Here is a 71342-nt window from a genome sequence, read left to right on the forward strand (position 1 = left end):
ATAGACGACCAGCTTTCTTCCACCACGCGCCCGCTAGTCAAAACGAAGGTAGAGCGCCTCCGGCACTCTCTGTCTTCGCCGAGCGATTCTCGATAGGCGACCAGCTTTCTTACACCACGCACCCGCTAGTCAGAACGAAGGTAGAGAGCCTCCGGCATACTCTATCTTCACCGAGCGCTTCTCGATACACGACCGGCTTCCCTGCACCCGGAGTTATCCGAACGGGGGCAGAGCGTTTCTCTGCCTCCACCGAGCGCTTCTCACCGGATACTCCTGCCGCCTAACGCGCCGAATTACAGCGATCTCGTCGCCGTATCCGCGTCCGTGCGCACCGCGCTTTACCTCGCGCCACCCGCCACAAGCCGATCGCCCGTCACGATCGCAACACGCGTGCATTCTCGCGCGCACCGCGTGCGCCCTGACTCTGTGTCCTGCGCTCACCGCACCGTTGTACGTACCACAACTGTTCCACTGTATTCTCAACCCGTTGTAAATATCGCGACCGTTCATTATAGAATAAACTCTGTTACGTTATTGCTAACCACGATACACTTCATTTTGCCAAACCTCGCCTCGCGTCCGTTCCTCCGCACCTCCTTCGAACCCAGCCCAGCCGCGAGCTAGATCCGCGTTTCGAAGCAAGGTTGTTTTAAAGTTAACAATAAAAATGCACTTACATGTTCACAAAACGACAGCGTACAACACAGTTCTTTACACTTCAGACTTATGATCTGAAATGCTTGCTTTTCGGAATTATGACACAAGCAAATGATATTCAAATGCGTGAATTTGGTTGTTGATTTTGTTGTGCCGTAACCGGGATAGTAGGGGAGACCGGGGCTAGACCGTTAGTTTTTTTTCGGTGCCGATTTTTAACAACAAAATAAATAATTGTAGTTAAAAGTGGTATACCACTGTAAAGAGTGAACCTTTAGCTACAAAATTTATACAGGAAATTTTTATCTACGTCGCTTTGTTTAACCGGTATAGAGCAAAAACGACAACGGTGCAAAAATAGAAATCTCAAAAATGCCGGGGTTTAACCGTTACACTGCATTTTCAATACATATACGTACATCTAATCCTGAAAAATGATAGGATACATCTTAATAATTGTTTTTTAAGAGAAAAATATAAAAATTTATTTGAAATTTTTATGCGAAACGTTATTAAAAAATAGTTACGAGGGTTCCTCTTTCCGCAGAAGTCACTCGCCCGACTTGTTTCACTCCTCGACGTCCGATGACTCTATTCGGTGTCTGAATGGTTGTAATTCCCGTCTCATCCATATTCCATATGCAGTGAGCCTGGAAATGCCCGGAAATGCCTTGGAAATGCACCCGGACTGCTTACTGACGGATTAACCCCAAACACAAGTTTCAGGTTTGATCGCCCACGAAATATTAGACATCAACGATAATGAAAAAACTACACTGGATTCGTGTTCAGCATGCATTACTCTTTATAATCACGTACCTCGAGATTTGGAGAGCAAATATTATAGCAGATATTACAAAATTTCCACGCGCAGAAAATGTAACTTTCACCTTCCGAAAACACGTTTGCCCTCGTAAAAATCATAACACGGCAGGTAATCTGCCGAAACTCCGTTGGTCACATGGGTACCATAAGCAGCGTTTACAATGTTAATAGCGAGTTCGCACAATATACAGGTTCCGAGATATTTGATTTGGCGGATTTACCCCGTTAGCGGTCTAGCCCCGGTCTCCCCTATATTATTGTAGCGGGTAATGTGACGCACGTGTTCGTTCAGATTATGATTTGCGACTGCCCGCCCGATCTTACAATTTGTCGGAGTCGACATTCCGTTGCTAGTCTAGGTCTCTCGAAATAGCGTTAACCTCTCGCTGTCAGTGCCTTGGGCTGGCCTTTGCATCAGCGCTTTCGGTCATCCCGGAGTTGAAATGGAAATTTTTAAGCGTACGGCGCAACTGAACAGAAATAACGCAACACCTACCTACAGCGCGACGCCTATACCACATATCATCTCGTCTTGCCAAAAATCGAATAATGGTATCTGTTCGCGAAATCGCTGATTAATCCCGGCGATGGTAGCGGGATGAAAAGGACGCGCGTGAAGGGTGTTAACAAATTCTTTCTTTTGTTTAATGTAACTCAGACCACAGTCTGAGCCGTCTTTAATGCGTCTAAATATATACAATCTGACCTGAGAAATGATGAGCGGTGTATGAATGATAAGTCTTTGATGCGCGAGACAATTATATGAATTGCCTCGCTCGTGGTGATTTGCCCGTGAGCCGTTGAGACACGTGGCGGTCGGCACTCGCGCACGTGTGAGCCTGAGTCGTCGTGTTGATGTACCAGAGCTGATGAGCGGTCTCTTTACACGTTAAATCACTGCGATGGGCACTTTAAGTATCTCGGCAGCTTCAATCCGTAGTCCCACTAGAGAAACGCACAGAGCACACGTCGTACGTCTCGTCACAGCGCGGACATTTTTCTCTATGGCGCGAGGGAGAAGTTCGCGATGAGCGCGCCCGTGCTTGCGCAAGCTGCCGCGTCGATCCGGCCTGTCGATACCCGATCGATGCTGCCATCTGATGAGATGGCGCAACGCGATAGCGGAATCTCGAACATAATAAAAATACACATAGATGTATTTGGCATTTAACGCTCTAAAATTTGCGTTGGAAAAATTGTTATATTTGGCAAAAATAATAGGTGGGGTTAAATTAAAAAATGTAACAAATTTGAAAAATCTGATTACGCCATTGTAAAGAGCACAAAAAGCCATAAACATTTCGTACAAATTTTTTGTCGTTACGCCTTATATTTTCGAAGATATTCGCAAAAAACTATAAAATCCGTTATTTTCGAGGGGTTGTTTCAACCCCTAAACGTCGAGATACGCAGCAAAAAAAAAATACGTGTCTAATATTTTTTGATGCTCAACAACATATCCAAAGCGCATCCAAATCGGGTAGGGACACTTCCGACCGTTCCCTTGTAAGAAGCGTTCCGAGGATGGGGAGACATTTTCCTTATAGATTTAAGTTTCCTTTAACGATTCCATCCGGCGCAGTTGCGTATTTCATAGGATTAGGTAGCGATAACCGTAGCAGCTGAGTCCGCCGAGCTCCGGTTCACGTAGGTTAAGTTACCTTGTTCCGCCAATTCGACAATTTAGTTTTCTTTTATTACGGCTCAAGCCGAACTATCGGTTAATTTTCATTTTCACATGCTTGAATCGGCGCGAAACACGCATGATCACGGCAAGAGCCACACACATTCTTCAATGAGGGGGACACCCCGGACATACCCGGTGACGCGTCCGCGAAGTCGAGCGTTCGACATCTCCGACGGGAATAAGTATTCCCTGACGGGAGCGTGAGATCCAACGACCGATCAGGGCCGGTCGGCATCGAGATCCGACCACGTGGGGGCGAGATAGAGGAAAGTCCACGATCCCCTTAATCGAAGGTCATCCACAAGGACAAACAGTCCCTGACCGAGGTAGGGCACCTGAAAGTAAGGCATACCCAGTCGGCGTCAAGATCCGACAGCGCAAGTGCGGAATGGTGGACCGTCCGCGATCTCCGTAACCGTGAATCATCCACGGGAATTAAGTATCCCTGACCGACGCGCGACACCTAAAATTAATACATATAAGGTCGGCGCCGTGATCCGATAGCGCAGGCGCAAGTTAGTGGACCGTCCGCGATCTTTTGAACCGTGCGTCATCTACAGGGATAAAGTACCCCTGACCAAAGCGTAACACCCGGGGTAGGTGCATAGCCAAACGGCGTCGAGATCCGACGACCGGGAAGCGAGATAGGGAACCGTCCGCGAAGTCGAGACGTAGACATCTTCTGCAGGGAAGGACCTCGAAAACCAGTGTACCAGGTTCCGAGCATGAGTCAGGGAGGGTCGGCGTCAACGGCGGACACGGTGCTCTGCACCCGGACATCTTCCACGGGAAGTGCATCCGGGAACGGTAACAGTAAATCATTATAAGGCGTGCGCATAGGTCGGCGTCAACGGCGGACGCAAACCGCCAGCGGTAAAAACCTGGTGCAGCGGCATCAAGGAAGGGAAGCGTCCGGATCGCGAAACCCATGGAAATTTCCACGGGAACGTTCTAGAACGTCCGCACGGGGACATCGCGTGATCAACTACGCAGTTGCGAATGTTCTCGAAAAGAGAAAGTTGGTACCGCGGCGGAGTGGGGGTCAAGCGCGATGGTGGGGAGCCACAGAGAGAGGGACCACTCGAGGCAGTCTCTCGTGGATCGTCGTAGAGGTAACACGTTATAACGTAGCATATTCGTCGTCGCGCTAAAGCTGGCCACACACACTTTCCGTAGAACGTAACAGTAGGAACACGTACGAGTCTGCAAGACACACTACGTTCGTAAACGCAGCGTCGCTACGATAACCGTGGCTGACCGTGGCAGGCTTGGCTTTATTTGCTGCGGACGCTGTAGTATAGGTTATAGGAGTGAATTGTCAGCGAAATATTTGAGAAATAAGAGTATAAATTTATCGATTGTCGTAGAATAAATTTTTCATTATATTATCTTTGGGTGAGTACAAATTTATGCATTAAATATCATATTCTATTATAAATCGATATAATTGGAAAATTAAAGAAACAAACTGATTAACTTAAATATTTAATCTTTAAGCAAAGGTTAAATAGAATTTGTTGTTTTCTTTCAGAATATGGACGACATACAACTGTTTTATATTTATCATTGGATGACTGCATACATTTTCTTACGCAGAAGAAGAAGAAATTATTCTAAGCGTTGGGTTAATCGGAGATGGTGGGTTAGGAATATCAATAAGATCCGTAATCAGCAAGGAGATTTTAATGCTCTATTTCAAGAACTGAAAGATGATACAGAAATGTTTTTTCGATATACTAGAATGAGCGTTAACGTCTTTTATTCATTGTTGGAATTGGTTGAACCATTTTTAAGGAAAAATAATTGGAGAGCTCTGTGCCCAGAACAACGACTGTCTTTGACTTTGAGGTTAGTCATATGTATTCAATCACTTATGTATTTTAAAATTGCATAGACAATAGGTTTGTTTATATTTGCACAGAGTACTAGAAGTGTACTGTGCACTATTCTGTAGAGTAAGTTCAATATACAAAAGATGAAGAAGAAAGTGGAACTAAAAGTGTATAGTGCTAGCTCCAATGCTTTAGTTTGCTTAGTTTGTATGTACAAGTACCACAAACAAACTAAATATATGGAGCATATGTATTATTTCTTTTTAGTTGATCAAAATACTCACACGATGCGAGGCTAAACTGAATAATGTTTGTCATAATTACAGATATCTGGCTACTGGTGATCAACTGCTTTCTATCGCTTTTGCATATAGAATCGGAGAGTCAACAGCATCTTCGGTCATTAAGCACACTTGTACCGTATTAAGCAAAGTATTGGTCCCACTATATGTAGTCCCTCCAACGTCAGAAAAATGGGAACAAATCGCTGCAGATTTTCTTAAAGATTGGAATATCCGAATTGCGTTGGATCGTTCGATGGAAAACACGTACACATTCAAGCTCCGCCAAATTCTGGAAGCGTCTACTTTAACTATAAAAAAAGTTTCAGCATTGTCCTAATGGCTGCTTGCGATTCTAATTATAAATTTACTCTTATTGACGTTGGTACTAATGGCAGTATTAGCGACGGGAGCATATTTGCTTCATCTGAAATAGGCCAAGGAGTTAAATATGAAACATTGAACGTGCCACAAGGGCAGATACAACTTCCTGGCAGTAATCAATCAACGCCATATTTTTTCATCGGTGATCAAGCTTTCCCACTGATGAACAATTTTATGAGGCCCTACGCTGGACGAAGATTGGAAGAAAAAAAGCAAATATTCAATTATAGATTATCTCGTGCTAGAAGAACGATAGAGAACGCATTCGGAATACTTTCTGCACGTTGGAGAGTTTATCGTCGACCAATTTGTTTGGATTTAAACGCCGTTGACAAGATAGTAATAAGTACTGTATGTCTCCATAATTTTTTAAAGACACATGATGAAAAGCGTACGCCGGAAAAACGATTATACTGTCCACCAATCTTTGTCGATTCAGAATTAGAAAACGGTCAAGTAATTGAAGGAACTTGGAGGAATGAACAGATGCAATCACAACGTTTACAACCTACTGGTGCACATCGAGCGAGCAGAAATGCAATGGAGCAACGTGACATTTTAGCAGATTACTTTGTAACCCAAGCAGGAGAGATTCCATGGCAGTATGACTATATTAGAAGAGGGACAAACAGAGAATAAACAGATAATACAAATGTTTATATAAAATATTTAATAATCATATATATTTTATATATAAACGTATATATTTATAATCATATGCTATCATATATTATATATTTTATATTATACTAAATGTTTGCTAACCAAATCTTAACCAACGTACATAAAAACTTATTAATAACTAAATATAATTTGTTTTGTCATCTCATAATACGTACATAAACTTATTAACTGAATATAATATGTGTAATTTTTTCCATTTTTTGTTTTTTATCCATTTCAGGCAATTTTCCCAATTCACAAGAAATCCATTTTCCAAATGACTCCACATCGCTTGCATTTGATGTTGTATTATGTTGCAGTATGTTTTTTGTTTTCAGATATGAACTTAATTCCGACGATACTTTCAAAAAATTTGTTTCAACATTGTCAGTGCGTTTTTTCTTTTTAATCCATCCGCCAAAAGAATCATCCTGTTGTTGTATATTCTCTGCTATAATATACAAAATCAAAAATTGTTAAACTATGAAAAATATTAAATCACAGCCAGTACTGTAACGATGCACCCCTATAAAGCATCGTTTCTCGGCCAACACTAGCCGGATGCCGATCGGCCGAACTTCCGATTCTATTCGACATCCGGCTTAGCGTCCACCGCTCGTCGCTGGACCACGTAAAGTGGTAGTCACGACACGTGTCGCGAGCTACCGATCCACGTTTGTACATATAGTATTTCACGCTTTGTGCATACGGTTATTAATACGTTCTTGTAAATACGTTTATTAATTTACTATCATTGTAAATATATTAATTTGTAATAAATTAAGATTAAACATCAATCTAAATTATCGTGTTATTGCCTCTGGCCCTATCTCTCGAACTCCGGAATCCGACGAGCTAGCCCGCGTTTGAGAAAACGGCAGGTCGTTATAGGGAGCTTTTCAGCAAACGACACAAGTCGACACAAGTATCTTTGTTTTATTCATTGCCAAAAAAGCTCCCATAGTACATTAAAAATATGTTACTTACATCTTCTCTTAGGTGTCGAAATGTTTTCTTGTGAAGATGCCTCTGTATTTGTTGGCTCTTCAACGTCAGATAAGAACTGAGGAGGCACAATAGATTGTGGAGATGTCGCGGGAATAGTGAAATTGTGAGAACTAGGCTGTGTTGAGCCACTATGTGCTGGAAGCAATGCAGAATTTCTCGACAGTGGAATATATGTTTGAGGTGATGGGGGATTTTGGGAGCTTGCTGATGACGCTGAAGAGAATGGCATGTTTTCAGAACTTGATGGTGACACTGAAGGTGATATTGAAGATCGAGGATTTTGGATTGTTCGAGCACTTGACGAAATGCGAGACAACGCTGCGTGTGCATTGATCGCCGGTTGTTGTTGATTAGCGGACTGCAAGTCAGAATTTCTCGACAGTGAAATATTTTGAGGAATTGATGATTGTTGACGAGTACATGTTTGAGGTGATGGGGTATTTCGGGAGCTTGCTAATGACACCGAAGAGAATGGCCTGCTTTCAGAGTTTGATGGTGACAGTGAAGGTGATAATGATATTGAAGATCGAGGATTTTGGATTGTTCGAGCACTTGATGAATTGCAAGACAACGCTGCGTGTGCGTGTGCCGGTTGTTGTTGATTAGCGGACTGCAAGTTTGTATAGGTTCTAAAACATTGAGGTTCAAAAACAGTATATTTTCAAGAATGCTTGTTATATTTTTTAGCTACATTACTTACTTTCTTGACTGAATATGTTCCGAAAAAAACATCATATTTTGATATAAAGGAAATTCTTTTCTTCCTGTAGTACTCCCACTACCGCTTCTTGTTTCTGCATCCCGTGACCTCCGCTCTTTTGAAAATCTATCCCTCAAGCGTGTCCATCGTTTCTGACAATCTTCCACTGTAAATAATTTCACGTGTTTATTTCTGTAAATATATTTTAGTTGCAAATCTGTATAATTCCACATACCCGAACAATTCATAACGGATGCTATTTCCACCCATGACCGTTCACGTACATTTTTATCTTTAAAATCTTTTAAATTTTTTGCATAAATATGAGGATAACCTCTCACGACGTCGATGAAAGTAGCATCGGATTCAATATTCAATTCGGTCACAGACACACCCATATCTTGTGAATCTTCGGGGTCCGTATAATATGTTTTGTCGTACGAATGATTCATTTTACGATTTTATTTTCACAAGATTCCAATCCGATATTTACCCAAATTTTTGTGGTTATGCAGCTTGTTCACGGATGCTTTGTTTATCGCGCCAAACTACGATGTCAGACAACCTCGCAATCTGATTGGCCATCTATAAAACCGTAGCAGTAGAATTCCAACATGTTGAAATTTTCGACCACTGCTGCTACTGTTACTTCTACGATTGCAGACGGCCGAATCGAGCAACGTGATTGGTTGAAACCCTACTGTTACGTTCTACGGAAAGTGTGTGTGGCCAGCTGAATTTTCGATCACTACTGTTACTGTTACTTCTACGGTTACAGACTTCCGAATTGAGCAACGCGATTGGTCGAAACCCTACTGTTACGTTCTACGAAAAGTGTGTGTGGCCAGCTTAAGTCCCGCGAACGTAAACCGAGTGCGTAGATATTACTCCACGACATCCCTAACAAACGGGAACGCCCGCGAAACGCGTTAACATTCGCTTTAACATTAGCGAACAGTATTGCATTACCGATTATTGTGCGCCATTAGGCGAAAGGGCACCTGTGCTCAGCGGATTTTGTGAACAGCGATTTGCGTACGACGGCTCATCGAACAACTGTGAACAACAATTCGTGTTAATTACCATCTGTGTGAAGATCATACATAGTTATTACGAGATTATTATAAATAATTTCCGAGATTTCACCGATAACATACATCGGATCACATGGCCAGCCATCTTGCGTACGACGGCTCATCAAACGACTGTGAACAACAATTCGTGTTAATTACCATCTGTGCGAAGATCATACATAGTTATTACGGGATTATTATTAATAATTTCCGAAATTTCGCCGATAACATACATCGGATCCCATGGTCAGCCACCTTGCGTACGATGGCTCGATTGACGATTGTGAACAGCGATTCATGTTAACAACCACCTGTGTGAGAATCAGGAATAAATAATTTGGAATTATTATTAATAATTTTCGAGAATTATCAAATTTACTTACTTTCTACTTACCTGATCCATCGGCGTGATCCATCGTTGATCCTGGTCGGCGATTATTAGCGATGATCCTGGAGTCGGCGACGGCGATGATCCATCCATGGCGGGAACCTGAAAAGAAGAATAATTAGTTAAATTGATGATTCGAGAGATCATAGATACTTACCTTCTCGGTTATCCAAGGTCAAACCGAGTGGCGACCGTTGAATTAGAGGACACAAAACGCGTATCGTGAACCCCTGTAGTACCGTTCGGTTACAACTTGAACCTAGATTTTACTAAAAATCGATACGGCCTTCTTTTTGATATGTACGCGCGTTTTCGTAAAACTTATTACGGATACGATTACAGTGATACGCTTTGCAGCGTGTATACATTCCTGACGGAAGGACCTTTTGTTGTCATCGATTGCTCGCGACAAAACGAGTCTGTCAAGAGCGCCACCGTGGATGTGCGAATAGAATTTGACTGTAAAGAAAATGTACCTACAAATACTACCGCCTATTGTCTCATCTTGCATGATCGCGTAATCGAATACTGCCCGTTGTCTAATGTAGTGCGCAAACTCATGTAAATCGCCATGTCGACAAATATTCCGATATAAGAGAAACAGATGTAGCGCGATACGGTATAGTACGGATCGTTCCTTCGTTGCATCATGATCGTGCCAACGTTTGTCGATCTGCAAGGATTCATCGTCGGGATGAAATTTGTTGTAAAGGAGGCGGTGCTGAGAAACGGGACCGTTCTGGCGCATTACATCTTTGCGTGCCCCATGCCGTGGAATCTTCTCACAAAATCCGACAAGTCATGTGCTTCCTTGCTGATTGCAAATCACCATGGATTACCATGGGATGAGGGAAACGGCATGGTAAAACGCCTAATTACGTCAGCCGTGCTTGGTACGGAAGAGGATGACGAGACGCCGACTCTCATGTACGTCAAGGGATGCCAGAAACAAGAATGGCTGGTGGATCTACTTGAGAATTATGCGAGAGAAAACCTGATCATCGAGACTTTGGATGCGGATTACGAAGATATCAAATCTTTAAATAATCTAGATGTTACTAACACTATGCTATGCGGAAAACATGTTAAGAATTGCGCATTACAAAATGTATTAAAATTATTTAACTGGTGGTCGCGACGCCAGAAAGAATTGGGATCTTTTAAAAAATAAATTATATATAATTTTTACAATGCTTTATTGTCTTTTCCGCTTTCCCATTAGTTGTTAGTGGTTTCCTTCTCCTAATTTCCTTCACCACATCATAATTTTTCATCTGCGCGCGCGCATCTAATTTTTCTAAAACGTTGCAAACGGAATTAATGTTTTAACTAGTGTTACGAAGTCAAAATCATTCGAGTCTCATTATTCGAAGCGACAACTTCGTCAGTGAAAAAAAGTATACCTCTTACGAAGAAATAAGAACAATGGCTAGTCGCAGTGAAGACGCAAATAATTCTGAGAAGAGAATGTTCACTCGCGATATTCCCGATAAAGGGATTCCCGATAAGGGACGCGACTTCGAGGGAAGAAACGAGCAATTTCATATGCTGCTATCGACAACATACGGACTCAACAGCTCCCATACGAAGAGAATTCATGTGGGTTTGCATGCAACAAACGAGGGAGTTTTCGTGCCGATGGTGAAATTAACCGGCAACTATGCTGACGGCATTTATTTCGACGAAAAATCGTGGCAGCAGTTTCAAGAAAACATGGGACTTGTGAACGAATATTTAAATGGAGAAACCAAATTGAGGCTGAATTCTATCTCCATTAACAATATCTCCGTCAATTTTATCTCGGCCTACGGAGCAAGATCTATATTGATGGCATACATGGAAAACGAGGAGAATACTTCCACCAGGTCGGGTCATCAAGTAGATGAGAAGAATTATTCGCCAGCGAAGAAACAAAAAACATATCCAGTGGCAATTGTGATGCAGAAGTCTACATTTCTCAGACTGAAAAATATTGCGAAATGCATCGATGCGCATTTATCACATTAAAATCAGTGGCTAATAATGTTAACGATTGCGTGCGTTATCTTATTAGAAATAGAATTAAATCTTCCTACAAGTTATATAGACGAAGATATTGTGAAATTAATTCTCAGAGGAAATTATAACAACATCGAGCGTAATGTGCGTACGCAAATAACCGATTTAACTTTCCTCGATATGTATTTTAATATAGTATTTTTAGAACTTATTTTGCTGCGTTTTACCGAAATCCACCGTATAATTTTGTCGAATCGCGGATTGTAAATTAAGCGACTAAATTGTATTTTTTCGTATGAAGAATTTGTAGAAATAAACATTTTTGTAACTTCTACTTTCATCTATTTTTCTTCAATCCTCACGTTCCCCGTAACAAATTCCTTTTCTCTTATTTTTCAGGATTAGTCAAAGTCTATCTTATAAATTTTCGAATGCGTTCAATGATAAAAACTTTTATCTAAAATAGAATAATTTCGTCACGGCACGTATGAACTTGTCCGTCCCTGTTTTTCACCCTCATTTGTCCACTATGGGGACGGTGGTAGTTTAAGTCACGTAAAATATGGTTTTTTGTTGATTTTTTTTTTTTTGAAACGCAGACCTAGAAAAAATGGTCTTCGGCACCATAATTATAACCTAAATAAATAAATATCTGGCTGCAATCTTGAAAGAACCTCTTTCTGCATTCAACTAAAAATCTATTGTTTAAGTCACGTAAAATGTTTTTTTGTTGATTTTTTTTTGGAACGCAGACTTAGAAAAAATGGTCTTCGACACCATAATTATTTATTTATTTATTTTTATTTTATTATTATTTAATTATAACCTAAAGGTCGCCTCCTACCCTCGTGATGGCCCCCCTCCACGCCGATGACGTCATCCTCCCTCTCCGCCGAGATCCCCGCGCCACCGAGATCCCCTCGCCCCGCACCCCGCGCGAGCACCACGCCTTGATCTAGAACCGGCTTACCTTATCTACTCTGTAAGTTCACGTAATTTTGTGTATGAACCAAAAAATGGAGAACGTAAAAACGAAAATATCATTATTTTCGCTTAAAAATATTCACATACCGGCGTAGTTCAACTTTATTTCAACTCGACTGCGATCTTATTTTTCGCGAAGACGCTTTGACTTTGTCGGCGGAACTCGACGGCGATGTTATTTTTCGCGAAGACGCTTTGACTGTGAAAATTCGCCGCTCTCGCGTATCGCTCTCGGGACGCTCGCGGATCACGGGTAACGGCGGCCGCGATAGCGATAAGCGATGTTATTTTCCGCGAAGACGCTTCGACTGTGAAAATTCGCCGCTCTCGCGTATCGCTCTCGGGACGTTTGCGGGTCACGCCGGCCGCGATAACGATGAAGCGCGGGAACGTTCGACAATATTTGTCAAGGCAGTCACGGGGATGACTTTAGGAAACGACGTTCTAGGACGTGCTGTTATCTGCTGCCATATTAATCCTATACATCCGTCGCGGCTATTTTCATTCGTTTTTTTCAAAGTCTCGGGAAGCAAACGACGCGGTTACCTCTGACCCTTTTTCCGTCGCTCATCAGGCGACGAGATCGGAGACGCGCGGTTCTCGAGGCGTATATAAGCGCGAGAAAACACGAATCTTCTATTTTCGTTCGTTTTTCAAGGTCTCGGGAAGGAAACGACGCGGTTACCTCTGACCCTATTTTTCGTCGCTCATCGGACGACGAGATCGGAGACGCGCGGTTCTCGGGGAGTATATAAGCGCGAGAAAACACGATTTTTTGCGCAATTAGATTGTCAGTTTGAAGATTTTGAAAGTGCGAGAACGTTGATGGTCTGAGCTCGCGCGGTACGCACATATGGAGAGAAGGAGTGCCATGGAGAGTGAACTGAAAGATAAGAAAGTTCTGATGTCGTTGTTGGACGAGCCGTTCGAGGATCAGGTCGTAGACGTCGAACGCACGTCGACGGATATCGAGTCGGTCAATTTCGCTTTGCTCGATCTGCTGCGCGAAATTTGGAATCCTGAATATTCGGCGTCGCGGAATTTGAGACTGTTGCTCGCAAGCGTCTCGAAGTACCTTACGAAAATGAATCAGAATCGAACCGATTGCAACGTACGTCGTATGCGCGAGGGCAGCAACATAAAGAGCGTGCTAACAGAGCTCCATAAATTGTGGCTGAAGGAAGGTCCTAAGAATCCTACCTGTTCAGAGAATGATATGTATAATTTCATTCGCGATCGACTTCTATCGAAGTTGTATTCGTCATTAGTGAGTGATCTAATGACACAAGATACCTTTTACGAATGGATCAACTATCATGACAGATACGTCAAAAGTTTGCTTGTCGGTGCGGAAGGGGATAGCCTCGCCGCGATTTCGATGGATCATTCGTACAGCGTGGAGAAGTGGGACGAGAAGGAGGAGGAGGCAAGATGCAGCGGCGGGCTCGACGCGTTGTTCGACCTGACGGAGTCGGGTCGCGATCTCGATCATATGCTGCAGTATATATCGAAGGTGAAGGATCGACGGATGCTCACCGTGAGGTCGCCCGGGGAGATCGGATCGCAGTTGATCCGCCTGGACGTCTTCGACGTCAAGGATATCGCGAATAAGGAGAGGCGTGATTGGTGGAGATACGCGAAATTGCGATCTCAGATCTTGACCACTTTGTCGCGTACGGATCGCAAGCGACAGTTACTGCGCCAGTTTTTGGACTAAGCGGCGGACGATTTGAAGAAGATTCCCGGGGTTACGAAGAAAACGAGGAACGTCGTCTACGAAAGCGGCCGGAGCGACGTTTGAAAAAAAAATTATATCTCGCGAATACGCATACTTTTTTTAATTACAGATGAGATAAAAAAATACATATAAATATACGTATGTGTATCTCGAGACGAATAAATATACAAATATCCGAATCATTTTCTACCCTACGCTATTATTTCTTACTTTTTCTTATTCGTAGGTGATTCTTTAAAAACACAGTGAATATCGGGGAGGAGGATAAAAAAGTACAGTAAAGGACAAAGTTTTGTAAGTTCTCTCTCTTTATTTTTAACGATAAATGTTTACAATAATTTTTTGGTATTTCCGAAGCACAGAGCGGCTAACTCGCAATCAACGATGTCATTGCTATCGAAAAATTCGCGCTCACGTATCGCTCTCGGGACGTTCGCGGGATCCGTCACGGTGGCTGCAATAGCGATGAAGCGCGTCAGCTTCGCGTCGATCATGCCGGTTATCGCGCGCAACGAGGTCACGAGGCGATTGACGCAAAAGTCGAGGTTGAACATATGGAGCACGGTGTTTATCGAAACGATCAGACTAGTCGTGGATGTTTCCAGGCGTAGGGTCGAGAGATTATTAATCTTTCCAAATCGTAATGTTAAATGTCCGTTTTCGATGCACATCGGTGGTGGAGCGCGCTCGTTCTTGCCGCGCTGTAGGTGGGACAACACCGCGCGTTTTTGATCGACGAGTTCCTTCCACGTTTCAGACGAGAGCGAGATCTCCCTGCCGTGACGATATGCACGTAGCACGGGAGTACGGCTGTGATACCGACGTCTATGAATTTGTATCCCGTTTTAGTTAATAGGTATCTTTTTTCCAGAATTCGCACCGGATGACGTTTGATGTCGCTTTTCAAAGTACTGTCGTCGTAGTAGTCGTCGTCGTCGTGACTGGAGATAGAAAAAAAATTATTGTTAGATCGTAGGCGAGTGATACGGGATCGTTGCGAACTCACCACGTGTTTTTCCGGGAGTCGACGTTGCCCCGATTCGGAAACGGAGTTTCTAATTCCGTCGATTGCTTGTTGACTCTTCTTCTTCTTTTTTTCGCGCTACCGACACCGTTCTCGAGATCGTCGTCGGATTGGCGCTGTTCGAAATATGGGGCGTGTAACGTCGAGCACATCTCTCTTTTTTTCTCCGTTGTCGCGGATCGTTGTTGCGGTTGACGGATCACGCGAGAATGAGTCGTTCGAGGGAAGTCGAGGCGGAATATAGTTTGAAAAAATAAATTACGATTCCCCTCCTTTCATTAATATTCTCAGGAGTGGCATGCAAAAAGGGGGGTTACGTCGAATCGTTCTATTCTTCCTCTTCTCTATTCGACGTCTCCCTCGCGTTAATTCGAACGAATCGATTCAATAGATCTCGCAGTTGCATCATCAGTTCCTCTCCCGGGCAGGTAATACCGATGATCCCCAGATCAAATTTGCCGGATGCCGTTACGGTTTTCGTGAATTCGTTGAATCTGTAGAATCGGTTTTTACTGATAAAGTATAGATTACCGTCGATGTATCGAAAGACCGACGATACGCTGTGAGGTATTCCCGGAAATATCATGTCAATGTGGTAGAACTTAACGATATTCATCGAACAATCGTCTATCTCGCCCACAAAATTATCGTTGTATATGATGAAGGTTCGTCCTCCGTTCGTGTTCAGCACGTCGTTGATCTTCGCGTTCGCATCGGGAATCCGAGATCTGTGTAAGGTCTCGGCCAAGTTGACACTAGCGTTAGACGCGGATAAGTGATCACGTAGCTCATATTGCCCGCGAACAGCACGATATTGCCCGAGGGCGCCTGATACGCGGTCGTCAGACGCGTGAAATTCTTAGGAAGAAATTTCATGTAGTCCGTCAATAGCAAGGGTTTCTTGTAAGTTTTTCCGTCTATATCGATCGACCACATGTATCTTTCGTGCGAGATGTACAATCGACCGTTCGTTATTAATACGGTATCCACGTTTCGCAAGGTGCACAGATCCGTCTCGACGTCTTTCGTAGTCGTCGCTATCGTCGTCGTCGTTGTCGTTGTCGTTGTCGTTGTGGTAGTCGTCGGTGTCGTGGTCGTTAGTTTTGGAAAATTAACGTTTTCTTTAGCGCCGTACAGGTGTTGAATGGAAAGAACGTCCTCTAGACTGAGTTGAACGGGGAATGTCTTATCAGGCATGTACGCGTACATCACCGAATCTTTGCGGAAGCTGTGCGCCAAGCCTAAAGCGTGACCGATCTCGTGCGTCAGCGTGTAAAGTAGTGTAGTAGTAGGTTCACGCATTCGGTCGAGCGGCCGGTGGTGCGAAGCTACCATCCGTGGGATTATGCCTGAACGCCTCTAAGGCCGTATCCTCTCTAGTCAAAGGTGGCAATGATATCTCTAGGAGTCTCGTGAGTCGAAAGGCTCAAAACAATGTGACACACTACTAGGCGGCCGGTCCTCGCGGTCCGGTCGTCGCACGAGCCCGGTTTGCCGTACGGCGCCTCTGCCCGTCGTCGGGATCTCACCGCTTACGACGGCACGGCGTCTAACGGTCGAACATGAGTTTCGCGAGTTCGATGTCGAGACTCGGAATCGTCTGTAGACGACTTAGGCCACGTCTCCGCTTTGTCCACGTGCACCTCCGAGACATAATTGGGTTATCCGGTGGGAAAGAACGCGTGAACGAGATCTCCGTGGGGGCCGTCGAACGAAGCCGAACACATTTTGTTTCGTCGGGAGTTTAGCATCGTGTGACGCCCCTCACGAAATGATATCAGAATAGCGGGATTCAGCGAATCGCGCTCGAACGTCAATGACGAATTCGTTGCCCACAGATCGAACGTGGCTCGGCCGTTTACAAGATCCAGTCGTTGGTCAGATGAAAGTTCCATTTGAGATGTTTCTTCTGCCATTTGTTCGAAAGTGGAGCGATGTGCGCTCCGAAATGTCCTCAACGCCGCATCGCGGTTTACGCATTCGATTCAGCGTCTCTTCGTTTAATTCGCCGTCGCCGGGTAGTCGATAGATTTCTTGAAACAGTGAGATGGCTCGATGTAACTCCTGCGTAGTGTTGTTGGATGATGAAAATCGCTGTGCACCGTTGTTGTTGTTGTTATCCAGATACCCATATTTTTGCAGATAACTGATCACAGTCTCATTTTGATTCGAATTACAATTTACTCCCACGACGATAATAATCGCGCACGTAATTACGCGTGCGAGCGACATTGCCGAGAGGGAACGGTGCGTTTCCCTCCTCGACCCCTCGAGAAGCGATAAGCGTCACCGCCCGATCGAAGCGCGATTGACTGACGTATCGAGCAATGCGTTCTTTTTTTTCTCCGCGATCGCGACGCGGGTGGGAGGTCTCGGTAAGTCTGTAAAAATGTAAGCGGAACTAGATATCGCGACGCAGGTCAGCAGCGTTGAGTCGTTATCTGGCGTGCCGACGACGGGGCGTTATATAAGCGCCGACGATGGATCAGAAGGAGGAGGACGATGAGGTCTCTCTCGATTTCGAAATTCCGTCCGACCTGGATAGTTACGGTGACTCATTATCGTCAGACAATCTTGAGCTATATTGCAGCGAGTCGTTGTCGTCCGACACGGACAGCGTTGAATTCGACGACTCCTCGTCGCCGATCTCCCACGAACGCGAAGCGATCGCGTTGAAGGAGAACGCTCGATGGAATCTGACGACGTACAGTCTGAGAAGAGAGATTGGTTTTCGGTCTCCGCGTGAGGAAATGTGGATGAAGACTGTAGTGGCTCAGAGCGGCAGAGCGAAGTCTTACATGCGTGGAATTCCGAGGAAATTTTCGAAGGGGGATTAGAGAGAAATGTCTATCGAGAGATTCAAGGAGATTCGTCGAAGAGTTAAATTCAGTATACCTCTGGACAGCGACGGTTGGACCATGTGGCTGAGTACGTGTCATTACGCGTCGAAACGCCCTTAAGCGATCAAAAATATGCAGGAGGAGGAGGAGGAGGATCGCGATCTCGTCGAACTCGCCACGGGCGTCGACTCCTCGGACGCGTATCACGAGTGGGAACGACGGTGCGACGAGTGTCTCGCGTCTCTGCGAGAGAGGTGCCGTGAAAAAACTCGGCTGACGTACACCGGAACGTTGAATTCTTTTATCGCTTGAGTGCACTATGGTTTATTTCGATGGATTTCTTGACCAAAAGTCTCAAAAATAAATGTTTAAAATTAATCAATCTAGTAATTTTATATCGTTGTAAACACATTTAATAGACTAGGTTTCAATTTTGAGGCAATAATATTATTTGAAAATAATTTTTTTTCTCACTTTTGAGATTTGTTTCCCTTTTCATGCAAAATTTGTCAAAATCACAATATCTTTAAATATATTGTATACTATCACTGCTTTCTACCCTGTATAAATAATCGTGCATACTTTCAAGAGGACGCCTGAAGATGTTCTAAAATAAATTGTAACACTTTTTTTTACTTCCAAAAATGTAGTTAATTATACAATAATTGTAAAAAAATCAGTTTTTTTCACATTTGTTGAATTTTAATGGACTGTAACTCGCAAAGTTCAAGCTGGTTCAAGATAAACTTTTTTTCATTAAAAAACAGACACTTTTTAAGAAAAATTATGATTAATTGCAGCTGCAGTAACCTGCAGCACTCTGAGTTACGAACGTTTAATTACGAGACCACTTGGCATTTTGATTTATTTTGTCGGCTGTTTGATCAAAGTTCTCTTAATTTTTTGAAACATTACAAGTTATTGTTATTAGGATTTTTGGGGTCGCTGATCACGAATCTGATGTCGTATTTGAAAAATTCAAAATGGCGGATCCAATATGGTGCTCATTTATACAAGATATTTAAATTAGCTCAATAAACATTTCTGGAGTCACAAAGTTATATTTAAAAATTACCTATCGTTGCTATTTATTTTTTATTTCAGTCTTCCAAATCAATGTGTTCATTTACATTATCCAAATTATTTTAAATTGTATGATGTTCTGGAGATGAGAATATCTGAAGTTTCAAATGCCCTGTTCATTACATCTGTCATAGTGTGAACTCTGTTGGTTTTCTGTGCATGATGTAGTCTATCGCTTTTATACAATTTGTTTCGACTTTCTGCTGCATCCTCTCCAAGAACCCCAACAGGAAGCACAGAATTTATAATGATTTTAGCGCCATGAGCAAGAACCCCTATGTACAACTGGGGGCATTTTGAACCAGCTGTAATGTTGATTATAAATTTTAGCGGTAGTTAAACAAAGGCTTCTAAATTTATCTGAATCAATCGGTAACTGACAATTTACCGCAATTAGAATTATTCTGAAATTTTTTACCAAACTCACATCAAGATCTAAAATTTCTGCTAGTAATTCCGGCTTTTCAAAAGCTCTTCTGCACATTTCCCGTAGTATTTGTTCCAGCACCACCGGGTCTTGGTTGATCTACTAACATACAAAATTTGTTTTTAAATCTGTCTTGAACTAAAGCTTCCCTTTTTTTTTAAATTTCCTTTTACTCAGTTCCATACACTTTCCAAACTTTTAGATCATGACGATAGGAAATATGAAGTAAGCATTCAAAAAGTCTAATCCACATATGTAGTGGAGATATACCAAATTGTAAAGTGCCTGGTTTTGGTTCAAACACCTTACCTCCAAAGTTCTCAATATTGTTCATTTGGTTAGGCTTAGCAAAACATATGGGACAGTTTACAACGCCTGAACATCCAGTCAAGACATTCATAACTTTTCCGTCGATTAAAGTACAAACCATGGAGTATGTCACTGTAATTGTTTTTTCATTGGATAATGTACATGTAAAAGGTGCCAACTCGTCTATCTCTTTTTTTACTTCATCATAAGTGTTTCGTATTTCTAATGTACTCTCTTTTTTATATTGAAGCATAATTGGTGAACAAAATCTTACTGATTGAGGTGTTCTGTTGCACCAATAGATTGAGCCATGATTAGCAGTTAAACGTAATGGAATTGTTGTAGTGGCTATTAGACTATTGTCTGAACTTCCTACCGAGACTCCTGAACTATTAAATGCTTGATTATATGCAGAGTGACCTGTAGAACCGTCAAATCCCCAAGATGAAATGAGTGTTGCTTGTGTAAACTGCAACAATTTTTCTTGCAAATCCGCTTCAATCACTTTTATCTGCATTTCAATAAGCTTATTAACTTTATGATTTAGTAAGTTTTGAAGTGGTATTTTAGCGGAAATATCGCTAACAACGGAGTACACTAGAATAACATTTCTGTTTTGCAGCTACAACTACATTATACCTAGGCCAAATATCTGCTTTTTTACGTTTACATTCTAACCGCATATTTATATATTGTTGCTTTGATAAATTATTATCGAGTATATAAGCAACAGCTTCTTCTGGTGTTTCTTTTTTTATTATATGATTCAAACTGCCACGAATTGACATAATACTTATGGGATTTCTCAGAAGCTCACCTATAATTTTTGCCAAATCATGTTGTTTATGTTTTCTTGCTGAAAACTCAGTGGCCATCAGAAATTTCTCTGTACAGTTTTGATTTTCAGCACAGAGCCGAGCAACATCTCTTCGTTTAGATATTGTAGACTTTTCTTGACAATTTTTCAGGACGGCCACCTTTAGATGGTGCAGCTATTGCCTCAATTCGTTTTATTTTTAAAGTTTTAAAAATTTTTTGAGGATATACAAAATTATTATTTAGCCATTCTTTGTTTTGCGTCTGAAATGTAATTAGTGATCGGTATGCTTTAGCCCAATAATTTTGAAACCTTTTGTGCAAATTTTTTACTGCTTCCTTTAGAATAAGTTGTTGCTCATGGTTCATTTCTCCCGGAAATTGCTCCAAAAGATATTTATAGCAACCATCAATTCCTACATTACTTTTATAAAAATAATTTTCAACTAAGAATCCTTTAGTTATAGTCGATATATTCAGGAAAATCTATCATTAGTCTATGACCGTATTATATCTTCGCTTTAGACTTTACCTTCTATACAATTCACGGTAGTTTGCGTTTGTTTATTATGAATTTACCATTCGTTCTCCGAACCTTACACGGCATAGTCATGTCTCTAGTGTTTGTTCTTTTACATCTCCTGACCGCATATTTTTAACGATGACAATTTGATTTAAAACTTGACGCGCAATTATTGTAAGTTTTTATACTTGTACCATTATTTATTAATTTCTGTGTAATATCGGTAATTTGTGTTGTTGTGTAACCGGACGGTACAATTTCGTGCCCGATTCACGCGGCTATGTGTCCTTTTAACGGTCGCCACTCGGTTTGACCTATGTTCACCGAGAAGGTATAGGTAAGTGTTTCCCCGTTATGTTCTATGAATGTGTCACCCAACTAATTATTCCCCTTTTTATTTTCAGGTTCCCGCCACGGATGGACGATCTCCAGCGTCGCCCCTCGGATCATCAATGCCAATCGCCGTTGTATCACCACGTGGAACGAAGATGGCGGACCACCGCCTCTTCCGGTAAGTATCGGTACGTCGGTCAACTAACTTCCAAATTTAAATAAATTTTTAGGTTCCCGCAACGGATGGCGCGTCTGTGCCGTCTCCCCAGTGATCACCGGTAGCGACCTTCGATCAGGATCAACGAACGGCCGAGATGTCTGACCATCACCCCGCATGGGTAAGTATACGTATGTTGGTCAATCAACTATGTTAATTAATCAAAATTTTCAGGTTTTCGCGACGGATGCCTCTTCAGGGTCATCGCCCGATGGATCACCGATGATTTCCAGCGTCCAGGATCAACGCCCGATCAAGATGGCTGACCACCGTGCGCCTGAGGTATATATACGTAACTCGGTTAGCTAACTTTTTAACGACCGCACTTTTCCAGATTATTCGAACGAATGGCCGATCTCCACTCCCCAACGATGAATCACCGACGATTATCTCCGCTCAGGATCAACGATTCTCCAAGATGGCTGACATCCGCTTGATCAGGTATAAAGGAGATAATTAACTGACAATTCCTTTTGTATTTGGCAAATAATCAATTTGTTTATTCGCAGGCTTCGGTTTACACACACTTGGTTGTTCACAATATTTCTTTACACAAGATGGCGTCGCACATTCGCTAAACGCACGCAAGTCCTTCGTTTCGGTAACACAGTACCGGTCGTCTTTCGTATCGACGATAGTTAACGCGTTTCGCGGGCGTTCCCGATTGTTATGGATGTTGGCAACGATTGTTTAAACACTCGACTTATACTCGCGGGACTTAACGCGAACGCGGGTGAATATCTTAGAGAGAAGTTACCGTGCCGACGATCCTCGAGAGACTGCCACGAGCATCGTCGCTCTCAGTGGCTCCCCACTTACGGCCGTTACCCCCACTCCGGCTTCGCGGCCGCTTTCTCTTTCTGGAATGTTCGTCGCGGCGCAATAACAACTTTCTCTTTTGTGCGCCGAACGTTCCAGAAGTTATTGACGGAAAATTCCAACGGTAGTACCATAAGGTCGACCCCCACTTTCCGCTCCCGGGTAGCGGTTTTCCAACTCGCTCATTTTTTGCGTTTTTTCGACGCCGACCCGTGCGCTCGACCTATTCCGCGTCCCTGATCATGCATCCGGACCGACTTCCCGTGGAAGACGTCCGGGTATACCTCGCGTCGTCGGCCGTCGACGCCGACCCCCGGTGACTCATCTACGCCACCTTCCCGGTCGGAAACCGTGGTCTGTTCTCGGCGATGACGCTTGGTTCACGAGATCGCGGGCGGTCACGTAACCCCACCTTCGCGTGGTCGGACTTCGACGCCGACCCGATTTTCGGGTGTACCAGGTCCCGTGTGACGATCATCGGTCATTTTTTCTCGCAAATTTCCCATGTTCGCTAACTTCGCATCCGGGCGTCCGATCGTGACGCCAACCGGCTGTGATCGTTCTTTCGGTCTCGCGGGTGAGCCATTTATTACTCTCAGTCGCCTGAGACCCTCGGTTCCGTATTTCGCGAACGCGTTTTCGGATTTGACCCGCGGTCGCTGATGACCCCTCCGTGGGTCGCCCCGGTGAGCCATTGGTGGCTCTTTCGGTTGTGCGCGCGGCTGATCGCGATTTGTCGGACGCGCCGACCAATCGAAGATTGCGTGTGGCCTTTGCCTTGTCGCGCTTTACGCGTCGGTTCGCGCAATGAAAATAAAACTGGCGCTGCCTGCGCTTAGGCCAAAACTCAAAATAAATGAAATTGAACCGACAAAACTTATACATTTAGTTGCGGGCTCGGAAGCTAAGGCTCGCCCGTCTTGTTATCTTTCTAACCTTTTGAGCTAATGGTGCCGGATGGGCCTACTTTTATCACCCGCCGCGTAGCGGTATCTTAAACGGAACTTATGAATTAAATTTTCGATTCTGCGCTCTACTATTAGCGCCTCGGGTTGCGCTGGTGGCGCTTCTGCTTGTCCTCCTGCCAGTGTTGGGCTCGGCCGGGTCACGACTGCTGCCGACTCTACCCTACGGAGGACCAGACGGGGTGCCCCTTTAACAAGGGGCCGCGGCCTGGAAGCATGCGGTTGCAGTTGCAGCATTGCTAAATAATTGTAACTTGATAAGGACCCAAAGCAGAGGTCGAAACGTCGTTGTGATTGATATTAAAATTATTGCCAGTTAGGCCGACAAATTTTCGTGTTTTTATTAATTTATTACTGGCGAAGAAATATCGTATTGATTTCGATATATTCCGTTTCCGCCCACATGAGACTTCAGGTAACACTACAATACTGCCCGGCGGATCCGACACGAAATTTTTCATCATGTCCATTCCTGTGGGGAATTCAGTATTGGAGTGACTTTCATTCTCAGAAGGGATAGCGTCACCGTCAAGAGAACACATACTTGAGCCTACTGGCAATCCATCAGCTCTCAGACATATTACTTCTGAAAGGATGACCTGATGACCTGTTCTACTCAAGCAGTGAGAGCTACCCGCTCCAGTGTCCATGTCGTCAACATTTTTTCCAACTATTTGGGTACTTTTCCTCATTCCCCTCAGGGAATGCTGTCCGTTCATCCAAGATTTCATTGAATGAGGGTTTATTTACAGCACTGGGGCGCTTCCTTATCCTCCATCTTGAAATCATCACGAAAGAGCCTTAAGGCCTTTTACCGGAGATTTCTAAATAAATGAGAAAAAAGTACCCAAATACATAATGCAAAAGAAAAATATTTTCATCAGACTATAATACAGTGCAGCCGAGCCTTGAGATTGATATATATGCCCTATAAGCTAATTCGAACGTTCTGAATAAATATACGCCATTTTGGATCCGCCATTTTGAATTTTTTAAATTCAACATCAGATTCGTGATCAGCGACTACAAAAACCCTAATAACGATAACTTGCATTAATTTTTCCACAAATTTGGAATAAATGTGCTCCATATTGGATCCGCCATTTTGAATTCTTCAAATCCGACATTAGATTCGTGATCAGCGACCCTAAAAACCTTAATAACGGTGACTTGCATTAATTTTTCCACAAATTTGGAATAAATGTGCGCCATATTGGATCCGCCATTTTGAATTCTTCAACTCCAACATTAGATTCGTGATCAGCGACTCCAAAAACCCTAATAACGATAACTTGCATTAATTTTTCCACAAATTTGGAATAAATGTGCGCCATATTGGATCCGCCATTTTGAATTCTTCAAATCCGACATCAGATTCGTGATCAGCGACCACAAAAACCTTAATAACGGTGACTTGCATTAATTTTTCCACAATTTTGGAATAAATGTGCGCTATATTGGATCCGCCATTTTGAATTTTTCAAATCCGACATCAGATTCGTGATCAGCGACCCCAAAAACCTTAATAACGGTGACTTGCATTAATTTTTCCACAATAGGGGAGACTGGGGCCTAACCGTCGCCGGGGTTGAACCGTCAAATCAAATATTTCGGAACCTGTGTATTGTGCGAACTCGCTATTAACATTGTAAACGCTGCTTATGGTACCCATGTGACCAACGGAGTTTCGATAGGTTACCTGCCGTGTTATGAATTTTACGAGGGCATACGTGTTTTCGGAAGGTAAAAGTTACATTTTCTGCGCGTGGAAATTTTGTAATATCTGCAATAATATTTGCTCTCCAAATCTCGAGGTACGTGATTATAAAGAGTAATGCATGCTGAACACGAATCCAGTGTAGTTTTTTCATTATCGTTGATGTCTAATATTTCGTGGGCGATCAAACCTGAAACTTGTGTTTGGGGCTAATCCGTCAGTAAGCAGTCCGGATGCATTTCCAAGGCATTTCCGGGCATTTCCAGGCTCACTGCATATGGAATATGGATGAGACGGGAATTACAACTGTTCAGACACCGAATAGAGTCATCGGACGTCGAGGAGTGAAACAAGTCGGGCGAGTGACTTCTGCGGAAAGAGAAACCCTCGTAACTATTTTTTAATAATGTTTTGCATAAAAATTTTAAATAAATTTTTATATTTTTCTCTTAAAAAACAATTATTATTAAAATGTATCCTATCATTTTTCAGGATTAGATGTACGTATATGTATTGAAAATGCAGTGTGACGGTTAAACCCCGGCATTTTTGAGATTTCAATTTTTCCACCGTTGTCGTTTTTGCTCTATACCGGTTAAACAAAGCGACGTAGATAAAAATTTCCTATATAAATTTTGTAGCTAAAGGTTCACTCTTTACAGTGGTATACCATATTTAACTACAATTATATATTTTCTTGTTAAAAATCGGCACAGAAAAAAAACTGACGGTTAAGCCCCGGTCTCCCCTACTTGCACAAATTTTGAGTTTTGGTCAAGAAATCCATTAAAATAAACCATAGTGGAGTGGCGCGATTAGAAGAAGCGAGAAACGCTCTGCGTCAACGTTTTGCGCAGGTGGGTGCCGGTCACGGTGAACCGAGCAGAAAATTTTCATGGACGGAGATTGAGACGGCTTTCGACAGTCGCGTACTGACCGGTGCGGTGATAAACTCGAATCATATCGATCCTCGACTATTTCTCGAGGACGCGAGGGACACGGTGCTCAAACAAGTGCGCGTCAATCACGAGAGACACGCGTGCCTGAAAGTCAACACGGTTTTCAATGGCGAGTTCGTCGCGGGAGCTCAAACCGCCGTCAAAAGCGTTGCCACGAGAAATCGCCAGCTTTTTCCTACGTCCGATTTGCGAGAGTGGTACGACAGATACGTGATAGATGCCACTTTGGCGGGTCTGGATGAGTTTCAGGAACGCGACAGTGGCTGGGCATTGTCGCGTATATTGAACCTGATGGTGAACGTAAACAAGTGCAATCCCATGCACGCCGGATGTTGGGTGGAAATACCGCAATGGATAAAGCTGAAGAGAGCGGTGATCAACGTGCGTTCGACGGACAACGTGTGTTTCGCGTGAACGATAATCTCCGCTCTGTATCCCGTTGAAAGAAACGCGGACAGGTGTAGCGCGTACCCCCACTATTCGACGATACTGAATCTCGACGGAATCGAATTTCCTATGACGCTGAGGCAAATTTCGAGGTTCGAACGACTTAACGACGTGTCCGTCAACGTTTTCACCGCTTGGGGGAAGGAACGGAACGAAAACGAGATTGTTCCTATGCGGCTGACCGACGATAAGAAGGACAGTCACGTCAATCTGTTGTATCTGTTAGATTCGCGAAACAACTCGAACGTCGGTCATTTCGTGTGGATAAAGAATCTGTCGCGATTGGTGGGGTCTCAGTTGAACAGGAACAGGAATATGAAGTACATGTGCGATCGGTAGGTATAAAAAAAAAGTTGTGTGAATCATATGTATGTGGAATGAAAAAAAATCATACATATTTTTTTCCAGATGTTTACACTACTTTCACTCGAGCGAGAAATTGTCCGCTCACAGCGTCGACTGCAAAAAGATGAACGACTGCGCTATCGTTCTCCCAAACGACGACGACAAGTGGCTATGTTTTCGCGATCACAGTAGGAAGGAGCGACTTCCCTTCGTGATGTACGCCGATCTGGAATGCGTGTTAGAGAAAGAAAAGATAGACAAGGATAACGTTAAGAGGTACGCCTATCAGCATCATAGGGCGTTCAGCGTGAGATACCATCTATGCAGCGCGTACGACGAGATCGCATCCGCGTACAAATTTCGTCGCGGCGAGGACTGCGTGTCGTGGTTCGTCAACGAGCTTAAAGTTATCGCGCATCGCGCGAAGACGATACTCTCGACGAACGTGACCATGGCGGAGCTCACGCTGGACGAGACAGAAAATTTTTGGAGCGCGACAAACCGCCACATATGCGAGAGACCGTTCGAATCGGAGGATCGACGCGTGCACGATCACTGTCACTTGACCGGACGTTACAGAGGTCCCGCGCATCCGCGCTGTAATCTAAATTACAGAGACTCGTACGTTATTCCTGTGTTCTTTCACAATTTATCTGGTTACGACGCTCACACACACACACTTTATTATCAAGGATATGGCAAACAGCTTCGAGGGTAGCATCGATTTATTACCGCTCACCAAAGAGACGTACATATCGTTTACGAAGAATGTGAGGGACGGCAACTGGGGAAACTGGACGAAGTTGCGATTTGTGGATTCGTTCAAATTTATCAGCACCAGTCTCGAGAAATTGGCGTCGTATCTCGATAGGAACAAGCTGAGAATCACGCGTTCGGAATTTTCGGAACTGAGCGAAAGCAATTTCGACCTGCTCACGCGTAAAGGCGTATTGCCGTACGAGTACGTCGACGGTTTCGATAAGCTGCTGGTGACGGAATTACCGCCGCGCGAGTCCTTTTACAGTTCGTTGACCGGTGAGACCGCGACCGATAGCGATTACGAGCACGCGCGGAATGTCTGGCGTTGTTTTCGCGTGGAAAATCTCGGCGAGTACAGCGATCTGTATCTTAAAACGGACGTGCTTCTTCTGGCAGATATCTTCGAAAATTTTCGCGACGCCTGTATCGACACTTATGGACTGGATCCCGCGCATTACTACACTCTACCGGGATACACGTGAGACGCGATGCTGAAGCACACGGGGGTGCGATTCGAATTGCTCACCGATATCGACATGGTAATGTTCGTGGAACGAGGTATACGCGGCAGTTAGTAGGAATATAGTGTGCCTTCGACTCCGGGAGCTCCGAGGGGGGAGCGGGGCGGGGGGAACTTGAGGGCGAGGGGGTGTTGGGGAAGGGGGTTTCGACGAGCGCGTCGGGACATGTTGTTTATCAAATATTGATAAACATATCGTTGACAAGGGGTACCGCCGAGAGGGGGGGTAGGTGTCCGCGTTCTTGGCTGAGGGGGTCCGCGGGGGGGGGGGGGGGGGTCGCGTTTTCGGCGCGGGGTTTTACAAAGGCTACCGCAAAGGGGTACCGCCGAGGGGGGGGGGGGGGTCCGCGTCCAACGGCCACGTCGGTCCGCGTGACGTCACACGGCGCGCTCGCTCCCGTTCCCCCTCATTGATATTCTCTCTCGCTCCCGACCCCCGTTGTCTCTCCCCCGTTTGCGCGCGTCTTCTCGTTGGCGTTCTCTTTTCCTCGCGCGCGGTCTCTCTCGCTCCCATCCCCCGTTCGCGTTCTCTTTTTTTCGCGCGCGGTCTCTCTCGCTCCCGTCCCCCGTTCGCGTTCTCTTTTCCTCGCACGCTTCTCGTTCACGTTTTCTCTCCCTCGCGCGGATTTAACTTAATAATAATAATTATTATTATTATAATATAATAACTTAATAATTATTATTTAAAATATTATTATTATTATGAAATATACTTAATAATATTAATAATAGTGAAGAAAGCGGAAAAAAATGAATAATAAATGATATATAGAATTAAGCATAAAAATATTTATTCATAAAATTTTAAAAAATTTTGAGAATTACCACACTTCTTCTTCTTCTCTCTCAAACTCGTCTTCGATTTCGAATAATCTTCGAAATCCATAGATGTCCACATCTCCCGAAATGTCCCAAATTTCGTCGTTGTTATCACGAAGGAGTTCTCGCTCCCAGCGTACCCAACGCTGGCGATGTATATTAATAAAATCACGAATTCGGATTTCATCAAAATGTATAAAATTTGGCTAAAAACAAATTATACAAAAAATTTTTTAAAATTTTTTAAAAAAATTTAAAATCTATGAAAAAAAAATTTAAAATGTATGAAAAAATGTTTATACACACCTGTACGTGAGGGATCCTCACCCTCACCATATTAAACAGTTCGATCTCGCACATCGGTTCGTTATCGACCCACACCCACTATAACGTTAACAGAATGGTTAATTTAATATATATTTAAATATACAGTTATGTGCGTATTGTTGCATGCATGCCGTCCGGTATGCTTTTCAAAAATGTTACGCCCAGGTCGATAGTGAGTCCGTGATTTCTCTCAGACACTCATTCACACTCGCGCACTCACGAAAATAACGACTCGTTTATTAAAAGACCGCTCGCTGCACGCTTCAGCTTGGAGCTCGAAAAGCATACCGGGCGACACGCACGCAACGGTATTAGATATACATACCCCGATGGCAGGGTGAACGATTTCAATACAATCTTCGATTCTATAAAATCTTTCCATTTTTTTCTTATATATTCTTTGCTCGCGAACGTTTTCACACTACTGACTGCAGAGGACTGAACTAAAGCTCAGAGAAAAGTAATTAAGATAAAATATATCTAGCATTACAATAACAAGCAAGGATTCGTTGGAGCATCGGCACCACATAGGCGAGCGTCGCCGGAGCATCGCTTCATAGTGTACGATATACGATACCTTAAATTTCAAGTGGCTCGAGTCGAACGTCGCATATACGGCTCGAATGGAAATGCGTGTGAAGAAATTAAGACATGATTTATATTTAAAAAAAATACATTTTTTATTCTTCTTTTACATTTTTTGTTCTTACGTACTACGGAAGCGCACTAAAAAATAAAGCTGCGAGCTCACAATCGACAAGCTGATGTTTATCGAAGGCATCGCTATCGCGTGTTACATTTAACACTTGCGTAGGATCCGTTACAGTGGACGCGATTTTGGAGAATTGCGTGAACTTGACATCAACCGTCTCGACAATTCTACTCAATCGATGGAACATCGCGTCGATGCACAGATCAAGATCGAGCATACGGTGTAACGTCGATTCGGTCATCGTTAAGCGTACGTTTAAAGACTCGAGACGTACGAGTTTGACGCCGTTAATCGTACAAATTCTCAACGTTAGCGGTCCAACGCTTATAAAATCACACGTATCTTTAGTGTATCGAAGGAAATTCTGAATGTTCCGCCGTTGTTCGTGGAATCCCTTCCACGTTTCGAGGGACAGTATCAATTCCGTTCCTCGATGATCTCCTACGGCGATCTCCACGTAACTCGGTAGACCCACGTTAACGCCAACTTTAAGGAATTTGTATCCCGTAGCCGTCAACGCGTATCGTCTGCTGAGTATACGAACCGCGCGACGCTCCAACGAAATGCTGTAGAAAAAAATAAATGAGATTACTTTTAAAATAATAATACAATTTATAATTTGCAATTTAAAAAAAAAATATAAAGCTTTATAATTTAAAAAAAAAACGAAAAACTTACTTGTTACACTTGTTCTCGTACGATGGAGTTTTATCATCATCACCATCGTGAATCGGTACGTAATAATTCATGCGTCTGCCACCGCTGCTGCTTCTTCCTTCAGCGGAGCTGAACATTTTTTTCTTTCGGTTATGGAGACGCGGACCGTTGATACAAGCGGTCGATGCAAGACTGATCGTCGTTGTAAAATTAATCGAATATACGCGGCAACTTTCAAAACTATGATGAAGGAGGGAAATTAATGTTTCTGGAACGCGCAATCAGCGCTCTGAAATTTAGGAGAGAGGACTAAGGTAGGATGTTTTTTTTTTTATTAAGACGTATACCCCCCCCCGCATAACATCAACCGCGAAACATGTTCAGACATGTTCGCTGAAACCTGATACCCCCCCTCGAAGCTCTCGAGTTAGAATTCGTCACGTATACCTACTTATTCTTTAATTTTGTACACTATCGACTAATGGGGAAGGCAAATTAAACGTTGTCAAATTTACACATACATATAAAATTTATTTTTTTAAAAAGATGACAATTCTCCCTGACGTTTCGACCACCAGTTAAATATTTTTAATACATTTTGCAATGCGCAATTCTTAACGTGTTTTCCACATCGCATAGTATTGGTAGCATCTAGAATATTTAAAGATTCGATATCTTCGTAACCCGCATCCAGAGTCTCGATGTTTAGGTTTTTTCTCGCTTTATTCTCAAGCAGATCTACCAGCCATTCTCGTTTCTGGCATCCCTTGACGTACACGAGAGTAGGCATTTCGTCGTCGTCGTCGTCGTCGTCGTCGTCGTCGTTGTCCTCTTCCTCACCAAGCACGGCCGATGTAATTAAACGCTTCACCTTGCTGTACGGCACGTTTCCGTCTTCCCATCGTAATCCATGGTGATTGCGAATCAACCAGGAAGCGCACGATTTGTCGGATTTTGTGAGGAGATTCCACGGCATGGGGCATGTAAAGATGTAATGCGCCAGAACGGTTCCGTTTCTCAGCACCGCCGCCTCCTTCACGACAAATTTCATCCCGACGACGAAACCTTGCAGGTCCACGAACGTTGGTGCGGACATGAAGAGATATCTCTCTCTCTTCGATGCGTGAATCGAGAGAAATGACGCGCGTTTCGCGACACTCTGATTTATATATCCTGCTCTCCTTTTTTCCTCTCATAAATTTGTATCGAGAGTGAAAGAGAGAGAAAATTTTCGTCGACGTTGCCGCGAACACTCAGACTATTTTGCGCACTACGTTGGTCAACGGATTGTACTCAATCACGCGATCGTGTATGATGAGACAGTACGCGGAGGTATTCGGCGGTACGTTCTCCATGCAATCGAATTCTATTCTGACATCCACGGTGGCGTTTTTGACGGATTCGTTTTGTCGAGAGCAATCGATGATCACGAATGGGCCGTTGCGTAGAAAAGTCGAAACGGTGAGACTCGGCTCGAGATATTCGTATCCGTAATAGCCCTTGCAGAAACGCGCGTACATATCGTACAGAATCGCCCATCTGTGTTTACCAAAGTCCAAATTCAAATCGTCATACGGATAGACTTCCGAGTTTAGGTAGAGTTTCACGTTGGTCAATTTGCAGTCGTCGAATCGGCTCGTGTCCGCGGATATGACGTTCTTCCGACCCGTTTGCAGAGCGAAGACGACGTATCGCGGTTTCTCAAGCTGAGTCGCGGTCTTAATGGCCCACGAGTGCTTGGTCGTGTTCTGCAACAGGGGATACTCGTACAGATCCCACGAACGGAAACCCATACTTAGATATCGTCCTTTTTCCAAGGCGCGCAACATCGACAGCTTGTTGATCTCGCTCAATACCACGTGAGGCATTCGCCACTGTATCTTGAGTATTTTGATAGTAGGCTCCAACGCGAGATTTCCCACCAGACAATTGTTGTCGTTGCGCGATCGTATTATGACCAATTCGTGACGAGCGTTGATCACCACGCGTTTGTAATCCTCGCAAAATCCTAGTAACAGGTTGAGCGGTACGCAGAAATTGAAGTATCCATTCGCGTTATTCTGTGGCTCCCAGCCGGCGTTTCTCAGGATCACGCTTCTGTCGGACGATACCGTTACGTAGTTCTTGAGCGTGCTGGTTATTCCTACGTTTCTGCAGTGATCAATCTCCACGCCGTCGAGCTCGTATCGAATTTCATCGAACATGAACGCGACGCAATTATTCCCCAATACCACGTTATCGGCTTGGTCGGCTGCTCTGGTCACCGTCAATGTTCCTTCGACGTAGAGAAAACTTTCGCACGGCAACGTATACAGATCCTGCTGTTGTATGGGTATTCGTATCTCGTCGCTATACTTGAACGTTGTGTTGGCGTACGGGTTGTACGTGTGAGTCTCGATCTCGACGATGCGACCGTCAAAGACCGGCTCGCCTCCGATGTTAAGAATTTCAGTCATCGTTCACAGTCAGCTTTCAGATGTTTCGTACCGCGAATCCCAGAGATTGTAAAAATTTAACGTTTGATGCGTTGAGCTTCTTTCTCGTCTCTTTTTTAATGCCACCGAATGTCGATTTGGCGATATCGTCGATCGTCGCAGTCGTAAAGATATTCTTATCTGTCGCGTGCTCCGAGTCGTTCAACACGAGCATCTCACACGTCGCGCGTTATCGCTGTCGCCGTCGTACGTGTAATCTGACGGTGATCTCTTCTCCTCGAAAATCGGGCAATCGTCCGTCTTGATCCGTGACGCGTATCGTTAGATTCGTAACGCTTCGCGCGATGATCGGCAGGTAAATGATCTGCGCCGGCGTTTCCGATATCTTATATCCCGGTGGTACGCTCGGTGAAAATTCGTGTATCGTGTGAACACGTTTGCCGTTGCTGTACGCACCCGCGGTCACGTTACACTCCACGCGGATAATGTTTACGTTGATAATATTAATCGACGCGTCCGATTCGTACCACTGTCCCGGCTGCAATATACGCTTCGACGAGAATCCCAGCAGCGATCCAACGTTGTTCGGTTTGTTAAAGTTCACTCTAAAAGCGCACTTGATCTCGCTCTTCATCGTATTGTAATTTGCGCGGAGCACTATCGGGTATTCCGCAACCTCGTCTTCGTAGCTGTTCACGCGAGCGGTCGCCTCTCGGGCGATATTCGCGACCGACGTACGATCATCGTTGGAACGAATTACGCGTCGCGGGCGTTTCCGTGAAATTTCGCGTTTCAAAAACTCATGTATGGCTCGTATCTCGTACGATCCCTCGGGAATCATAATTTCCGTGTCATCCTCGTCGAAATAAAATTTATTGTTCGAAAAATTCACGTTCGGAATCGTGTGATAAGTCTCAAAACACGTTAGACCGAGCTCGTAGTCACCGTCGCTCAGATCCACGGCGGGAAAATAGTGCTCCGCGAGGATGCTGCTCTTCCCGGTCAACGTGAACGTTATAGACATGTCGGCGGAAACCGTTAACAAATACTGAGTCACCACGGCGCACCGTCAGGCTTTAAATTAGCGTCGATCGTCCGGAGAAATTGCAAGCATAATTGTCCACAGATGCTCTGATCGTATCGCTGATAAGACGTGTAATTGTACTCAATCTTCGTCACGCTCGGCCCGAAATATCGCACCAATTCTTTCGGCGGTCGAAGATTGCCGAAACTGTCGAAATACATGACTCGATCTTCCCTCTTCGCGTACGCTACCCAATGAGTACCGGGACCCGCTGCATCGTCCAAATTCACGATACCGCTCTCGTTTCGACGTACACCGCCGATCGGTAACGAATCACGCATGAAGACACCTCTGAAGAATGGTACGCGCATACGCTTTGCCAGTCGATTCAATTGTACGTTAGTCGTAATACCCGCGGGCATATTTAACGTCTTTTTGACGTTTTTTTTTTATTTTCGACGCTACTCCTCGCCCGCGTTTGTGCGGGCCGAGATACAGCCCTCGTCCATATTTGTACGGAGCGAGATAAAGTCCGCGACCTTCCACGGCGTGATTGTGACGTTGCATCTCTTCCAGCTGACGCCGCGCGGCTTTGTTATCGTTCACGGCCTTTACGACTCCCGCCGCTCCGCCGGCCAGAGAACCGAGAACTCCCAACAACGGTAGAATCGGCAATACGCCGCCTCGTTTCACTGCCGGAAGTATCCGTTTTTTTGTCAGCCTTTTCCTTGTTTTCGTTTTTTTCGTTTTCAAGCCCATTCCGAGCTTCGTCTTAGCCTTCATGGTCGCCCAGACGGCTGTAGCGGCAGCTCTCTCTCCGAGAGTCGAATCTTTCGCGGTAATGCGTTTTCGCGCTTCCGCAGCGAGTATCTCGTCCGCCGCGTGTCTCTCGGTGAGATCGCGGTTACGCGAATAGGCTATACCGTGCTCGCGACACGCCGCGTCCAATGGATTAATACCTTGATCGCCTTTCACCAATCGTTCTTGTAAACGAGTTCCCGGACCGCAAAATTGATAGCCGGGAATGTGTAATTCGAACGGAAGTGCGTTTATCGCGCGATTTAACAGGCCTCCACCAATTTTTTTCGTTGACATTCGCCGCAATCCTTTATCAATGGCGCGGAACCGTCGACGTGCGTTCGCTGCCACGGTTGATTGAATGTTCGTAACAGCGACGATATGTCTGAACCTCCAAATCCGCCTTTATATGTTCCGGAAGCTTGTCCCACACGTAGTGAACGTGATCGCCGCACGTTTGCAGCAGAACTACTTTCGACACAAATTGCAGCTGTTCGGCGCTCAAGTCGCGAATATCGGAAGGTCTCGACAGTAGGACGAACATTTTTGCTACTGAGCCATTCGCGGTTCGGCTCGCCTATAAATAGGCGTTCGAGTCAACCAGAAAGTCAACAGTGTGGAAAAAATGAGATTCGTGCGACAACCGTTGGCGATTCGCGTGACGAATTGCGACGACAGATCACGGCCGATGGGTGGCAACGCGGAGAAGCGTAGGCACGGTACGCTGCTGCCGGCTACTATACGCGCGATCATTTGTGGCCCCTCGAATTGCGGTAAAACCAACGTTCTGATTAGCTTGCTGGAAAGTCCGCACGGTGTACGTTTCGAAAACGTGTACGTGTACTCGAAATCGCTGCAACAGCCGAAATATCGATATCTGGAGTAATTTATTGACATCGATCGACGAAATCGGCTACTTTACGTTCTCCAATAACAGTGACGTCATTCCACCGAGCGACGCGCGTCCAAACTCGATCTTCGTCTTCGATGACGTGGCATGCGATAAGCAAGACGCTGTAAGAGAATATTTCTCAATGGGCAGGCACTCGAGCGTCGACTCCTTCTATCTCTGTCAGACGTACGCGAGAATACCTAAACATCTGATACGCGACAACGCGAATCTGCTGATCCTGTTCAAGCAGGACGGTACCAATTTGAAACACGTGTACAACGATCACGTGAATACCGACATGCCGTACGATGAATTTTGCTCGTTGTGTCACGAGTGTTGGCAACAAAAGTACGGATTCGCGGTGATAGACAAGGACAGCGCGCTTTCGAACGGCCGATACAGAAAAGGATTTAACGTGTTCGCGATACCGTAAAAGCGATCAGTCGTTGCCGATACCTCGTCGGAGGCGAAACGTTAGCGTTACAGAGAGAGATCGATACTCTGCTTTGTTTTCCCGCGATGGCTGCGATCGAAGAGAGCGAGAATATTCGCGAACGCGAGAAGATCGTGAAAGATATTGCGAAAACGAGTGATTCGATTCGCAAGAAACTTCGCGCTTTGAAGACCGGTAAGATCGAGAAGGGCATTGAGATGGATACGCACTTTAAACCTCTCATCGGGCCGCTGAAAAAGATCGTCGACAACTCGAGCTTGACCGCGGTGAAGAAGGAGGAGCCGGAAAGCGTCGCTGGCGGGGAGGAGGAGGAGGAGAATGCTACACCGAAGAGAGAAAAGAGGGAACGATTATACTCCTGGTCGGATCTGTCATCGACACCGCGTAAATCTAATCAATCGAAACGATCGAAAGTACTACCGGTAACTTCTACACCGATAACCTCTACACCGACGCGAACCGTGCAACATACAAGTCCCGAATTAGCGGCAAACGTGGATGTTCCCGAATTACCGGCAAACGTAGATGTTTTCGAAACCACGGATGACTCGATCGGGACAACCGTTCAAAAGCAGTTGCAAACATCGGAGGGGCGAGAATTGTTTATAGAAACGTTGGAAGATCACTTCGGTCCACTGAGCCGAGTGTATATCTCGTCTGTTTTGGGCGCCGATCCAACGATAGACGACGTGTACGGCGTTTATCTCGACAAGAATGAAATAATGCTCGGTAATAAACGTTTTTACGTGGATAAAGCGGATAACATTCATATCGGCGACATACGATACGCCGGTACACCCGGTATTTACGAGTTAATCTTCAAAAAAATACCCGATGATAAGCTCTACACGGAGGCCGATAGGCAAAAGTACAGAAGCATACTGTTGGCGACGAGTGCTCATAAATACAAGCACGATCCTCGCGAGCGAGTAAAGGGTAACAAGGGATACAAGTATCTATGGGTAATCTTACCGTTGATATCGATCGAATCCAAGAAGAAAAAATCCGGATAGGGATTATCCATGCCTCGCGCAATGACGCTAACCGACAATAAGATCGACTACGTGCACTGGGACGATCCCAACGAGCTGGTGGATCGTCTGCAATTGCTCGACGCTTCGCGTCAAGCTGGCAACAATGCCCACGACAACGAGATCATGTCGATCATCGAGGAACTTCGCGAAGCCGGGCTTATTATAAATTAAACGGCGCGACAAATTTGGATTGTTCGAGCACAGCGGAGACGCGACAAACTCCATTTCGTACCATCGGTGGAGCGGATTAATGAGAAATTTTGTGCGCAATAACGCTCTGTGTCGCAGCGCCACGGACTTTGACGCAAAGTCGCGCAAGATTCGTCGCGTAGCGCAACCTGAGACTGACGGTGACGCGGTTAACAAACTATACGTGGATCGGTGCGTTAAAAGTTTGACAGATCAACGAAAAGAGTCAGACGAGAAGCTTACCTCGTTCGAGAAGGACGTGCGAGCGTTACAGACTGCGGTAAACGCGCTTCGGCGTACGAACATCGTTAGATTGGAAACGGCTAATGAACGATGAAGAAACGGTTCAGCAGAAACGACTATCGAAAGGCGACGAGTGAAGAGAAGCAACGGTTAATTGACGACGGCGACGAACAGCAACGAACGATTTGAGAACGGTTGTCGGACGGCTGTCTAACGGTTCAAGAACGGTTGTCGGACGGTTATCGAACGATTCAAAAACAACTCAGAAACGATTACGAGCGATTCAGAAACAGCTGCGAATTACGCGGTGACAGGAAAGGCTACAAACGGCTAAAGAACGTCGACGACGACGACGACGACGATGAGTGACAAACAACGGTTAACTGACGACGACGAACAGCAACGAACGATTCACGAATGGCTCAGAAGCGGTTACGAACTGTTGAGAAGCGGTTACGAACTGTTCAGAAACTGCTACGAACGATGCACTAGAAGCAGAAACGGCGACAACGAAACATGAGACAGTTAAAATCGATCGATATGCGTAAAAGTATCGAGAAGCAACGACTCGTCGAAGAACTGCACGCTCCGGCGAGAAGAAATTTTCCCCGCAGACGCGTCATAGTGCGAGGGTACGACGACCTGTGGCAGGCTGACATCGTCGAGATGCGTCCGTACTCACGTTTCAACGGAGGCTACCACTACATACTCACCGTCATCGATGTGTTGAGCAAGTACGCGTGGGCCGTGCCGCTAAAGGGTAAAGGCGGCAGCGAGACAGCCGACGCTATCGCCGAGATAATTCGACACAGCGGGAGGTGCCCCAGTAACCTACAAACCGATATGGGGAAGGAATTTTACAACACCGATGTGCAACGTCTCGTGAGAAAACACGACATCAATCATTATTCCACGTATTCGGTGTTGAAGGCGTCGGTCGTCGAGCGATTCAATTGTACGTTAAAGAACGACATGTGGAAGATGTTTACGCTCAACAGAAATTACAAGTGGGTCGACGCCTTGTCGCGACTCGTGTCGGATTACAACGCGCGCAAGCATCGAACCATCGGGATGCGGCCCGTCGACGTTACCCCCGCGATCGCCAAAAGACTCTTGGCTACCGTATACAGCGCGATAAAGATCGCGGGTCCGGCAAAATTCAAAGCGGGTGACTCGGTGCGCGTTAGCAAATACAAAACAATTTTCGAAAAGGTTTACACGCCGAATTGGACCACCGAGGTGTTTAAAATCGTTAAAGTGCAGCGTACCAATCCCGTAACCTATCTACTCAAGAACTATCGTGGAAAATCCGTCGCTGGAGCGTTCTACGAGCACGAGTTGCATCGCGCGACTTATCCGGACGTGTATCTCGTGGAGAAAGTACTGCGCAAGAGGGGCGACGAGGTTTACGTTAAATGGCTGGGATTCGATGGATCGCACAATTCATGGATACACAAGGACAATGTTATTTAATTCGTGCAAACTGTATTTTATTCTTAACATAAAAAAATATGTAATATGTAATACATGTAAAGTGTTTGAAATATGAAATATAAAATACGTAAAAATATGAAATATACACATGTGCAATATCTTTATTAATATTCTTTCCAATACTGTAATATAATACTCACAATACGTTATACTACATTCATACATTCATACATTCATACGTTATATGACATACTACTACATTATATATTACGTTACATACATATACTACTGCATACGTTATACAACATACATACGTTATACTACTACATTATATATTACGTTACATACATACATCATACATACGTTACAAAGGTATTTTATAATGTCCCCACGGTAACGTATCGGTCGAATCGGGTATAATGTATCGCTTATCGTCGTATGGACTCAGAGCGATTTTTGTTTCGGACACGGTGTACACTTTGTGCTTTTTCGATCGTATACAGGACTGCGATCGGGTCATTTCAATTTCGTCTCGCAGACACCTCGTGTAATCGTCGAACGTTATAGTACGCGCTACGACGTTGTTCTTGACACCTTTCGCTTTTTTACAATCTTTTTTACCATCCACCCTCAACGCGTACATCTTCGCCCTGAGTCCGACGAATTCGGTCATGATCGCGCCGTTATTCTCGTCCTTCATCAAGCCCGGAACTTTTTTATTGGCGAGTGGGATACCGTACGCGTTATCTACCGCGTAATCGCTAGTGTCGAATCTAGCGATATCGCGTTTCACGTTTTCGTACACATCGTCGCACTCGATGTGATAAATCAGACTGTCAGTATCGGTGTACGTGACTTTACACTTGTCGCCATACAGGGGAGACATGTACTCGTGATGAAATTCGTACAAGCAGATTTTCGATACGTCGAGAATGCACATGCCGACGTAAACCGCGTTATTCATCAATTTATATAAATTTTTCTCGAACTCATTTTTGGCCAGTGTTCTAAATTTTGTATTGAGTTCGATGTAAGTGCGGAGCCACGCAGATTGAGCGAATTGCAATACGCGATGTATTTTTGTGACGCGAAGGCCGTGGTGCGTGCACTGCTGTAGGTTGCGGTAGTGTATGACGTAACGCTTCTTATCATACAGCGTGGCGAGAAGTTTTTCCTGCTGTTTGCCGGGCGGTTTATCGCGCGTCAGACAGAACGGTAGGTCGGCGTGCGCGTCGTGTTTATTCTCCGGATACTCGAGATCAACCTCGAGAATATAACCCATGGGCGAATCCAATGCGATCGCGTTAAACTTGAAATTTGAAACGTCTTCGACCCATCGAAAATCTGCGTAGGGCAGTGGTTGACACATCGCCCAGCCGTACAAGTTGTTTACATCGAAGTACATTAGAAACGACGACGGTTTCAATGGATCGTAATATTGCATGTACTTGTTATTAGCTTGCGCGTATCTGTTTGAACATTGACTCAGACCACCACGTATACCGCGTTCGATGAACATGACCATGTCAATGTCGGTGAGCAGTTCGAAATTGATACACGTATGTTTCAACATGGCGTCCCACGTGAAACCTGGCAAAGTGTAGTTGTGACCGGAACAACGAATGGAAATTTCAAAATAATAAAATATAGCCACTTACTACTTGGGCTGAATATACGGTCGCCACTGTATTTTAAGGATCTAATACAGAAACCTTTCTTTACTGCGTTGCCCCGTCCTTCCTTCTCGGCAAGATGGCTGTCGATTCACGTCGCAGGCGCGTTCAAGGCCGTCGGCCACGCCCTTGTTAAGCAAACGTATTTACGAGGATAGGATTTTCACTGGGGTCGCGAAATAATGCTTTTTGTTTATTATAAACAAATAATAGTTTATTCTAATGCTAGGTTGTACAGCAATCTCCTCTAACGTACGTATTCGCTCGATCGCGTGTTGCTACGTCGAGTTTTTATCGAAACGCCGTTATTTCGGTTAAAGCGGATCTTAACGATCAATATAAGCGCAAATGGGTATCCCGCATCGCGCACTCACTGTCTCAAATTAATATTCAATCACGCTACTAACGCTAGCGGATAACGGGATAAGAACGTCTTTTTCCGAATTGTATGGCGCAACCGATGTACGTGTTGACGCCTCGAAAACTCACGACGGACTGTCCGGGAGGAACGGGTCGAGTTCTCCCACCTTAGACTCACGCATGCGCTGAGTCCTCATTTTAGGCGCGCAGCCTTCGCACTCGCGGAACGCACCTTTGGGTGTAGATGGTACGATTCCATCTGCACTTCGCTGGCCGAGTCGTTGTTGGGACTCGGCACCTTTTCGTGAGATGCTACACTAAAGTGCAACGGCGCGACTTGGCTTTCGCACCCGCGTGAACCAAACGCGTCGCTGCACGCAAACTTCGCGCAAGCGAACTCAAAGTCACTCGATTATTATCGAGTGACTCACAACGTCACAAAAGACGAACCCAATGCAAACCAGGTAAGTATTAATTTCTCTTTTCTTTCAGGTACCCAGGATCGCTATGGAATCGTCTCATCTAGTCACCGGAGTCGGTGTAATAAAGGTAAGTATCAAAAGGTAAGTATGACGCGGCTTAAAATTACCGCACGCGTAATCGCATAATAATGAAATTTTAAATTGACAGGGAATAATGTTTAAATATCAAATTAATGAATATAATATCAAATTGGCTCAATGCCGTCTAAAAGTGTAGAAAGTACATAAAAGTGTAAAAAAGTGTAACTGAATATAATGAAAATCACTGTTATTCGCAATGTTAAATAAATCTTTGCCTGGAACAACTCCATTTGGCTTGTTTCTCTACCTTGAGACTTAACTGTAAATAATACGCTGAAAATTCTATAAATTCAATGAATCTGCACTCAGAGTGCTAAAAGTGTAATAAAAGTGTGACTGCCGTCGGTGGCTCATCTCGCACGCTTATCCTAAGTCGGCGAGTGTAGAAAGTGTAAAAGTGTAGCACCTTTCGGTGACTCGGTCTCGCACGCTGAATCTAACATGCAAGTGTAGAAAGTGTAATAAGTGTAATTGAAAAGTGTAGAGCCTTCGCTGGCTCGGCTCGCACGCTGAATCTGGAAACAGGTGTAGAAAGTGTTGAAAGTGTATTTTAAAGTGTAGAGCCTTCGCTGGCTCGTCTCGCACGCTGAATCTCAGAAACAGGTGTAGAAAGTGTAAAAGTGTAGTAAAAAGGTGTAATTCTTCTAAATGCTTTAAAATGTTGCAAATGAATTTTAATTAATTGAATATTGCCCCAAAGGGTCGTTTCTGTGGTAAAATGTTTGAAATTAATGAACAAAGTGTAAATCGATTTATATATGCGCACCTCGTGCATCTCATCGGCTGTTAAACGTTTGACATGTTATTATAGCTTTAAAGTGTAATTGGTGTAGCGGGGTGTAACTGTAAATGTTGCTTGAAAATTAAAATAAAATATATGTTAATTCAGGAATATGTCCTGCTCGCTGTTGGTGTATAAGGTGTAACTTAATTATGGTGTTTAATAGGACCGTCACTCGCGGATCGGTCGTGGATCTATCTCCGCTCCTAATATTAGTATGTATAGTGTGAATATGAAAAACAATGTAATTATTATGTCGGGATCAGGGAAATTAACAAACAATGGGTAAAATATTATGAAAGAGACTACTATGTACTCTTTGAACTGCATCTTTGTTGTACTTAGGGTACTTAATGTGATTTTAATTCTATTTTGTATAAACATACCAGTAACAGTATGCTGGCTACTGCTATGGCGAAAAGAATGAAAATAAATGTTAATGCTATTACCTTGAGCTTATCTGAATCCATCTTAACGGATATTTATTTTTAGTTTTTTGGATAGGATATGTTTGCTGGGTGATTGATATCATGCGATACGTAATATATCTTTTATTCTTGTGATAGAACGTGTATTTGTGTGTATGTATTATTTATCGTGTATCGCTAATGCGCTGGCTCGCTGCCATATATATGTTACTTAAACTTAATGATATTTTCTTTAATAAAACGTATAAAACTCACATAAAATAAATTGACTTGAATAAATTCGTTGTTGATTCGCGCAGGTACATTAATAAAAGGGATCTTTCATTCTATAGCTGGGTGTAGCTGCCCTCGGTCATCTGCTCTGTCCCCTCTGGCTGCGGCTCCTGCCGTACCTCCTCCTCTGCTGCGAACAACTGGCTCCCAGGCGATGCTGTTTCCGGAATTCGGTTATTGCCCCTCGCCATGAGCCTTTCCACCTCCTCGTCGGCAAGTTCCACGAACTGTGGAGACTCGCTTGCGTTCTCGTCTCCCGTCGGGTTCCTCTGAGTCAGGCTTATGTTACCTTCGTCGTCCCGGTGCACCTCTGTCGTCTGCACCTCCTGCTCCTTCCGCACCTCGTCCTTGCTCTGCCGCACCCTGGGTTCCCCTTTGCCGTGGGACATGTCGGGTGTGTCGGCGATGACGTCCCGGCTCTTTACCGAAACGAAGGGTTTATCCTTCGATTTCATAGTAGTACGCCGGATCGAGTCCATAACTCGCGATACAGCTGTCGCGGAAATTTTCAAACACGTCGGCCAACAGCAAGACATCGGTTTTCAGGTATAGATGGCTGTATTCGCCCAGGGTTCGAACGGAGAATCGCTGTCAGACGTTCGCGGCGTGCGCGTAATCGCTCTCGGATACAGTGTCACCGGTCAAGGAACTGTAAAATGAATCGCGCGGCGGTAAACACGAGTCCTCCAACTTTTCGATGCTGTCCACGTATTCGTATGGAAAGACACCTTTTCGCGTCAATAATTCGAAATCGTCGTCGGATAACGTGGAAAATTTTGAACGTATAATTTTCAACTTATCCTTATCGAGGAAGGACGTCAATTTTGCGAGACTCGTGCTAAGAAATTTGTACAAATCGATGAATCTTAATTTTATGTCGCTTCGCGAATCTGATCTGTCGGCTGTATCTTTCACGTGCTTCGTGAATGAGATGTACTTTTCTTTTGTTATCGGTAGTACATCGATCGAGCCTTCGAACGCGGCAGCTATCTTCGTGATAATGAAATGCGCGTCGTAACCCGATAAATTGTGGAAAATTACGGGGATGTAATGCGAATCTTTATAATTCAGATTGTAGTTCGAATGTGCGGGACCTCTATATCGACCGGTCAAGTGGCAATAATCGCGTACTCGCACGTCGTCTGGCGCGAACGGTTTTTCGCAAATGTGACATTGCGCCGCGCTGCGAAATATCTCCCACTCGTCTCGCGTTAGATCTACCATGCGAACATTCTCGGACAAGATAGCCTTTACGCGATGCGCCAATCCTTTCAGTTTCTCGGCGAACCACGCGACGCAATCTTTATCGCGACGAAATCGATACGCGGATAACGAGTCGTCGTACGAGCACCGCACGTAGTATCCTACACTTCATACCCGATGATGTTGAAACCTGAACGTGGGCATTGTCGGATCCGCTTCCGTCTTCTCGAGGGTACATTCCAGGTCGGCGTATACGACATATGGAAGCCGCTCTTTCCTGCTGTGGTTCTTGAAACTCAGCCACTTGTCGTCCTCGCTCGGTAGTCGGATTGCACAGTTGTTTATCTCTTGGCAGTCGACGGTGTGGGCTTCCAATTTCTCGCTCGTGTAGAAATAGTGCAAACATCTGCAAAAAAACAAATATTGTAAATTATTAAATAAAATATTTTATAATTTTAGTAAAAGGAGTATATGTACTCACCGATCGCAAAAGCATTTCCGACTACGATGCGTGCTCAATTGTGAGCTCACGAGGCGGGATAGGTTCTTTATCAACGCGAAATGTCCAACGTTGTCGTCTCGCGAGTTCTGCACGTACAGCAGATTTACGTGCTTTTCTCTCTTCAGGTCGGTGAGCAGTATCGGAAGAACGTTCGGCGTCTTCTCTCCCTCGACAGTATATACGTTGATCGACACGTCGTTGAGTTGTTCGAACCGTTTAATCTGTTTCAAAGTCATTGGAAACTCAATGTCTCGTAAATTCAGCACTCTTGTGTAATGAGGATACGAAGATTCCCGTTCCAAATGTCTTTCGGCTGGATGTAGAGCAGCCACCACTGACCACGCGAAGCACGCATTGTCCATAGATTGCACGTTGATCACCGCTCTCTTCAATTTAATTTGTTGCGGTAATTTGATGTAACATCCCGCGCGCAAAGGATTGTACTTGTTCACGTTCACTGTCAAATTGAGTATACGCGATAACGCCCACCCGCTATCGCGTTCCTGAAACTCTTCTAGGGACGATAAAGTAGGCTCGATAACGTGTCGCTTGTACCACTCGCGCAGATCGGACCGATCGGACGAACGAAAAAGTTCGCAGTTTCTCGTGTTGACACTTTTATTCGCACGTTTGTCACCCGTCACAAACTCGCCGTTGAACACAGAGTTTATCTTTACACTTGCGTGTCTTTGCATGACGTTCCGCACATGATCGAGCACGATGACTTCAGCATCTTCGAGAAATTTTTGCGGTTCGATGTGATTGATATTTATCACCGCACCGGTCAATACACGGCTTTCGAACGCGGTATCGATCTCTCGCCAAACGAGTCTTTCCGCGTTATCGTCACTACTAGTGCCCGCCGCGTACTCACCACCGATATGTACGAACCGTCTCTGTAATAGGGTCTTCGCACCTTCGAGTCGCGCGATTCTTGCCACTAAAGATTGTCTGTTTCCGACAGTTTGAGAGCCGTCTGAGAGCCGCGGACGTTTGGAACGGCAGTCTTCTTCGAGCCGCTCGATAAACTCCTCGCATCGCTGTGCCCATGCAAAATATTCGCCCAAGGTAGCGATTTGTTCGGATCGTTCCAACAGGTCGCGTTCCGTTTCATCGGGATGTTCCATGTTTTTTTAGATCACATCACATTCTTCGATGGAGCACTTGCACGTGACTCGATCACACGCTGAACAATATCGTTTGCAACGTTGAATGTCATAGAGCGCTTTCATAAAATAATTAGGACTGAAGTAGGGAACATTAAAGTGCCAATTACCAATATCATCACAGTCACGTTCATCGGTTCTTTGAAGCATCAATAAATGATTAGGATTATCGAGACGGCCAGGGTACATATACATACGTACCGAATTGTTCATCACCACCAATTCGACGTATTTTCCAATACCTGTATGAATCTTAATGTATGTTGCTTCACAATCGTCAGGCTTTTCAAAAATTTTAGACGCCCAATAGCGATAGTCAACAATAGGTTTAATATAATACGGCACAACGTCAGCACGGCAAGCTGCACGTGATTCTTCCTCGCTAACGCACTCGTCCCGCAGCCGTCGATACACTTTTCGTCTCACGTTAGATCTCCACCAATAAGGAGAATTGGTATCGATATCGACTCCTTGTCTAACGATGCGGTGACCGGTTTCGCGTATACCTAGTTCGCGATCGCGAAGAAACTGTACCGGTGATATTCGTCGCACATCCGTCAATTTCACTCCTTGATCTTCTTTACGCAAACCATCGGCAACATCTATTGTAATATCTTCCGTTGTTACAACATCCACAAATCTAGGAGACTCTCCAGAGTTCTCTTCAGTTATCCGCACCATGTTGCGCACGTTATATATTGTTACGACTTTTTCACTCCCGGAGCGGTCCGGGGCGTGTGCCGGATCAAAAGGGGAAAGGAGAGCGGGATGATAGGCCTCTCCGGTGATTCTCTTGCACCTCCGACACTCCGCGAAACGATTTTAATGTTGGGCGCCAGACGCGTGAATTCGCGTCCACGAAATCGCGAGAAACCAAAAAACGAGACGCAAAACGAAATAAGTCGGTGTGCGAGGGAATGGCTAACTCGACCTAATAGCAAGGCGGGGTTGATGAAGGGCAGCGTGATATTCGGCGGGGTGACGCAAAATAATTAAGATCACGAACTCAAGCGATTAACAAATAAAAGATAACATTTATTCTGTAGTAATTCTCGGATGAAACAGTAAATGCCAATGTGGCTTTCATAAAAAAGCAAATAGCAGGTGGTAGGTAACGCGGGCGTCAAATTTTGAATACAAAATATGATAACGCGGACGCCAGAAATAAACGGAGAATGACGTTAACTCAGTAGACGCGCGGAATGCGCCGTTAGTAAGCGAAATAACGCGAGAAGAGAACTAAATTTCTAGATCACCGAGATTATAGAAGTTTACAGATAATAATAGCAGAAGATTACGCGGACAAATAATATAGAGTAGCGGTCAACTTACGACCGAATACGGCGTAACTGGAATAAACGAAATAATACATGAAATGCCGCGAAATGATAGTGCGCCACGCTCAGAACGCGTGAACGCCAGGTCCAAACCCGTGCAGGGATTCTGTCGCCAGAAGAATCTTAACCTAACGCAAGTAATAATCTTAATCTAACGCACGTAATAATCTTAATCTAACGCGAGTAATAGTCGAAATTTAACGCAGAGAACGAACGTGACGCGAGTAGCGTCCCCAACGCAAGACGGAACGAACGCAACATGTGACATCGCCAAGGATATCCTAACGCGAGGAATAAGGCGCCGAGGCGCTCAACGTAACGCGAAATACTAAACGGACGCGAGGAGACAAGCGGGATTACCGCGAGCAATAACTAACGCGAAATTACCGATTTATCCTAACGCAGGGAACGCAGAGATATAGTCGGAATGTAATAATTTTAATCTAACGCACGTAATAATCTTAACCTAACACACGTAATAATCTTAATCTAACGCAAGTAATAACCTTAACGAACGTGACGCGAGTAGTGTCCCCAACGCAAGACGGAACGAACGCAACATGTGATATCGCCAAGGATATCCTAACGCGAAGAATAAGGCGCCGAGGCGCTCAACGTAACGCGAAATACTAAACGGACGCGAGGAAATAAGCGGGAGTACCGCGAGCAATACTATAACTAACGCGAAATTACCGATTTATCCTAACGCAGGGAACTGAGACTAACACAAGTAATCCTGATCGAACGCAACACACGCGATCGTCAGCGACAGTTCAACGCGAAAAATGATACGCCGAGATACTCAGCATAACGCGAACTACTCGAATTAACGCGAGAAGATTACGGAATTACCGCGAGTAAGAGATAAACGCAAGTAGTATCCGAATGCCAATAATGGCTTAACGTAACTAATCAGGCAACGCGAGCAATATTCTACCGCAATTAATAACGCAAACGATTTTCTAACGCGAGAAAGTTAGTCGACACGAATATCACAACGAAAGTAACATGTCGACGCGAACGACATTTCAACGCCAATACTATTCTAACGCAGATGATTGAACGCAATTATTCCCAACGCGAGACGCAACCGAACGCAGCGAATATTCTCACGCCATTAATGTCGTGCGTGGAATCCAAGACCGGACGAATTACTACGCACCATGAAATCCGCGGTCACGAACACGAAGGTCGCGAGGAACGGCGTATTCACGATATCGAAAGTCGTCATTAACGCGCCTATTACGATCTCCAGGAGTCGGCGAATTTCGGTCGCGATCCCACGGCCACGAGACCATTCCGGTGCCCCTCACTCTCCCTATCGATCGCTAGACATGCCTTGTCGGCGAACACGCTAATTATCGCGAATATTCCCGAGCGAGAGCGCGACCCGGGGAGCGGTGTCGTGGCTTTACATCGAATATTACCGAGGCAACCTCACCGTTGGTCGATTCTCTCCCGAGGATCCTCGCCGTCGTCCCAAGGGTCGAGAAGGTAGTTGCCGGGAGTCGTACGAAACCTCGAAGTGCTGCTCAAGGGCGAAGAGCGAGATATCGCGATGGAACTTTTACGCGCGTCGGTTACCGAGGACGATCCAAGAATGCTTCCGAAATTCCGTTCGATGGCGGAATCGATAGCGCGCCCCACCCCGGGCGTACGCGGCCCCGCGACGTTGGAGCGCGAACCAATGAGGGGTGAGCTCGCAGGCTCGCGGTGGATTCTTGCGTAGGGCCGTGAATTACGGCTTTCCGCAGGGCGCTAAACGGCCCTTCGTTCGCGCGGCGATTTTCGGGATCCTTCCCGGCAGCGGACGGGACGGGATTGCCTCCGTTTTCCTCCTTTTTCGGTCCGGAAACGGTGGCCAACCATTCCGGAATCCGGTCAGTAGTGCGAGGAGGACAGGTGAGCTGATTTTGCCCCGGCGTCCCCCCCCCCTGCCATCACGGATCCGCCCGCCGCTGTGTCACGCGCCGTGCGTGTGTATTCCCGCGCTCCGTCGCTCTCGGCGGCCCGCGAGCTGTCGCTTCGATCCGCTTTCCGTCGTCCGATTTCTCGCCTCTGTCCTTTCCGTCGACTCCGTTTTCCGCGATCCTCTGCATCCTCTCAGGAAACTCCGGTCTTCGGCTCGGTGAGGCGCCACGCAAATGATACAAAATAAAATAAAAGGGATCAGTAAATGCAACGCGATTACAATATGCCCCTGGAGATCTCGCATCGATTCGTTGAACCGTCCTCGGGCGTGAAAAAGGTCGCGAAACCCGCGCCTTGTGACGGCTGCGGGGCGCTGCAACGATGCAGCGAAACTGCAACGTCACAATATATATATATATATATATATATATATATGGGACGTTCCATGTCAACCGGGACAGGACCGTCTCCAAAATTCTATTGAACCGATTAAAATGGTTAAGGGCTTAAAATCTTTGTTTTTGTGTGCTTTATCAAGTACAGTGTGGTACTTTTTAAAATTCAATATGGCGGTCAAAATATGGCGCTTCATATGAGTTAAAAACACAAATCATATGATTAAATTGTTGTTTCTAATGGAAAAAAGAGGATACATAGCTTGTGAGTAGATAGCACTAAGATTTGGATGTGTCTAAAAAAAATGGCGGATCCAATATGGCGGACAAAAAAACCAAACTTTTACCAAAATTTATGAAACTCAGTATTTGGGAGTTTTTGAGGTCGCTGATTACGAATCCGTTCATGATTTTTTAAAATTCAAAATGGCGGATCAAATACGGTAAATAAAAAACAAAATTGTTGACGAAATATGTGAAACTTAGTATTTGGAAAGCTCTCTGCGTTAACAGGGTTGAGACTGTCTTCAAATATAGGTTATGAAGCCCGCATTACTTTTTTTTTAAATTTTTTATTAATTTTTTTTACTTTTTTGAATTTTTTTTGATTTTTAAATTTATTTAATATTGTATAGTAGACATAATTTGCGTTGCATCAGAGTAGCGTTTCACTTGTAATCTTTTTGTGTCAGTCGGAATGAAAGAGTGTCCATGTTGGATTTTGGTAACACTAGGAGCTAGAGAGAATCTTTTTGCAAGTTTTTTTTGCGTCCTACTGTGCATTTCTTTGCTGTACTCAAAAAATGTTATGATTGCAAATTTATTTTTTGCCCAATTAAAAAGGTCATGCGATGTCAAGATTGCCTCGGATGAGCAAGCTTAATCTTTCCAAATACTAAGTTTCACATATTTCGTCAACAATTTTGTTTTTTATTTACCGTATTTGATCCGCCATTTTGAATTTTAAAAAATCATGAACGGATTCGTAATCAGCGACCTCAAAAACTCCCAAATACTGAGTTTCATAAATTTTGGTAAAAGTTTGGTTTTTTTGTCCGCCATATTGGATCCGCCATTTTTTTTAGACACATCCAAATCTTAGTGCTATCTACTCACAAGCTATGTATCCTCTTTTTTCCATTAGAAACAACAATTTAATCATATGATTTGTGTTTTTAACTCATATGAAGCGCCATATTTTGACCGCCATATTGAATTTTAAAAAGTACCACACTGTACTTGATAAAGCACACAAAAACAAAGATTTTAAGCCCTTAACCATTTTAATCGGTTCAATAGAATTTTGGAGACGGTCCTGTCCCGGTTGACATGGAACGTCCCATATATATATAATGTCCCACTCGCGATAATGTTTTTTTTATCACTTCATGCAAATCGGGCACATGTTGCATGGATATATTTGGTACAATAGAGTGCGACAATCTCCGCAAAATCGACCGTTCATTACGTTGTACGGTTCGATTACATGCTCTCGATATTCATGTATGTGCTCACCAGTGTCTGGTACAGCGATCATACACGAATAACACAGTTTATCTGAACCGTATATATAATAAAAATAAATTGCGCAACACTTCGTACGTCCATCTAACGCTAGAAATTCGGGACGCGACACTATTTTTTTCACAACTTCTCTCCGGTTATCGTCTTCATCGCTGTTATAAGTGCTGTTGTGAACGAACGGCACAATTTTAGGCCCGATTCACGCGGCTATCTGTCCGTCTAACGGTCGCCACTCGATTTGACCTCTGTTCACCGAGAAGGTATGTATGAGTGTTTCCTATCTATGCTTTACGAATGTGTCATCGAACTAATTAATCCCTTTTTATTTTCAGGTTCCCGCCACGGATGGACGACTTCCAGCATCAACTCTCGGATCATCGACTTCAATCGCCGCTCTATATCAACGCAGGATGAAGATAGCGGACCACCGCCTCTTCAGGTAAGTATCGGTACGTCGGTCAACTAACTCCGAAATTTTATTAAATTTTCAGGTTTCCGCAACGGATGGCGCGTCTGTGCCGTCTTCCCATGGATCATCGGTACTAACCATCGACCAGGATCAACGCACGGCCGAGATGTCTGACCATCAGCTGCCACGGGTAAGTATACGTATCTCGGTCAATCAACTCGGTTAATTAACTATATTTTCAGGTTATCGCTACGGATGCCTCGTCAGTGCCGCCGCCCGATGGATCACAGGTACTTCCCAGCGTCCAGGACCAACGCCCGACTAAGATAGCTGACCACCGCGCGCCTAAGGTAAGTGTACGCAACTTGGTAAGTTAACTTAATAACGACTGCACTTCTCCAGAATTTTATAACAAATGGCCGTTCTCCGTCCCCCACTAATGCATCATCGACGATAATCTCCGTTCCGGATCAACGACTGTCCAAGATCTGACATCCGCTTGATCAGGTAAGTGGGATGTAATTAATCGACAACTCCTTCTTTAATGTTGCAAATAATAATTTTCTTTATTCGCAGGCTTTGGTTTACACACACTTGGTTGTTCACATATTCATTTCGCACAAGATGGCGTCGCACAATTCGCCAAACGCACGCCAGTCCTTTACGGTATCTCGATACCTTTCGCCTTTTATATCGACGATATTTAACGCGTTTCGCGGGCGTTCCCGATTGTTATGGAAACCGGTTGACGATGATTATATCACTCGACTTACTATCGCGGGACTTAGCACGATCGCGGTGTATATCTCGATAACATGTACGCTCGCCGGTTGTCCTCGAGAGACTGCCACGAGTGCCGCTGCTCTCAGTGGCTCCCCACTTACGGCCGCTATCCCCACCACGGCTTCACGGCCGCTTTCACTCTCTGGAATGTTCGCCGCGGCGCAATAACAACTTTCTCTTTCCCCCGCCGAACGTTCCAGATGTTGTTGGTGGAAATTTTCAGTGGCCATGCCCTCAGGTTGACCCCCTCTTTTCGCTCCAGGGTAGTGGTTTTCCACCTCGCTGAATCTACGAGTTTTCTCGGCGCCGACCTGTGCGCACGTCCTACCCCGCGCTCTAATGCATGCATCCGGACCGACTTCTCGCAGAAGACGTCCGGGTATACCTAGTGTCGTCGGCCGTCGACGCCGACCCCCGATGACGCGTTTACGCGACATTCTTAACCGGTATCCGCTCCCTGTCCCCGGCGATGACGCTCGGGTGACGAGATCGCGGGCGGTCACGCAACTTGACCTTCGCGTGGCCGGACTTTGACGCCGACCCGGTTTTCGTGTATACCAGGTGTCGTATGTCGGTCACCGGCTATCTATTCCCGCGGATTTCGTATGTCCGCGAATTTCTTACCCGGGCGTCCGTTCGCGACGCCGATTGGCCCTGATCGATCAGTCGGTCACGCGGGTGAATCATTCGTTGCTCTCCCTCGCGTGAGACCCTCGGTTCACTATCTCGCAAACGCGCCTCCGGATCTGACCCGCGGTCAGTCGTGACCCCTCCTTGGGTCGCTCTGGTGAGCCATCGGCGGCCCCGCTTACTGTGCGATCGCTGGTTCGCGATTTCGCGGCCTCGCCGGCCGTCGGAAGATTGCGTGTGGCCTAAACCTGGGTCGCGCTGTGTGAGTCGGTTCGCGCAACAAAATCAAATAAACTGGCGCTTTACGCGCTTAGTCCGAAAACAAAATGTATTTAATTTGAACCGACGAAAACTTATGTCCTTAACTCCGGGCTCGGAAGCTGAAGCTCGCCCTCTTATGTGGTAACCTTACAAACTAATTGCGCCGGATGGGCTTATTTTTGTCACCCGCCGCGTATCGGTACCTTGAACTTAACTTATAATTTGAATTTCCGATTCTACGCTCTACTATTAGCGCCTCGGGTTGCGCTGGTGGCGCTTCTGCTTGTTCTCCTGCCAGTGTTGGGCTCGTCCGGGTCACGACTGCTGCCGACTCTACCCTACGGAGGACCATACGGGGTGCCCCTTTATAAAGGGGCCGCGGCCTGGAAGCATGCGGTTGCACTGTCCGGTGACAACGGACGATCCTCTTCGGATGAATCCGCATCCATTATTGCCTCGAAATTATTGTCCATCTCCATTTTTGTTCACAGTTTTTGAAAAAATGTTTTTTATAACGCCCACTTAACACAAAAAAAACTTCAGCCCCGAGTATGAACTTTTAAGAGCCGCGATAATGTTTTCTTTTCTTATCGTGTGCAAACCGGGCACATATTACATGGAAATATTATATACAATGCTGCACGACATCTTGAACAATACCGGCCATGCATCGTTCCGCGTAACGCAACGAAGTGTCTTAGGCGAGCGTACATACCCTCCCTAAGGTCCCATAGAGCAATCATGCACGAAAAACATAGTGCAAGTGCACCACCCGTTGAAAAATAAAAATATATTACACAATGTCTTGTACGTAAATTTAGCGCAGCGATTTCCCAATGCAGCACTATTCTATCGATGACTTCATTATAATCGTTGTCTTCATTACTGAAATAATCACTGAGGTCCGCGCGATCCTCGTCTGCATTCATATCGAAATTATTGTCCATCTACATTTTTTGTTCATTGTTACTGTTTGGAAAATAGGTCTGGATCGGTGAAAAAGGTGTTCACTCACTTTGCTACAGCTTTCTTCTCTTGAACTAATATATATTTATTGAGTTATACCTAATTACCTCCATGATTCACATGGATACAAGTATACTCGTGATCAGCTGTGTATCGTCCATGCTTAGGCTTTCATGGTTCGATACGTTCTACCCAGTTCAGCACCACACTGCGCTCGCTAGTCGCGCGACACGCACTCACTCACTCTCGCGCATACAGCGAAGCACATCAGCTGATCACGTGTAGCGGAGAAATTACTCAAATTCCAACACACTTCCTTAATTTATACGCTACACAATCTTCTACTCGCAAAACCTTTTATTTGATAATACAAAAATTCCATATCTTAAAATTTTTAATTTTTACTTCTCTGGTTTAGAAGTCTGATTCAAATCAAAATTAACGTTTTTTAAATTTCGACAAAATTAAATTCAAATAATTCTTAATAAATTTCTAAATTTCTCAAACTTAACTCTGCCTAGAGCTTTTGTCAAAGTATCTGCCAGATTTGACTCTGAATCTACTTTCAAGATTTCTACTATATAACACCTTGCTCATAACTCTCGTTAAAAAAATGATGATGTACTTCGATATATTTTGAATTTTTTGTTAAGTTTCCAAATTTTGCTATCGCAATTGCGCCTGAGTTGTCCTCAAATATTTTGATCGGTTTTTTAATTTTTACTTTAAAATCAATCAATAAATTTTTTATTACTTTAATCTCACTTACAAGTTTGGACAACGCCACATATTCAGCGGCGGTGGAGGATTTCGTTACACTGCCCTGTTTTCGGGATTTCTAATATATCACGTTTCCAGATAATCTAATAACATAGCCGGTTGTCGACTTACGATCTAACTTATCGCCCGTCCAGTCAGCATCCACAAAACAGTCTAGAATTTCTGCATTTAAATCTCTTCTATAAGTTAGTTTCAAGTTTTTCGTCAAATACAAATATTTCAATATTCTTAATGCATATTTGTAATGCGTCTCATCATAACTATTTTGAAATCTACTGAGATAGTTTACACTATAACTTATCTCGGGTCTCGTGCCTGTACTTATATACAGCAACGCTTTAATTATATTTCTATATTTTATATTCTCGGGTACTGACTGCGCGGGTTCAACGCTCAAATTTTGCTCCATTGGAGTCTGGTACAATTTTGCATGCTCTACATTATACTTAACTGCTAGTGAGTCGATATATTCACTTTGGTCTAGTGTCATCTCACCATTCTTTTGATCATATTTTATTCTTATGCCTAAATATTTTTCTACTTTTCCTAAATCTTTCATGGAAAATCTTTTTGACAAACCTTTTTTTATTTCATCAATTCGTTCCTTATTTTTTCCACAAATCAAGAGATCATCAACAAATAATATTATAAAGATTGTTCCATCCTCACTAATATACAAGCAATAATCATTTTCGCTTCTCTTAAAACCTAAGCTCTGGATATGCTCATCAAAACATTCATACCATTGTCTCGGACTCTCTCTCAAACCATATAACGCTTTGATTAATTTGCACACTTTACTTGACCCATCTTCAAATCCGGGTGGTTGTTTTACATAAACTTCCGATTTCACGCTCCCATTCAAAAATGCAGTCTCAACATCCATTTGTTCAATATACATTCCGAACTGACAACAATATGCAAGCAATAATTTCAACGTTTGTACTTTCGCTACTGGCGAATATAAATCTTCTAAAATTTCGTCTTGTTGAAATCCGCGAACAACTAATCTCGCTTTCTTACTCTCATCGGATTTGTTCGTAAATACCCATTTTAGCTCTAATGTTTTTGCACCCCCTGGTTTTTCAACAAGAATCCAAGTCTTATTTTTATTTAAGCAAAACATCTCTCTATTCATTGCTTCGAGTCATAATTTACTTTCATCGCTATTTACCGCTTCAGCGTACGTTAGTGGATTTTTCGCACTTACTACATGAACATATGCAATTTTTGTTTCAATTGGATTTCCGTATCTCTCGGGTTTTTTCCTATCCCGTCTTGATCGTCTCGATTCATCATCTAAGTCTAAATCATCACTTCGATCCGAACTGTTACTTAGCTTTCTAGTATCTCTCTGATTCTTAACATTAAGCCGATTGTTATTAACAATTTCTCTCTGAACCTTTTCTTTTTCGGAATTTTCTATTTCGCTATTTTCAAAATTTTCATCAAATTTATTCTTGGACTCACTATTATTTATCTCTGGATCGCTAAAACCTACTAGATTTTCTTCATTTTCAACAATTTCTACATTTCGTGTTTTTATAATTTTATTAGCAACCAGAATTCTATATCCATTTCTTTCATAACCTACTAAAATTCCTACCTCTGCTTTCCGATCCCATTTTGAATCTCTCTTAACCTCGGGAACTCGGGCAAAAACTTTACTTCCATACACCTTTAAATTTTTAATATTCGGTTTTTCATTGAGTAAAATCTCAAATGGCGTTTTGTTTTCAATAGTATTTGTAATAGTTCTATTTCTTAAATACGCGGCTGTTTTAATAACTTCTGGCCAATATTTTCTCGGTAAATTTGACTCTTGTAAAAGACATCGTGCGGAATTCATTATAGATCGGTTGTACCGCTCTGCTGTTCCGTTCAGCTGATGCGTGTACGGTGGACAAGTATCTCGAATTATCCCTTTTTCATGTAAGATTTTATTCATATCATTATTAATAAATTCGCGCCCGTTATCACATCTTAGTTTCTTAATCTTTTTACCAGTAAGATTTTCTACTAAATTCATAAAAATTTCAAAACTTTTAGTCACTTCATTTTTATTTTTAATTGGATAAACTACTGCGCACTTACTGTAATCATCTATGAATGTTACAAAATATTTAGATCCGTCATAGCCCGCCGTGGTATGCGGTCCATTTACATCGGTGTGAACTATTTCTAAAATCTCTTGCGCTCTGTATCTATTATTTTCAAATTTTAGGTTGTGCATTTTATTTTGCAAACATATTCCGCATTTTAAATGAATTTGTTCTAGATTCTCGGGCATTCCATCAACTAATTTTTCTTTGCACATTTTGTTCAAGTACTGGAAATTTACGTGACCTAATATTCTATGAAATTTTTCCTTTTGTGTCATTTGCTCAATATTTCCTACATACGAATCGGATTTACTACTGTAACTATGGATCTTATACAGTCCATTATTTTTCACTGCAATTCCTATTAATTTTCCACTTTCATTATAAATTTTTGCATTCCTACCAATAGATACTATTTTATTCCTATCAGTGACTTTTGCAAAGCTAATTAAATTCTTGTTCATTTCTCTGACATAGTAGACATTAATCAAATTAATTTTCATTCTTCTTCCATTAATTTCGAAGTATGTAGTTACATTTCCTACTTTCGTACCATCTAAAGTCCTACCATCACCTACTTTTACTTTAATTGGATTTTTCAAAACAAAAAATTCATCAAAAAACTTATTATTATTTATAATGTGATCTGAACATCCACTGTCCAAGATCCATTCAATGTCGCATTTTTCGCTCGCGTAAGCCGCGGTCTCGGGTTCGTTCCCGGACTCGGGTGCACGTGCGCGCTTACACTCTACCTGCGCCAGGAATGTTGCCGAAGAGTCGTTGTCCCTCTCAGAGTAGTGGCCCGCTGCTCCGCCGCGCTGCTGCCAACTCCCTCTCCTGCCGCCACGACCGCCCCCCCTCGCAGGGCCTTTGGTCTGCTGGTACGGTTGCTGCTGCTGCTTGTGCGCACCTCCTTGCGCTGGCGCCCCTCCATGGTTGCCGCCATGGTTGCCACCTCTGCCGCTTCCGTTTCCGGCTTGCCACGTGTTTCGGCAATCTCTTTTGTAATGGCCGAATTTTCCACAATTATGACATGCTCCATTCCTTTTTTCAGCGTTGAATGCACTATGCTTCCCTTTTCCATGGTCGCTCCGACTTGACTCCCACATGGAAATTTTACTTTTCAGGAACTCACATGTCCTTTCTTGCTCTGGTTGTGAATCAATTATGTCGGCAAAATGGAACATTGATTCGGGCAATGTTTTCAGTAAATAGTCTAATTTTTCTCTTTTATTTATATTAGCGCCTGCACTTTTTAACTCATTGATCAACTTTTCAAATTCGCAAAAAAATGCGCTCGCGTTGTCAAAATCACGCAGACTCAGTCGGTTCAATTTGCTTCGTACATTAAGCTGCAAGGCTGTAGATTCTCGTAGATACAGCTGATCAAATTTCTTCAATATTGCTCGGGCCGTAGTTTCGCCTCGCACAAATTCAAGTTGGTCGTCGGTGACACTGCAATAGATGATGTTTCTTGCTCTGAGATCTTTCCTCTTCCACTCAGCTTCTTCTTCATTTATTCTATCACGTATCGCTGGTTCGAGACACTCTTTGTACTCCAGAAATAATAAAATTCTGTGTTTCCATATGCTGTAGTTACTCCCACTAAATCTTGGGATCTTGAAATCGTCATTTGACGCCATTTCGATTTCTTCTTGTTCAATTTTAGTTTCGACTCTGGAACTCTCTGAATCTTTGATCTCGTGCTTCAGTATACAGATTTTCTCAATCTCTTTTCTGAACAATTTCTTTAAATATTTTCTTAACTTTTTCAGTTCCTCATCTGATTCTTCCTCCGAGTGTTCTTTCTCACTTGATTCAATTTCACTTTCATTCGGTTTCTTCTTTCCGAGAAATTCGAAAGCACGTGTTAACATAACCCTTTTCACAAACAACCACGCTCTGCTACCATGTTTGGAAAATAGGTCTGGATCGGTGAAAAAGGTGTTCACTTACTTTGCTACAGCTTTCTTCTCTTGAACTAATATATATTTATTGAGTTATACCTAATTACCTCCATGATTCACATGGATACAAGTATACTCGTGATCAGCTGTGTATCGTCCATGCTTAGGCTTTCATGGTTCGATACGTTCTACCCAGTTCAGCACCACACCGCGCTCGCTAGTCGCGCGACACGCACTCACTCACTCTCGCGCATACAGCGAAGCACATCAGCTGATCACGTGTAGCGGAGAAATTACTCAAATTCCAACAAAAAATGTTTTCTTTATACCGCCCACTTGACACAAAAAACCTTCACCCTCGAATATGAACGTTTGCGTCCCGAAAGATAGCCGAAGACTGATCCGCAAGATGTGGGATCCATAATCGTCCTGGCGACAATGGATGCTATGCGTTTTGTATAATTGTCGTTAGACATATTTTGTTTATACATTCCAGCAGCCGGACATCGGCGCTCGCTTTTGTAATATGCCGCGCCATAACCGAATACCGGCCGCGACGGTTAAATCGTAATCGGCAGCGGCTCTTCCTAGAAAAACCATGAAGAGGACTCCGCAACGGTTAAATCGTCGCCGGTGACAAATTTTATCAATTGTTTACCTCGACTATTTTATCTTTAAACCGTCGTCGTCGGACCATCGACGCTCGCTTTTGTAGTGTGAGACACCGTAACCGAATGGCGGCTCGCATGTTCTACAAGGGTGAGATCATTGCAGAGACAAGTGTCTAACTCGCTATTTTGTTTATAGTCGCCGATAAAATTCCAGCAGCCGAACGGCGCCCCGTTAGCCTTTGTAAAACCCCGCGCCGAAAACGCAAACCCCCCCCCCCCCGCGGACCCCCTCGGCCAAGAACGCGGACACCTACCCCCCCCCTCGGCGGTACCCCTTGTCAACGATATGTTTATCAATATTTGATAAACAACATGTCCCGACGCGCTCGCCGAAACCCCCTTCCCCAACACCCCCTCGCCTCAAGTCCCCCCCCCCGCCCCGCTCCCCCCTCGGAGCTTCCGGAGTCGAAGGCACACTATATTCCTACTGCGGTTTGAGTCAATGCTCCAACAGGTACGCGCGAGTTAACAACAAATACATGCGATCGCACGACTCTTCGCAACCGTCGACGTATCTCATGTACTTCGACGTGAACAATCTGTACGGCTGGGCGATGTGCGAACCGTTGCCGTACGCGGAGTTTCAATGGGTCGACGATGCTGAGAGTCTCGACGTAATGTCCGTGACATTGGACTCCGCTATCGGTTACATCTTGGAGGTCGACCTTGCGTATCCGCATGAACTTCATGACGCTCACGCTGACCTTTCGTTCTGTCCGACGCGCGATAAGCCTCCCGGAAAACGGTGCGATAAACTCCTTGCTACTCTGTGCGATAAGTCGCGCTACGTGCTGCACTACCGTAATCTACAGCAATGCGTTCGATTCGGATTGCGCGTCACGAAGATTCATCGCGCGCTTCGATTCGCGCAATCTCCGTGGCTTCGCGGATACATAGAGCTCAGTACGGGATTCAGAACTCGCGCTAGCAACGATTTCGAAAGAGAAATGTACAAATTAATGAACAACGCGGTATTCGGTAAGACGCGGTATTCGGTGTCGCGTTGGGATGGGAGATACGGCGCGGAGGCGATGATCGCAAAACTGAATTTTCACAGTCAAAGCGTCTTCGCGGAGGATCTGATCGCCGTCGAGTTGCGCAGGCTCGAGGTGAGGTTGAACAAACCAATCTACGTTGGTATGTGCATTCTCGAGATATCCAAGACGCGCGTATACGATTTTCATTATGACTACATGGTGCCGGTGCATCGCGAAAGGTGTAAGATAATGTACACGGATACCGACAGTCTCATATATTTTCTCGAGTGCGACGACGCGTACGAGGATATGAAACGCAACATCGCGAGATTCGACACGAGCGGCTACCCCGAGAACAACGCGTACCGCATGCCGCGCGTCAACAACAAGATACCCGGTTTGATGAAGGATGAGAACGACGGCGCGGTCATGACAGAATTCGTTGGACTGAGGGCGAAGATGTATGCATTGAGAATCGAAGGAAAGAGCGACACGAAGAAAATAAAGGGCGTCAAGAGAATCGTGGTTGCGAGAACGATAACGTTCGACGATTACATGCGTTGCCTGAGAGACGCGATAGAGCAGTCTAGGCGACAGTCGTGTATTCGTTCGACGTTACACGAGGTGTACACCGTGTCCGAGTCGAAGCTCGCTCTCATACGACGACAAGCGATACGTCGTTTCCGACTCGTACGACACTCTACCGTGGGGGCATTACAGGATACCGTCGTGAAGAGGAACTTTTTTTTCTTATCAACGTTATATTTTTTTAGCAATAAAGTACACAATGCGTTTTATGGGTTAGATTTATACGCGCGATCGTTGGAAGGCAGGAATGTTTAAACTGTCTAGTCCTACCCACGATGGTCGATGATTTTTTTCAGTGGTGAGAAAACGTTGATTTTACATATAGGGAGCTGAAGTTTCCACATAGTTTTTTCAAACCTACATTAAGAAAAAATAAAATATCGCTATCATTATTAAGAAATACATATATATATATTTTAAGCTTACATTAAGGCGAACAAAAATAAAAAAATACATTAATTTTTTTTGTTAACTACAACACAGCTGTCTTATTTATCCATGAGTTATGCGAACTGTTCATTCCTAACCACTTCACGTATACGTAGTCGCCTCGCCTGCGCAACACTTTCTCCACGAGGTAAACGTCGGGGTTGGAAACTCGTAGCAACTCGTGCTCGTAAAATCCTCCGGCTATCGGTTCCCCGCGGTAGTCTTTCAACAGATACGTCACAGGATTGGTCCGTTGTATCTTAGCAACACGGAAGATCTCGGTAGTCCAGTTGGGAGTGTAACCCTTTTCGAACAGCGTCTTGAATTTGCTCACGCGCACCGGATCGTTCATCCTGAATCTACCCGGAGCGGCTATCTTCGCGCGACTGTACACCGTGGACAGGAGTCTCTTGGCGACAGCGGGCGTCACGTTCGCCGGTCGCATTCCGATCGTTCTATGCCTGCGGTGGTTGTAATTCGACAGCAGACGCGGCAGCGCGTCGACCCACGCGTACGATCCGTTGAGCATGAATTGTTTCCACATGTCGTTCTTCAGCGTGCGATTGAATCTTTCCACTACCGACGCCTTCATTACCGAGTACGTCGAGTAGTGATTTATGTCACGTTTTTTTTATAATCTCTCGCACATTAGCGTTGTAGAACTCCTTTCCCTTGTCCGTTTGCAGATTCCTCGGATATCGCGCGTCCTCGCGAAATATCCTCGACAGGGCCGCGGCTACCTCACTTCCGCTTTTGCTCTTGAGCGGTAACGCCCACGCGTACTTGCTCAACACGTCGATAACCGTTAGTATGTAGTAGTAACCCTTGTTGTGTCGCGCGTAGGGACGCATCTCGACCACGTCGGCCTGCCACAGATCGTCGTAACCGCGCACTACGACGCGACGCCGCGGAAAGTTTCTCCGCGCCGGTGCATGCAGCTCCTCCACGAGTCTCCGCTTCTCGGCACTCATCGTTGCGCGCGTGTCTTCCTCTCTCGACTGCGCGCGCGATTATGCGCGATTGTGTGTAAAAAATACGGCTCATCTTCCGTACGTTCGCCTCTTCCTCCTTATTTACGCTCCCCCCTGTTGCCGCGAATGTCCACTTTCACTATCGCTATCTCTTTCTTGAGCGATTCCTTCGTCACAATTACTCTTTCCATCTCGTGGAATTTGGCCAGAAAATCGTTCATCGCGATTCTGAGTCCGCTCATGACGTTGGATATCTTATCTACGGCGTTTCTCAAAGAATTCGTCTTGCCCGTCGTTTCTTCGATGGCTTTCTACGCGCCGAGTATCTCCTCCGTCTGCGTGGACTTAGATTTTTCCAAGTTCTGTATCTGTTTTTCATTCTCCTTGAATTTGGTCAGAAAATCGTTCATCGTGATTCTGAGTCCGCTCATGACGTTGTTTATCTTACTCATGTCGTTTCTCAACGAAACCGTCTTGTCCGTCGTCTCTCCGATGGCCTTCCGCGCGTCGAGTACCTGCTTCGTATGCATGGATCTGAATTTTTCAAGGTTCTGAATCTGTTTTTCCCGCGTCTTTTCAGTCTCCTTGAATTCGATCAACGCGGTTCTGAGTCCGTTCACGTCGCCGTTTATCCTATCTACCTCGCTTTTCACCGTCGACAATGATTTATTCGTTTTCTCGTAAAACAACTCGATCTCCTTTCCCGATTCTCGAAGCGCGCGTTCGACGTACCTCTTGTTCGTCGCGTCGCTGTCGATCTCCGGCGCGGCTAGACGTCATAGCTTGCGCTCCCTCGCGTTGTAGGAATCCTCGTTCAAGCAGAGCGCGCTCTCTCGCACGTAATTTCTCAGGGAGTCGATCGAGGATCGCGATCTTTCCGTTGCGAATCTACCGCCGTCGCCGCGTTTTCTCAGAGACATTCCGAATTTGTTCGCCGACATTGCGACAATCTTGTCGAGAATCGCACTGTCGTCGCGGTCGACGCGACGGTTCAATTTATAATTAATCTGACCTCGCGAAGCTCCTCGATTATCGACTGAATCTCGTTACCGTGCGCGTCGTTGCCCGCTCGACGAGAGGCCTCGAGCAATCGAAGACGATCCACCAATTTGTTAGGGTCGTCCCAATGAACGTAATCTATTGTATTGTCGTTCAATCTCATGATCGACGGTAATCTGGTCACGCCAGCGCCCTTTCTATTACTGCCGATTCTATCGCGCGGTATAAATGGAGCGATGATTTATGCCCCTTGTTACCCATGATGGGTTTAAGAGCACTGTAACCGCGTCTGTAAGCGTTTGTCGCTAACAGTATATTTCTTTACTTTTGCACGTCGTCCTCGGTGTAAATTGCGTTATCGGGAATCCTCTTGAAGATTAATTTGTACAAGCCGCGCGTGCCCGCATATCTCACCCCGTCCACGATCACGGAGTCGTCCGCGTTCACGTTGAACCGTTTGTCGCCGAGCATCGTGCCGTCATTCCCGACGTACACGCCGTAAACGTGATCGATTTCGTTTTTCGCGTCCCCGCTTAGAAGAGCGCCCACGTATCTTCGTCCCAATGGACCTAATTGACTGTGCAGTTCCTCGTGATTCTGCGGCGTTCGTAGAACGTCCCTCACGGACGTTTCGAGGCAGGGCAGCGGCGATGCGTCGTTCTTTGTCTCGAAAACTTCTTCCTCCCCCCTCCGCTCGTACGGCGATAACTTTCGCGGTTCCAGAGGCGTGGAATGGATCGCGAGCATCTCCGACTCGACGCTCGTTTGTTTTTTTCTCTTAGGTCTTGATATTATCTTTCGCGCGAATTTTCCTTCGTCGTAGTCCTCGTCACCTTCGCTATTCTCGCGTTTTTTTTTCATGACGATTCCTTTCGTCGTCGTCGCCATCGCATTGTCGTTCTTGGAATCGCCTATCTCGACGTGTTCGACGATTTGTTTTAACGGGTCGACGATCGGCTTGAATTGTCTCTCGAGAGCGATCTCGTTCTTCATCCTGCCGGTTTTCAACGCTCTGTATTTTCTGCGTATCGACGCGCGCGTTTTAGCGATCTGTCGCGCGGTCTTCTCTCGTTCAGCGGTGTCCCTCGCGTCGCTCATCGCTCTCGGAACGTTCGACAGCTACTGATCGCTCTACAGTACGGCGAAGTCGTTGAATCCCCGTCTGTATATGTCGTTTTGTAGCGCGCTGTCCTTGTCTATCACCACGAAACCGTACCTGCGCCGCCAACACTCGCGACACAACGCGCAGAAATCTTCATACAACATATCGGGGCTCACGTGATCGTCATACACGTGTCTCAGATTAGTTCCGTCTTGTCTAAACAAAATCAACAGATTCGCGTTGTCGCGTATCAGGTGCTTCGGTATCTTGGCGTACGTTTGACAGAGATAGAAACAATCAATATTCGAATGTCGACCCATGGCGAAGTACTCCCTGATTGCGTCCTGCTTGTCGCAGGCTACGTCGTCGAACACGAATATCGAATCGGGGAGCGCCTCCGCGCTCGGCGGCACGACGTCGCGATTGTTGGAAAACGCGCGATAACCGATCTTGTCCATCGATTCGAGCAGTGTCTCGAGGTAACGATACTTCGGCTGATGCAAGGATTTCGAGTACACGTATACGTTCTCGAAACGCAGACCGTGCGGACTTTCCAGTAGGCTTATCAACACGTTTGTCCTACCGCAGTTGGAAGGGCTGCAGATGACGCAACGTATCGCGATTGGTAACAGAGGGCCGTGTCGACGCGTCTCTTTCGATGTTAAACCCGACGTCAGTCGCGTCTTGCAATCGAGATTCGACACTCCTATCGCCGACGGTGGTTTCACGAATCGCATCGTTACGCGCATGCGCGCACACTTGCCCTATTTATACGTACGTTCGATCGGTTTACGCACACAGTGATCGCGATGTTTCCCTTACTGACGGATAAACGCGATATTCTCGATCTGTCCGCCGAGCAACTGCAATTCGTGCCGAAGATCCTTCTGCTGCGCAACTTTTCCGACTACCTCGATCGACTGTGGGACAAATTGCCCGTTCAGCTGAGGACGGATCCCGACGTACGGGACTGTCGTCCGTGTTTGGAACATTACAATCGTTCGTGGCAGAAAACGCACATAGACGGTCCGCCATCGCTCATAAGAGATTGCGGTGCATGTCGCGCGCAGCGGCGCGAAGCGTCGGCAGTGGCCTCCTCGACAGAGCGATAAACGCGCTTCCCGTCGAATTACACATACCCGGCCATCGATTCTGCGGGCCGGGTACTCGTCTCGCCGGAGCGACTAGCGCGCGGTGATCGAGGTATCAATCCGTTGGACAAGGCGTGTCGCGAGCACGATATCGCTTACTCGCGAAGCGGCGATCTCGCCGATCGGCACGTCGCCGATCGAGCGCTAGCTGAAAAGGCGCGCAAGCGTATCACGGCGAGCGACACAACCCTTGGTGAGAGAGCCGCCGCGACTGCCGTATGGGTTGCCATGAAAGCAAAAACGAAATTAAGCATGGGTATGAGAAAGAGGAATAGGAGAGCTGTAACGAGGAAGAAAATTCTCCCGGTGGCGAAAGGCGGGGGTCTCCTACCCTTTTTACCGATATTGGGAGCGCTCGGATCCCTGATCGGTGGAGCGGCTGGCGTGGCCAAGGCGGTGAACGACAACAAGGCCGCTCAACGTCAGCTCGAGGAACTGCAACGTCACAATCGCGCGTTGGAGGGTCGCGGACTGTATCTCGCGCCGTACAAACGTGGTAGTGGCGTGACGAGCAGAAGAACGGGTAAAAAAAAATTCGCCGAAAAAGACGCTGACGAGGACGACACTCGATTTGCCGCCGTTCGGTGTCACGACGAACGAGCAATTGAATCGGTCCGCGCGCCTTTCGCGCATACCTTTCTTTAGGCGCGTGTTCATGCGCGACGCGTTACCGACAAAGGTGCGTCGCGACGAGAACGGAATCGTGAATCTCGACGACGCGGAGTACGCACTGGGTCGCCTATGCGAAGAGGGGAAACAACGCGATATACTTTGACAGTTTTGGAAATCTTAGACCCCCGAGGGAACTCGAGCGATATCTCGGGAATGACGTGAATACCGTGTACAACCGCCGTTCGTATCAGACGTTCGATCAGAGCATCTGCGGTCAATTGTGTCTGCAGTTCCTCCGAGAGGTCGACTGGAAACGTTTCTGAGAGAGAAACAATCTCGCTATGTCGCTGACTCTCTCGCTAACCGGAAGAAGCAGCGTCCTCTCAACCAGCTACTTTCCCGCTCTGGATCTGAGCGACGGTAAATACGAGATAGGTCTCGCGAATTTCGAGACGTACAACACGATACCGAACATTGACTGCACGAACAATAAATTTTACTTCGACATCGACGACGTGATCGCTATTCCCGAAGGATCGTACGAACTGGACACTATAGGTAGATACCTGAGAACTGCTATTCTCCGCAAGAAACGTACGATTTCTCCGCACGGTATAAGCGAGAAGAAGAAGAGAGACGATTACATATACGTGGACGATAACGATGACGAAGATGAGAAAAGCGAACGGTCGATAATTCTGCGCGCTAACGAGAACACCATGAGAAGCGAGATCAAGTGCGCCTATAGAGTTGACTTCACCAAACCGAACAACATTGGCTCTTTGTTAGGTTTCTCGACACGTCGCGTACTCGAGCCGAAAAAATGGCACGCGTCCGACCAATCGGTAAATATTATGCGCGTGAATATCATTCGCGTGGAATGCAACGTCACCGTGGGAGCCTATAGCAACGGCAAGTCGGCACACACGATACACGAATTCGCGCCGAACGTTCCACCGGGATATAAGCTGTCAGAGACTCCGACGCAGATAATTTACCTTCCGGTCATCGCGCGGAGTGTCACCGATATAACATTGCACGTCGTGGATCAAATAGGACGATTGATCGACTTTCGCGGGGAGGAGATAACGGTTTGACTACACGTGCGACGCAGAAGATAAAAGAAAAAAATCGAGGATGGATATGTGTGCGCGCGAAAGATGCTCGTTTTAAACGAGTCTTTCGCGAGAGCCACATCCGCCGTTGCCCCGCGAACGTTATCGTTCGACGCTCCGACGAAAGGAACGTGTAGACAGAGAGAGAGAAGAGGGAAAAAACGGACTGAGCGCCGCGAACGTCGCTTTTCTACGATCTCTAGGATTCGTCGTGAGGAACGATCATGGCCGACATCTTGAGTATCGGAGGTGAGCCAATCTTCGACGATCGCATCGTCAAGATCGAGACTCACACTTACAATCCATATGCCAATACAACGTTCAGACACAGCGACGAAATACGAATATCGATACAGCAGCAGGATCTGTACACTCTACCCTGCGAAAGTTTTCTGTACATCGAGGGGGTACTCTCCGACGATGACGTTCCGGAAACGAATTCGGATACGACGATGGACAACAATTGCGTGGCGTTTATGTTCGACGAGATTCGATACAAACTCAACGGCGTGGAGATCGACAGGAACGTCGGAATAACCAGTTCGATCAAGAATTTCGTGTCGCTGACCGCCGAGAGAAGCAGGAAGCTGCAAAACGCGAGATGGACTGTGATCAAAGAAAACGTGGGACCTCGTTCGAGATTCAAAATCGGCGATTTCAATTTCTGCGTACCCCTTAACGTACTCCTAGGTTTTTGCGAGGATTACAAACGCGTGGTGATAAACGCGCGACACAAACTCATTCTGATACGTTCCCGAAACGACACCAATTGCATCATCACGAAACCGGAACGCCACAAGAATCCTATGATTACTCTGTTGAAAGTGCAATGGCGAATGCCGCACGTGGTGCTGAAAGACGTCAATAAATTGTCCCTTTTACGAACGTTGGAGAGCGGACGATATCTGAGTATGGGCTTTCGCTCGTGGGATCTGTACGAGTACTCTTTGCTGCAGACCACGAACAAGCATTCGTAGGCCGTGAAAGCAGCGACGCAGCTTGAGAAACCTCGATACGTCATTTTCGCGCTGCAAACCGGGAGGTCCAACAACTTATTGAAACACGCCTCCGAGTTCGATGACGGTAATCTCACCAACGTAAAACTGTACCTAAATTCAGATTTTTATCCCTACGACGATATGAACTTGGATTTTGAGAAGCATAGAACGGCCATACTGTACGAGATGTACGCGAAATTTCGAAAGTCGTATTACGAATGCGAGCGCGAAAACGCGCTCCTAACGATGGAAGAATTCGACAAATGGGGTCCGTTCATGGTGATCGACTGTTCTCGTCAGAACAAATCCGTCAAAAGCGCCACCATGGACGTTTGTATAGAGTTCGATTGCAGACGCAATATAGATTCCAATACAACAGCCTACTGTCTCATCATCCACGATCGCGTGATCGAGTACAATCCGCTGACCAACGTAGTCCGTAAAATCGTGTAAAGGAAAAAAAAGAGGAGCGCGTGAAGCAAAAAATCGCGATGAGTGACAAGTTCAAACAGAAGGGGGGGTAACGACCGTCCGTTCCGTCGCCGACACTCGGGATGGAAAATCTTCCAACATAGAGGCGATGTCCGCCGACCGCGACGTACCGATATTCGTGGATCTGCAGGGATTCGTTATCCACGATAAGTTCACAGTTAAAGAAGTGGCCGTGCTCAGAAACGGAAAGGAACTGATTCACCACGTGTTTCGCGCGCCATTAGCATGGGATCTTCTAACGAGAGCGGAAAAATCGCAGGCGTGCTGGTTGACGGCGAATCATCATGGTTTGAAGTAGAATGATGGAGAGGTGAATTACGTTCGGGCGAGAACGATCATCCGACGCGCTGTGTGCGACGGGCTGAACTGTGAGACGCTCAAGCTCGTCTACGTAAAGGGCGCTGAAAAGAAAGGATGGCTGGAGGAGATTCTCGGCGACGCCGTCGGTGAATTCAACGCTAAAATCGAGTCGATGGATGTCGAATACGAGGACATTGGCCGACTGGAGACCCTCGGTGCGATCCGATCTTTTCTTTGCGGGCGCCACGCGAAGAACCGCGCCATGGAGAAAGTGTGCAAGTTGCACGATTGGTAGACGGAACGTCGCGCGCGTCTCGACACTCTGTAACGCTGTGTGTTTCTCGAGAAATTTTATATGTATCTCCCTTCATTTTATCGTACTATAAAAAGGACGATTTGATTTAATAAATAAATAATTTTAATATTAGTGAAAGAACTAATAACATTATATATTTCAATCTTCACTTTACATATTTTTGCATGAAAAAAATAACTTACTGATCATCAAAATACAATTGTAGTTCGTAATTTCTACCGATACGGTCAAATCTTTTTAATACTTCCTCATAATCCAACCACTTGCCGATGCATTCTCGACATTGGTTGGCCGGTCTAATTAATTATACATAGACGATTTCTGCATTCGGCGCACTCTATTTTTTTGTACATTTCTAGCCCGTGCAGCTCATTCATAATCGCATGCCAAGACCGCTTAAATACGTAACCCGGCACTTGACAATTACGACAGAACGGATAACACGCCCGGCACAATCTCTCTCGCGGGTGCACTCCCCATACATACAACGGCTGCATTCCGATCACGCAATAATATCGGTTCAGCATTCAATATGGGTTATTAAAATCATTGTCGTCGTCGTATAGTTCAGGGAGGACCCCGTCAGCCTCCAGCGGTTCTACTGGTGGTCTCATAGTTTCTGTAAAAAAAAGTATACTTTTTAAATTTTTAAAATCTTTAAATCTGTAAAGAATAAAATAAATTATTATTATTATTATTACCATCATCATCATCATCATCATCACAATCACCATTATCACCATCATCATCATCACCATCACCATCATCACCATCACCATCATCACCATCACCATCATCACCATCACCATCATCACCATTACCATCATCACCATCACCATCATCACCATCACCATCATCACCATCACCATCATCACCATCACCATCATCATCATCACTATCATCATAATCACCATCATCATCATCACCATTTTTTTTACGTGTGGAAATCTTCAACCATTGGGATCGCGGGGTTCCGCTTTTCCCAGTGGCCCCCTCTCTGTACTGGAAGGGGGAAGACCCCCCCGCCCTCCGGGGAGAGGACAAGGGGAGTGCCGGATTCCATTAATGTGCATCGCCTACGATTACACATGCATGGCCTACCGACTAAAACCACACGGGTGTCCTAACCTGCGTCTTAAGGGGGGCGCCCGGGAACATTTATTACTGCATCCGGTGCGCCCCCCGACGCCGAGCCAGACTTTGCTCCCTCCTTTGAGGCCAGGCCTCGGTGGCTCTGTCGAGCTCGCGTATCTAAGTGTGGCGGGGCCACGGGGGTGTGGACACCACTCACCCCGCCACCCCTCCCGTTGTTATGGGAGGTGTTA

At 45.1% G+C, this 71342-nt stretch overlaps 7 protein-coding genes, 1 long non-coding RNA gene and 2 pseudogenes across 8 annotated transcripts; 4 read left to right on the forward strand and 6 right to left on the reverse strand.

Moving 5' to 3' along the window:
- Positions 1-838: 838 nt before the first annotated feature.
- On the reverse strand, positions 839-1729 carry LOC139780821 (uncharacterized). The gene is made up of 3 exons (XR_011720341.1): positions 1477-1729; positions 1185-1352; positions 839-1084 (listed from the first exon to the last, which is right to left on the reverse strand). It is a non-coding gene; the product is annotated as an uncharacterized lncRNA (long non-coding RNA).
- Positions 1730-4703: 2974 nt separating this feature from the next.
- On the forward strand, positions 4704-5829 carry LOC139780809 (uncharacterized; annotated as a pseudogene).
- Positions 5830-10923: 5094 nt separating this feature from the next.
- Positions 10924-11763, forward strand: LOC139780810 (uncharacterized; annotated as a pseudogene).
- A 3807-nt stretch (positions 11764-15570) lies between these two features.
- Positions 15571-16544, reverse strand: LOC139780811 (matrix metalloproteinase-14-like). Its single transcript, XM_071719523.1, has 2 exons — positions 16048-16544; positions 15571-15997 (listed from the first exon to the last, which is right to left on the reverse strand). Exons 1-2 carry the CDS (start codon positions 16542-16544, stop codon positions 15571-15573), a joined length of 924 nt encoding a protein of 307 aa, XP_071575624.1.
- Positions 16545-26766: 10222 nt separating this feature from the next.
- On the forward strand, positions 26767-28283 carry LOC139780812 (uncharacterized). The gene is made up of 3 exons (XM_071719524.1): positions 26767-27032; positions 27106-27663; positions 27749-28283. The coding sequence occupies exons 1-3, from the start codon at positions 26767-26769 to the stop codon at positions 28281-28283; spliced, it is 1359 nt and encodes a 452-aa protein (XP_071575625.1).
- A 1897-nt stretch (positions 28284-30180) lies between these two features.
- On the reverse strand, positions 30181-31932 carry LOC139780813 (uncharacterized). Its single transcript, XM_071719525.1, has 2 exons — positions 31677-31932; positions 30181-30824 (listed from the first exon to the last, which is right to left on the reverse strand). Exons 1-2 carry the CDS (start codon positions 31930-31932, stop codon positions 30181-30183), a joined length of 900 nt encoding a protein of 299 aa, XP_071575626.1.
- Positions 31933-32089: 157 nt separating this feature from the next.
- LOC139780814 (uncharacterized) lies at positions 32090-33292 on the reverse strand. The gene is made up of 3 exons (XM_071719526.1): positions 33192-33292; positions 32822-33128; positions 32090-32710 (listed from the first exon to the last, which is right to left on the reverse strand). The coding sequence occupies exons 1-3, from the start codon at positions 33290-33292 to the stop codon at positions 32090-32092; spliced, it is 1029 nt and encodes a 342-aa protein (XP_071575627.1).
- Positions 33293-39703: 6411 nt separating this feature from the next.
- Positions 39704-40279, reverse strand: LOC139780822 (uncharacterized). Its single transcript, XM_071719532.1, has one exon. The coding sequence runs from the start codon at positions 40277-40279 to the stop codon at positions 39704-39706; it is 576 nt and encodes a 191-aa protein (XP_071575633.1).
- A 4818-nt stretch (positions 40280-45097) lies between these two features.
- On the reverse strand, positions 45098-46249 carry LOC139780815 (uncharacterized). Its single transcript, XM_071719528.1, has one exon. It carries the CDS (start codon positions 46247-46249, stop codon positions 45098-45100), a length of 1152 nt encoding a protein of 383 aa, XP_071575629.1.
- Positions 46250-68135: 21886 nt separating this feature from the next.
- Positions 68136-68888, forward strand: LOC139780816 (uncharacterized). Its single transcript, XM_071719529.1, has one exon. The coding sequence runs from the start codon at positions 68136-68138 to the stop codon at positions 68886-68888; it is 753 nt and encodes a 250-aa protein (XP_071575630.1).
- The last annotated feature ends 2454 nt before the right edge of the window (positions 68889-71342 follow it).

The sequence above is a fragment of the Temnothorax nylanderi genome, unplaced genomic scaffold, assembly GCF_030848795.1.
Source record: "Temnothorax nylanderi isolate EJ_2023f unplaced genomic scaffold, tnyl_v1.0 TNYL_tig0299_pilon, whole genome shotgun sequence".
Taxonomy (NCBI): domain Eukaryota; kingdom Metazoa; phylum Arthropoda; class Insecta; order Hymenoptera; family Formicidae; genus Temnothorax; species Temnothorax nylanderi.

What these genes read in the sequence shown, in the direction of transcription:
- LOC139780813 (XM_071719525.1), bottom strand. Translation starts at nt 31,932, where the DNA reads ATGTCCGCACCAACGTTCGTGGACCTGCAAGGTTTCGTCGTCGGGATG. An exon ending in AATTACATCGGCCGTGCTTG is followed by an intron (nt 30,825 to 31,676) that starts GTGAGGAAGAGG and finishes TAAATTATAAAG; the next exon opens with CTTTATATTTTTTTTTTAAA.
- LOC139780815 (XM_071719528.1), bottom strand. Translation starts at nt 46,249, where the DNA reads ATGGAACATCCCGATGAAACGGAACGCGACCTGTTGGAACGATCCGAA.
- LOC139780812 (XM_071719524.1), top strand. Translation starts at nt 26,767, where the DNA reads ATGACGCTGAGGCAAATTTCGAGGTTCGAACGACTTAACGACGTGTCC. An exon ending in ATGAAGTACATGTGCGATCG is followed by an intron (nt 27,033 to 27,105) that starts GTAGGTATAAAA and finishes ATTTTTTTCCAG; the next exon opens with ATGTTTACACTACTTTCACT. An exon ending in AATCTAAATTACAGAGACTC is followed by an intron (nt 27,664 to 27,748) that starts GTACGTTATTCC and finishes TATGGCAAACAG; the next exon opens with CTTCGAGGGTAGCATCGATT.
- LOC139780811 (XM_071719523.1), bottom strand. Translation starts at nt 16,544, where the DNA reads ATGCGTGAACCTACTACTACACTACTTTACACGCTGACGCACGAGATC. An exon ending in CCCTCGGGCAATATCGTGCT is followed by an intron (nt 15,998 to 16,047) that starts GTTCGCGGGCAA and finishes GTCTAACGCTAG; the next exon opens with TGTCAACTTGGCCGAGACCT.
- LOC139780822 (XM_071719532.1), bottom strand. Translation starts at nt 40,279, where the DNA reads ATGTGCATTCTCGACGTATCGAAAATCTGCTTGTACGAATTTCATCAC.
- LOC139780816 (XM_071719529.1), top strand. Translation starts at nt 68,136, where the DNA reads ATGGCCGACATCTTGAGTATCGGAGGTGAGCCAATCTTCGACGATCGC.
- LOC139780814 (XM_071719526.1), bottom strand. Translation starts at nt 33,292, where the DNA reads ATGACTGAAATTCTTAACATCGGAGGCGAGCCGGTCTTTGACGGTCGC. An exon ending in TACGCCAACACAACGTTCAA is followed by an intron (nt 33,129 to 33,191) that starts GTATAGCGACGA and finishes GCCGTGCGAAAG; the next exon opens with TTTTCTCTACGTCGAAGGAA. An exon ending in TTTGCGAGGATTACAAACGC is followed by an intron (nt 32,711 to 32,821) that starts GTGGTGATCAAC and finishes CTCAAGATACAG; the next exon opens with TGGCGAATGCCTCACGTGGT.